Genomic DNA, 72089 nt, shown 5'->3' with positions numbered 1-72089 from the left:
CCTGTACTCTGTACGTGAATAGATAATATCCTGCCTCAATGAACCCTTCAGTCCAATCTCCTATACTCTGTATGTGAATAGATAATATCCTGCCTCAATGAACCCTTCAGTCCAATGTCCGACACTCTGTACGTGAATAGATAATATCCTGCCTCAATGAACCCTTCAGTCCAATCTCCTATACTCTGTACGTGAATAGATAATATCCTGCCTCAGTGAACCCTTCAGTCCAATCTCCGATACTCTGTACGTGAATAGATAATATCCTGCCTCAATGAACCCTTCAGTCCAATCTCCTATACTCTGTACGTGAATAGATAATATCCTGCCTCAATGAACCCTTCAGTCCAATCTCCTATACTCTGCAGGTGAATAGATAATATCCTGATTCAGTGAACCCTTCAGTCCAATCTCCTATACTCTGTACGTGAATAGATAATATCCTGCCTCAATGAACCCTTCAGTCCAATGTCCTATACTCTGTAGGTGAATAGATAATATCCTGCCTCAGTGAACCCTTCAGTCCAATCTCCGATCCTCTGTACGTGAATAGATAATATCCTGCCTCAATGAAGCCTTCAGTCCAATCTCCTATACTCTGTACGTGAATAGATAATATCCTGCCTCAATGAACCCTTCAGTCCAATCTCCGATACTCTGTATGTGAATAGATAATATCATGCCTCAGTGAACCCTTCAGTCCAATCTCCTATACTCTGCACGTGAATAGATAATATCCTGCCTCAATGAACCCTTCAGTCCAATGTCCTACACTCTGTAGGTGAATAGATAATATCCTGCTTCAGTGAACCCTTGAGTCCAATCTCCTATACTCTGTACGTGAATAGATAATATCCTGCCTCAATGAACCCTTCAGTCCAATGTCCTATACTCTGTAGGTGAATAGATAATATCCTGCCTCAATGAACCCTTCAGTCCAATCTCCTATACTCTGTAGGTGAATAGATAATATCCTGCCTCAGTGAACACTTCAGTCCAATCTCCTACACTCTGTACGTGAATAGATAATATCCTGCCTCAGTGAACCCTTCAGTCCAATCTCCTATACTCTGTACGTGAATAGATGATATCCTGCCTCAATGAACCCTTCAGTCCAATCTCCTATACTCTGTACGTGAATAGATAATATCCTGCTTCAGTGAACCCTTCAGTCCAATCTCCTGTACTCTGTACGTGAATAGATAATATCCTGCCTCAATGAACCCTTCAGTCCAATGTCCTATACGCTGCAGGTGAATAGATAATATCCTGCCTCAATGAACCCTTCAGTCCAATGTCCAAAACTCTGTATGTGAATAGATAATATCCTGCCTCAATGAACCCTTCAGTCCAATCTCCTATGCTCTGTAGGTGAATAGATAATATCCTGCCTCAGTGAACCCTTCAGTCCAATGTCCTACACTCTGTAGGTGAATAGATAATATCCTGCCTCAGTGAACCCTTCAGTCCAATCTCCTACACTCTGTACGTGAATAGATAATATCCTGCCTCAATGAACCCTTCAGTCCAATCTCCTATACTCCGTACGTGAATAGATAATATCCTGCCTCAATGAACCCTTCAGTCCAATCTCCTACACTCTGTAGGTGAATAGATAATATCCTGCCTCAATGAACCCTTCAGTCCAATGTCCTATACTCTGTACGTGAATAGATAATATCCTGCCTCAATGAACCCTTCAGTCCAATCTCCTATACTCTGTACGTGAATAGATAATATCCTGCCTCAATGAACCCTTCAGTCCAATGTCCTACACTCTGTAGGTGAATAGATAATATCCTGCTTCAGTGAACCCTTCAGTCCAATCTCCTGTACTCTGTACGTGAATAGATAATATCCTGCCTCAATGAACCCTTCAGTCCAATGTCCTATACTCTGTACATGAATAGATAATATCCTGCCTCAGTGAATCCTTCAGTCCAATCTCCTATACTCTGTAGGTGAATAGATAATATCCTGCCTCAATGAACCCTTCAGTCCAATCTCCTATACTCTCTACGTGAATAGATAATATCCTGCCTCAGTGAACCCTTCAGTCCAATGTCCTATACTCTGTACGTGAATAGATAATATCCTGCCTCAATGAACCCTTCAGTCCAATCTCCTACACTCTGTAGGTGAATAGATAATATCCTGCCTCAATGAACCCTTCAGTCCAATCTCCTATACTCTGCAGGTGAATAGATAATATCCTGCCTCAATGAACCCTTCAGTCCAATGTCCTATACTCTGTAGGTGAATAGATAATATCCTGCCTCAGTGAACCCTTCAGTCCAATCTCCTATACTCTGTACGTGAATAGATAATATCCTGCCTCAATGAACCCTTCAGTCCAATCTCCTATACTCTGTACGTGAATAGATAATATCCTGCCTCAATGAACCCTTCAGTCCAATGTCCTACACTCTGTACGTGAATAGATAATATCCTGCCTCAATGAACCCTTCAGTCCAATGTCCTATACTCTGTCGGTGAATAGATAATATCCTGCCTCAATGAACTCTTCAGTCCAATGTCCTATATTCTGTATGTGAATAGATACTATCCTGCCTCAATGAACCCTTCAGTCCAATCTCCGATACTCTGTACCTGAATAGATAATATCCTGCCTCAGTGAACCCTTCAGTCCAATCTCCTGTACTCTGTACGTGAATCGATAATATCCTGCCTCAATGAACCCTTCAGTCCAATGTCCTATACTCTGTAGGTGAATAGATAATATCCTGCCTCAGTGAACCCTTCAGTCCAATCTCCGATCCTCTGTACGTGAATAGATAATATCCTGCCTCAATGAAGCCTTCAGTCCAATCTCCTATACTCTGTACGTGAATAGATAATATCCTGCCTCAATGAACCCTTCAGTCCAATCTCCGATACTCTGTATGTGAATAGATAATATCATGCCTCAGTGAACCCTTCAGTCCAATCTCCTATACTCTGCACGTGAATAGATAATATCCTGCCTCAATGAACCCTTCAGTCCAATGTCCTACACTCTGTAGGTGAATAGATAATATCCTGCTTCAGTGAACCCTTGAGTCCAATCTCCTATACTCTGTACGTGAATAGATAATATCCTGCCTCAATGAACCCTTCAGTCCAATGTCCTATACTCTGTAGGTGAATAGATAATATCCTGCCTCAATGAACCCTTCAGTCCAATCTCCTATACTCTGTAGGTGAATAGATAATATCCTGCCTCAGTGAACACTTCAGTCCAATCTCCTACACTCTGTACGTGAATAGATAATATCCTGCCTCAATGAACTCTTCAGTCCAATGTCCTATATTCTGTATGTGAATAGATACTATCCTGCCTCAATGAACCCTTCAGTCCAATCTCCGATACTCTGTACCTGAATAGATAATATCCTGCCTCAGTGAACCCTTCAGTCCAATCTCCTGTACTCTGTACGTGAATCGATAATATCCTGCCTCAATGAACCCTTCAGTCCAATCTCCTATACTCTGTATGTGAATAGATAATATCCTGCCTCAATGAACCCTTCAGTCCAATGTCCTGCACTCTGTACGTGAATAGATAATATCCTGCCTCAATGAACCCTTCAGTCCAATTTCCTACACTCTGTACGTGAATAGATAATATCCTGCCTCAATGAACCCTTCAGTTCAATCTCCGATACTCTCTACGTGAATAGATAATATCCTGCCTCAGTGAACCCTTCAGTCCAATCTCCTATACTCTGTACGTGAATAGATAATATCCTGCCTCAATGAACCCTTCAGTCCAATGTCCTATACTCTGTAGGTGAATAGATAATATCCTGCCTCAGTGAACCCTTCAGTCCAATCTCCGATACTCTGTACGTGAATAGATAATATCCTGCCTCAATGAAGCCTTCAGTCCAATCTCCTATACTCTGTACGTGAATAGATAATATCCTGCCTCAATGAGCCCTTCAGTCCAATCTCCGATACTCTGTAGGTGAATAGATAATATCCTGCCTCAATGAACCCTTCAGTCCAATGTCCTATACTCTGTAGGTGAATAGATAATATCCTGCCTCAATGAACCCTTCAGTCCAATGTCCTATACTCTGTATGTGAATAGATAATATCCTGCCTCAGTGAACCCTTCAGTCCAATCTCCGATACTCTGGACGTGAAAAGATAATATCCTGCCTCAATGAACCCTTCAGTCCAATGTCCTACACTCTGTAGGTGAATAGATAATATCCTGCTTCAGTGAACCCTTCAGTCCAATCTCCTATACTCTGTACGTGAATAGATAATATCCTGCCTCAATGAACCCTTCAGTCCAATGTCCTATACTCTGTACGTGTATAGATAATATACTGCCTCAATGAACCCTTCAGTCCAATCTCCGATACTCTGTACGTGAATAGATAATATCCTGCCTCAAGGAACCCTTCAGTCCAATGTCCCACTCTCTGTACGTGAATAGATAATATCCTGCCTCAGTGAACCCTTCAGTCCAGTCTCCTATACACTGTAGGTGAATAGATAATATCCTGCCTCAGTGAACCCTTCAGTCCAATCTCCGAAACTCTGTAGGTGAATAGATAATATCCTGCCTCAGTGAACCCTTCAGTCCAATGTCCTATACTCTGTAGGTGAATAGATAATATCCTGCCTCAGTGAACCCTTCTGTCCAATGTCCTATACTCTGTACGTGAATAGATAATATCCTGCCTCAATGAACCCTTCAGTCCAATCTCCTATACTCTGTAGCTGAATAGATAATATCCTGCCTCATTGAATCTTTCAGTCCAATCTCCAAAACTCTGTAGGTGAATAGACAATATCCTGCCTCAGTGAACCCTTCAGTCCAATGTCCCATACTGTGTAGGTGAATAGATAATATCCTGCCTCAGTGAACCCTTCAGTCCAATGTCCTATACTCTGTACGTGAATAGATAATATCCTGCCTCAGTGAACCTTTCAGTCCAATCTCCTACACTCTGAAGGTGAATAGATAATATCCTGCCGCAGTGAACCCTTCAGTCCAATGTCCTACACTCTGTACGTGAATAGATAATATCCTGCCTCAATGAATCCTTCAGTCCAATCTCCGATACTCTGTCCGTGAATAGATAATATCCTGCCTCAATGAAGCCTTCAGTCCAATCTCCTATACTCTGTACGTGAATAGATAATATCCTGCCTCAATGAACCCTTCAGTCCAATCTCCTATACTCTGTACGTGAATAGATAATATCCTGCCACAATGAACCCTTCAGTCCAATCTCCTATACTCTGTATGTGAATAGATAATATCCTGCCTCAATGAACCCTTCAGTCCAATGTCCTACACTCTGTACGTGAATAGATAATATCCTGCCTCAATGAACCCTTCAGTCCAATGTCCTATACTCTGTCGGTGAATAGATAATATCCTGCCTCAATGAACCCTTCAGTCCAATGTCCTACACTCTGTAGGTGAATAGATAATATCCTGCTTCAGTGAACCCTTCAGTCCAATCTCCTATACTCTGTATGTGAATAGATAATATCCTGCCTCAATGAACCCTTCAGTCCAATGTCCTATACTCTGTACGTGAATAGATAATATACTGCCTCAATGAACCCTTCAGTCCAATCTCCGATACTCTGTATGTGAATCGATAATATCCTGCCTCAATGAACCCTTCAGTCCAATGTCCGACACTCTGTACGTGAATAGATAATATCCTGCCTCAATGAACCCTTCAGTCCAATCTCCTATACTCTGTACGTGAATAGATAATATCCTGCCTCAGTGAACCCTTCAGTCCAATCTCCTATACTCTGTACGTGAATAGATAATATCCTGCCTCAATGAACCCTTCAGTCCAATCTCCTATACTCTGTAGGTGAATAGATAATATCCTGCCTCAGTGAACCCTTCAGTCCAATCTCCTATACTCTGTACGTGAATAGATAATATCCTGCCTCAATGAACCCTTCAGTCCAATGTCCTATACTCTGTAGGTGAATAGATAATATCCTGCCTCAGTGAACCCTTCAGTCCAATCTCCGATACTCTGTACGTGAATAGATAATATCCTGCCTCAATGAAGCCTTCAGTCCAATCTCCTATACTCTGTACGTGAATAGATAATATCCTGCCTCAATGAACCCTTCAGTCCAATCTCTGATACTCTGGAGGTGAATAGATAATATCCTGCCTCAATGAACCCTTCAGTCCAATGTCCTATACTCTGTAGGTGAATAGATAATATCCTGCCTCAATGAACCCTTCAGTCCAATGTCCTATACTCTGTATGTGAATAGATAATATCCTGACTCAGTGAACCCTTCAGTCCAATCTCCTATACTCTGTACGTGAATAGATAATATCCTGCCTCAATGAACCCTTCAGTCCAATGTCCTACACTCTGTAGGTGAATAGATAATATCCTGCTTCAGTGAACCCTTGAGTCCAATCTCCTATACTCTGTACGTGAATAGATAATATCCTGCCTCAATGAACCCTTCAGTCCAATGTCCTATACTCTGTAGGTGAATAGATAATATCCTGCCTCAATGAACCCTTCAGTCCAATCTCCTATACTCTGTAGGTGAATAGATAATATCCTGCCTCAGTGAACACTTCAGTCCAATCTCCTACACTCTGTACGTGAATAGATAATATCCTGCCTCAGTGAACCCTTCAGTCCAATCTCCTATACTCTGTACGTGAATAGATGATATCCTGCCTCAATGAACCCTTCAGTCCAATCTCCTATACTCTGTACGTGAATAGATAATATCCTGCTTCAGTGAACCCTTCAGTCCAATCTCCTGTACTCTGTACGTGAATAGATAATATCCTGCCTCAATGAACCCTTCAGTCCAATGTCCTATACTCTGTATGTGAATAGATAATATCCTGCCTCAATGAACCCTTCAGTCCAATCTCCTATGCTCTGTAGGTGAATAGATAATATCCTGCCTCAGTGAACCCTTCAGTCCAATGTCCTACACTCTGTAGGTGAATAGATAATATCCTGCCTCAGTGAACCCTTCAGTCCAATCTCCTACACTCTGTACGTGAATAGATAATATCCTGCCTCAATGAACCCTTCAGTCCAATCTCCTATACTCCGTACGTGAATAGATAATATCCTGCCTCAATGAACCCTTCAGTCCAATGTCCTGTACTCTGTATGTGAATAGATGCTATCCTGCCTCAATGAACCCTTCAGTCCAATGTCCTATACTCTGTACCTGAATAGATAATATCCTGCCTCAGTGAACCCTTCAGTCCAATCTCCTGTACTCTGTACGTGAATAGATAATATCCTGCCTCAATGAACCCTTCAGTCCAATCTCCTATACTCTGTATGTGAATAGATAATATCCTGCCTCAGTGAATCTTTCAGTCCAATCTCCAAAACTCTGTAGGTGAATAGATAATATCCTGCCTCAGTGAACCCTTCAGTCCAATGTCCTATACTGTGTAGGTGAATAGATAATATCCTGCCTCAGTGAACCCTTCAGTCCAATGTCCTATACTCTGTACGTGAATAGATAATATCCTGCCTCAGTGAACCTTTCAGTCCAATCTCCTACACTCTGAAGGTGAATAGATAATATCCTGCCTCAGTGAACCCTTCAGTCCAATGTCCTACACTCTGTACGTGAATAGATAATATCCTGCCTCAATGAACCCTTCAGTCCAATCTCCGATACTCTGTCCGTGAATAGATAATATCCTGCCTCAATGAAGCCTTCAGTCCAATCTCCTATACTCTGTAGGTGAATAGATGATATCCTGCCTCCAATAACCCTTCAGTCCAATCTCCTATACTCTGTACGTGAATAGATAATATCCTGCCTCAATGAACCCTTCAGTCCAATCTCCTACGCTCTGTACGTGAATAGATAATATCCTGCCTCAATGAACCCTTCAGTCCAATGTCCTATACTCTGCAGGTGAATAGATAATATCCTGCCTCAATGAACCCTTCAGTCCAATCTCCCATACTCTGTAGGTGAATAGATAATATCCTGCCTCAATGAACCCTTCAGTCCAATGTCCTATACTCTGTAGGTGAATAGATAATATCCTGCCTCAATGAACCCTTCAGTCCAATGTCCCATACTCTGTAGGTGAATAGATAATATCCTGCCTCAATGAACCCTTCAGTCCAATCTCCTATACTCTGTTCGTGAATAGATAATATCCTGCCTCAATGAACCCTTCAGTCCAATCTCCTATACTCTGTATGTGAATAGATAATATCCTGCCTCAGTGAACCCTTCAGTCCAATGTCCTATACTGTGTAGGTGAATAGATAATATCCTGCCTCAGTGAACCCTTCAGTCCAATGTCCTATACTCTGTACGTGAATAGATAATATCCTGCCTCAGTGAACCTTTCAGTCCAATCTCCTACACTCTGAAGGTGAATAGATAATATCCTGCCTCAGTGAACCCTTCAGTCCAATGTCCTACACTCTGTACGTGAATAGATAATATCCTGCCTCAATGAACCCTTCAGTCCAATCTCCGATACTCTGTCCGTGAATAGATAATATCCTGCCTCAATGAAGCCTTCAGTCCAATCTCCTATACTCTGTACGTGAATAGATAATATCCTGCCTCAATGAACCCTTCAGTCCAATCTCCGATACTCTGTACGTGAATAGATAATATCCTGCCTCAATGAACCCTTCAGTCCAATGTCCTATACTCTGTATGTGAATAGATAATATCCTGCCTCAGTGAACCCTTCAGTACAATCTCCTATACTCTGTCCGTGAATAGATAATATCCTGCCTCAATGAATCCTTCAGTCCAATGTCCTACACTCTGTAGGTGAATAGATAATATCCTGTTTCAGTGAACCCTTCAGTCCAATCTCCTGTACTCTGTACATGAATAGATAATATCCTGCCTCAATGAACCCTTCAGTCCAATGTCCTATACTCTGTACGTGAATAGATAATATCCTGCCTCAGTGAACCCTTCAGTCCAATCTCCGACACTCTGTACGTGAATAGATAATATCCTGCCTCAGTGAACCCTTCAGTCCAATCTCCTATACTCTGTAGGTGAATAGATGATATCCTGCCTCCAATAACCCTTCAGTCCAATCTCCTATACTCTGTACGTGAATAGATAATATCCTGCCTCAATGAACCCTTCAGTCCAATCTCCTACACTCTGTACGTGAATAGATAATATCCTGCCTCAATGAACCCTTCAGTCCAATGTCCTATACTCTGTAGGTGAATAGATAATATCCTGCCTCAATGAACCCTTCAGTCCAATCTCCCATACTCTGTAGGTGAATAGATAATATCCTGCCTCAATGAACCCTTCAGTCCAATGTCCTATACTCTGTAGGTGAATAGATAATATCCTGCCTCAATGAACCCTTCAGTCCAATGTCCCATACTCTGTAGGTGAATAGATAATATCCTGCCTCAATGAACCCTTCAGTCCAATCTCCTATACTCTGTTCGTGAATAGATAATATCCTGCCTCAATGAACCCTTCAGTCCAATCTCCTATACTCTGTATGTGAATAGATAATATCCTGCCTCAATGAACCCTTCAGTCCAATGTCCTACACTCTGTACGTGAATAGATAATATCCTGCCTCAATGAACCCTTCAGTCCAATGTCCTATACTCTGTCGGTGAATAGATAATATCCTGCCTCAATGAACCCTTCAGTCCAATGTCCTATACTCTGTATGTGAATAGATGCTATCCTGCCTCAATGAACCCTTCAGTCCAATGTCCTATACTCTGTACCTGAATAGATAATATCCTGCCTCAGTGAACCCTTCAGTCCAATCTCCTGTACTCTGTACGTGAATAGATAATATCCTGCCTCAATGAACCCTTCAGTCCAATCTCCTATACTCTGTATGTGAATAGATAATATCCTGCCTCAATGAACCCTTCAGTCCAATGTCCTACACTCTGTACGTGAATAGATAATATCCTGCCTCAATGAACCCTTCAGTCCAATCTCCTATACTCTGTACGTGAATAGATAATATCCTGCCTCAGTGAACCCTTCAGTCCAATCTCCGATACTCTGTACGTGAATAGATAATATCCTGCCTCAATGAACCCTTCAGTCCAATCTCCTATACTCTGTACGTGAATAGATAATATCCTGCCTCAATGAACCCTTCAGTCCAATCTCCTATACTCTGTAGGTGAATAGATAATATCCTGCCTCAGTGAACCCTTCAGTCCAATCTCCTATACTCTGTACGTGAATAGATAATATCCTGCCTCAATGAACCCTTCAGTCCAATATCCTATACTCTGTAGGTGAATAGATAATATCCTGCCTCAGTGAACCCTTCAGTCCAATCTCCGATACTCTGTACGTGAATCGATAATATCCTGCCTCAATGAAGCCTTCAGTCCAATCTCCTATACTCTGTACGTGAATAGATAATATCCTGCCTCAATGAACCCTTCAGTCCAATGTCCTATACTCTGTCGGTGAATAGATAATATCCTGCCTCAATGAACCCTTCAGTCCAATGTCCTATACTCTGTATGTGAATAGATAATATCCTGCCTCAGTGAACCCTTCAGTCCAATCTCCTATACTCTGTAGCTGAATAGATAATATCCTGCCTCAATGAACCCTTCAGTCCAATGTCCTACACTCTGTAGGTGAATAGATAATATCCTGCTTCAGTGAACCCTTGAGTCCAATCTCCTATACTCTGTACGTGAATAGATAATATCCTGCCTCAATGAACCCTTCAGTCCAATGTCCTATACTCTGTAGGTGAATAGATAATATCCTGCCTCAATGAACCCTTCAGTCCAATCTCCTATACTCTGTAGGTGAATAGATAATATCCTGCCTCAGTGAACACTTCAGTCCAATCTCCTACACTCTGTACGTGAATAGATAATATCCTGCCTCAGTGAACCCTTCAGTCCAATCTCCTATACTCTGTACGTGAATAGATGATATCCTGCCTCAATGAACCCTTCAGTCCAATCTCCTATACTCTGTACGTGAATAGATAATATCCTGCTTCAGTGAACCCTTCAGTCCAATCTCCTGTACTCTGTACGTGAATAGATAATATCCTGCCTCAATGAACCCTTCAGTCCAATGTCCTATACTCTGTATGTGAATAGATAATATCCTGCCTCAATGAACCCTTCAGTCCAATCTCCTATGCTCTGTAGGTGAATAGATAATATCCTGCCTCAGTGAACCCTTCAGTCCAATGTCCTACACTCTGTAGGTGAATAGATAATATCCTGCCTCAGTGAACCCTTCAGTCCAATCTCCGATACTCTGTACGTGAATAGATAATATCCTGCCTCAATGAACCCTTCAGTCCAATCTCCTATACTCCGTACGTGAATAGATAATATCCTGCCTCAATGAACCCTTCAGTCCAATGTCCTATACTCTCTTTGTGAATAGATGCTATCCTGCCTCAATGAACCCTTCAGTCCAATGTCCTACACTCTGTACGTGAATAGATAATATCCTGCCTCAATGAACCCTTCAGTCCAATCTCCTATACTCTGTACGTGAATAGATAATATCCTGCCTCAGTGAACCCTTCAGTCCAATCTCCGATACTCTGTACGTGAATAGATAATATCCTGCCTCAATGAACCCTTCAGTCCAATCTCCTATACTCTGTACGTGAATAGATAATATCCTGCCTCAATGAACCCTTCAGTCCAATCTCCTATACTCTGTAGGTGAATAGATAATATCCTGCCTCAGTGAACCCTTCAGTCCAATCTCCTATACTCTGTACGTGAATAGATAATATCCTGCCTCAATGAACCCTTCAGTCCAATGTCCTATACTCTGCAGGTGAATAGATAATATCCTGCCTCAGTGAACCCTTCAGTCCAATCTCCGATACTCTGTACGTGAATAGATAATATCCTGCCTCAATGAAGCCTTCAGTCCAATCTCCTATACTCTGTACGTGAATAGATAATATCCTGCCTCAATGAACCCTTCAGTCCAATCTCCTATACTCTGTACGTGAATAGATAATATCCTGCCTCAATGAACCCTTCAGTCCAATGTCCTATACTCTGTAGGTGAATAGATAATATCCTGCCTCAATGAACCCTTCAGTCCAATGTCCTATACTCTGTATGTGAATAGATAATATCCTGCCTCAGTGAACCCTTCAGTCCAATCTCCTATACTCTGTACGTGAATAGATAATATCCTGCCTCAATGAACCCTTCAGTCCAATGTCCTACACTCTGTAGGTGAATAGATAATATCCTGCTTCAGTGAACCCTTGAGTCCAATCTCCTATACTCTGTACGTGAATAGATAATATCCTGCCTCAATGAACCCTTCAGTCCAATCTCCTATACTCTGTACGTGAATAGATAATATCCTGCTTCAGTGAACCCTTCAGTCCAATCTCCTGTACTCTGTACGTGAATAGATAATATCCTGCCTCAATGAACCCTTCAGTCCAATGTCCTATACTCTGTAGGTGAATAGATAATATCCTGCCTCAATGAACCCTTCAGTCCAATCTCCGATACTCCGTACGTGAATAGATAATATCCTGCCTCAATGAACCCTTCAGTCCAATCTCCTACACTCTGTAGGTGAATAGATAATATCCTGCCTCAATGAACCCTTCAGTCCAATGTCCTATACTCTGTACGTGAATAGATAATATCCTGCCTCAATGAACCCTTCAGTCCAATCTCCTATACTCTGTACGTGAATAGATAATATCCTGCCTCAATGAACCCTTCAGTCCAATGTCCTGCACTCTGTAGGTGAATAGATAATATCCTGCTTCAGTGAACCCTTCAGTCCAATCTCCTGTACTCTGTACGTGAATAGATAATATCCTGCCTCAATGAACCCTTCAGTCCAATGTCCTATACTCTGTACATGAATAGATAATATCCTGCCTCAGTGAACCCTTCAGTCCAATCTCCTATACTCTGTAGGTGAATAGATAATATCCTGCCTCAATGAACCCTTCAGTCCAATCTCCTATACTCTGTACGTGAATAGATAATATCCTGCCTCAGTGAACCCTTCAGTCCAATGTCCTATACTCTGTACGTGAATAGATAATATCCTGCCTCAATGAACCCTTCAGTCCAATCTCCTACACTCTGTAGGTGAATAGATAATATCCTGCCTCAATGAACCCTTTAGTCCAATGTCCTATACTCTGTAGGTGAATAGATAATATCCTGCCTCAGTGAACCCTTCAGTCCAATCTCCTATACTCTGTAGGTGAATAGATAATATCCTGCCTCAATGAACCCTTCAGTCCAATGTCCTATACTCTGTCGGTGAATAGATAATATCCTGCCTCAATGAACTCTTCAGTCCAATCACCTACACTCTGCAGGTGAATGGATAATATCCTGCCTCAATGAACCCTTCAGTCCAATGTCCTATACTCTGTAGGTGAATCGATAATATCCTGCCTCAATGAACCCTTCAGTCCAATCTCCTATACTCTGTAGGTGAATAGATAATATCCTGCCTCAATGAACCCTTCAGTCCAATGTCCTATACTCTGTAGTTGAATAGATAATATCCTGCCTCAGTGAACCCTTCAGTCCAATCTCCTATACTCTGTAGGTGAATAGATGATATCCTGCCTCAATGAACCCTTCAGTCCAATCTCCTGAACTCTGTATGTGAATAGATAATATCCTGCCTCAATGAACCCTTCAGTCCAATCTCCTATACTCTGTACGTGAATAGATAATATCCTGCCTCAATGAACCCTTCAGTCCAATGTTCTATACTCTGTAGGTGAATAGATAATATCCTGCCTCAGTGAACCCTTCAGTCCAATCTCCTATACTCTGTAGGTGAATAGATAATATCCTGCCTGAATGAACCCTTCAGTTGAATGTCCTATACTCTGTAGGTGAATAGATAATATCCTGCCTCAGTGAACCCTTCAGTCCAATCTCCTATACTCTGTAGGTGAATAGATAATATCCTGCCTCAATGAACCCTTCAGTCCAATCTCCTGTACTCTGTATGTGAATAGATAATATCCTGCCTCAATGAACCCTTCAGTCCAATCTCCTATACTCTGTACGTGAATAGATAATATCCTGCCTCAATGAATCCTTCAGTCCAATCTCCTATACTCGGTACGTGAATAGATAATATCCTGCCTCAATGAACCCTTCAGTCCGATGTCCTACACTCTGTACGTGAATAGATATTATCCTGCCTCAATGAACCCTTCAGTCCAATCTCCTATACTCTGTAGGTGAATAGATAATATCCTGCCTCAATGAACCCTTCAGTCCAATGTCCTATACTCTGTCTGTGAATAGATAATATCCTGCCTCAATGAACCCTTCAGTCCAATGTCCTGTACTCTGTACGTGAATAGATAATACCCTGCCTCAATGAACCCTTCAGTCCAATCTCCTATACTCTGTACGTGAATAGATAATATCCTGCCTCAGTGAACCCTTCAGTCCAATCTCCGATACTCTGTACGTGAATAGATAATATCCTGCCTCAGTGAACACTTCAGTCCAATCTCCTACACTCTGGACGTGAATAGATAATATCCTGCCTCAGTGAACCCTTCAGTCCGATGTCCTATACTCTGTATGTGAATAGATAATATCCTGCCTCAGTGAACCCTTCAGTCCAATCTCCTATACTCTGTACGTGAATAGATAATATCCTGCCTCAATGAACCCTTCAGTCCAATCTCCTATGCTCTGTAGGTGAATAGATAATATCCTGCCTCAGTGAACCCTTCAGTCCAATCTCCTACACTCTGTACGTGAATAGATAATATCCTGCCTCAGTGAACCCTTCAGTCCAATCTCCTACACTCTGTACGTGAATAGATAATATCCTGCCTCAATGAACCCTTCAGTCCAATCTCCTATACTCTGTACGTGAATAGATAATATCCTGCCTCAATGAACCCTTCAGTCCAATCTCCTACACTCTGTAGGTGAATAGATAATATCCTGCCTCAATGAACCCTTCAGTCCAATGTCCTACACTCTGTAGGTGAAAAGATAATATCCTGCTTCAGTGAACCCTTCAGTCCAATCTCCTGTACTCTGTACGTGAATAGATAATATCCTGCCTCAATGAACCCTTCAGTCCAATGTCCTATACTCTGTACATGAATAGATAATATCCTGCCTCAGTGAACCCTTCAGTCCAATCTCCTATACTCTGTAGGTGAATAGATAATATCCTGCCTCAATGAACCCTTCAGTCCAATGTCCTATACTCTGTACGTGAATAGATAATATCCTGCCTCAGTGAACCCTTCAGTCCAATCTCCTATACTCTGTAGGTGAATAGATAATATCCTGCCTCAGTGAACCCTTCAGTCCAATCTCCTACACTCTGTACGTGAATAGATAATATCCTGCCTCAATGAACCCTTCAGTCCAATCTCCTATACTCTGTCGGTGAATAGATAATATCCTGCCTCAGTGAACCCTTCAGTCCAATCTCCTATACTCTGTACGTGAATAGATAATATCCTGCCTCAGTGAACCCTTCAGTCCAATCTCCTACACTCTGTAGGTGAATAGATAATATCCTGCCTCAATGAACCCTTCAGTCCAATGTCCTACACTCTGTAGGTGAATAGATAATATCCTGCCTCAATGAACCCTTCAGTCCAATCTCCTATGCTCTGTCGGTGAATAGATAATATCCTGCCTCAATGAAATCTTCAGTCCAATATCCTACACTCTGTAGGTGAATAGATAATATCCTGCCTCAATGAACCCTTCAGTTCAATCTCCTATACTCTGTAGGTGAATAGATAATATCCTGCCTCAATGAACCCTTCAGTCCAATCTCCTATACTCTGTACGTGAATAGATAATATCCTGCCTCAATGAACCCTTCAGTCCAATGTCCTATGCTCTGTAGGTGAATAGATAATATCCTGCCTCAATGAACCCTTCAGTCCAATGTCCTATACTCTGTACGTGAATAGATAATATCCTGCCTCAATGAACCCTTCAGTCCAATGTCCTATACTCTGTCGGTGAATAGATAATATCCTGCCTCAATGAACCCTTCAGTCCAATGTCCTATACTCTGTATGTGAATAGATAATATCCTGCTTCAGTGAACCCTTCAGTCCAATCTCCTATACTCTGTACGTGAATAGATAATATCCTGCCTCAGTGAACCCTTCAGTCCAATGTCCTATACTCTGTACGTGAATAGATAATATCCTGCCTCAGTGAACCCTTCAGTCCAATCACCTACACTCTGTAGGTGAATAGATAATATCCTGCCTCAATGAACCCTTCAGTCCAATCTCCTATACTCTGTACGTGAATAGATAATATCCTGCTTCAGTGAACCCTTCAGTCCAATCTCCTGTACTCTGTACGTGAATAGATAATATCCTGCCTCAATGAACCCTTCAGTCCAATGTCCTATACTCTGTAGGTGAATAGATAATATCCTGCCTCAATGAACCCTTCAGTCCAATCTCCGATACTCCGTACGTGAATAGATAATATCCTGCCTCAATGAACCCTTCAGTCCAATCTCCTACACTCTGTAGGTGAATAGATAATATCCTGCCTCAATGAACCCTTCAGTCCAATGTCCTATACTCTGTACGTGAATAGATAATATCCTGCCTCAATGAACCCTTCAGTCCAATCTCCTATACTCTGTACGTGAATAGATAATATCCTGCCTCAATGAACCCTTCAGTCCAATGTCCTGCACTCTGTAGGTGAATAGATAATATCCTGCTTCAGTGAACCCTTCAGTCCAATCTCCTGTACTCTGTACGTGAATAGATAATATCCTGCCTCAATGAACCCTTCAGTCCAATGTCCTATACTCTGTACATGAATAGATAATATCCTGCCTCAGTGAACCCTTCAGTCCAATCTCCTATACTCTGTAGGTGAATAGATAATATCCTGCCTCAATGAACCCTTCAGTCCAATCTCCTATACTCTGTACGTGAATAGATAATATCCTGCCTCAGTGAACCCTTCAGTCCAATGTCCTATACTCTGTACGTGAATAGATAATATCCTGCCTCAATGAACCCTTCAGTCCAATCTCCTACACTCTGTAGGTGAATAGATAATATCCTGCCTCAATGAACCCTTTAGTCCAATGTCCTATACTCTGTAGGTGAATAGATAATATCCTGCCTCAGTGAACCCTTCAGTCCAATCTCCTATACTCTGTAGGTGAATAGATAATATCCTGCCTCAATGAACCCTTCAGTCCAATGTCCTATACTCTGTCGGTGAATAGATAATATCCTGCCTCAATGAACTCTTCAGTCCAATCACCTACACTCTGCAGGTGAATGGATAATATCCTGCCTCAATGAACCCTTCAGTCCAATGTCCTATACTCTGTAGGTGAATCGATAATATCCTGCCTCAATGAACCCTTCAGTCCAATCTCCTATACTCTGTAGGTGAATAGATAATATCCTGCCTCAATGAACCCTTCAGTCCAATGTCCTATACTCTGTAGTTGAATAGATAATATCCTGCCTCAGTGAACCCTTCAGTCCAATCTCCTATACTCTGTAGGTGAATAGATGATATCCTGCCTCAATGAACCCTTCAGTCCAATCTCCTGAACTCTGTATGTGAATAGATAATATCCTGCCTCAATGAACCCTTCAGTCCAATCTCCTATACTCTGTACGTGAATAGATAATATCCTGCCTCAATGAACCCTTCAGTCCAATGTTCTATACTCTGTAGGTGAATAGATAATATCCTGCCTCAGTGAACCCTTCAGTCCAATCTCCTATACTCTGTAGGTGAATAGATAATATCCTGCCTGAATGAACCCTTCAGTTGAATGTCCTATACTCTGTAGGTGAATAGATAATATCCTGCCTCAGTGAACCCTTCAGTCCAATCTCCTATACTCTGTAGGTGAATAGATAATATCCTGCCTCAATGAACCCTTCAGTCCAATCTCCTGTACTCTGTATGTGAATAGATAATATCCTGCCTCAATGAACCCTTCAGTCCAATCTCCTATACTCTGTACGTGAATAGATAATATCCTGCCTCAATGAATCCTTCAGTCCAATCTCCTATACTCGGTACGTGAATAGATAATATCCTGCCTCAATGAACCCTTCAGTCCGATGTCCTACACTCTGTACGTGAATAGATATTATCCTGCCTCAATGAACCCTTCAGTCCAATCTCCTATACTCTGTAGGTGAATAGATAATATCCTGCCTCAATGAACCCTTCAGTCCAATGTCCTATACTCTGTCTGTGAATAGATAATATCCTGCCTCAATGAACCCTTCAGTCCAATGTCCTGTACTCTGTACGTGAATAGATAATACCCTGCCTCAATGAACCCTTCAGTCCAATCTCCTATACTCTGTACGTGAATAGATAATATCCTGCCTCAGTGAACCCTTCAGTCCAATCTCCGATACTCTGTACGTGAATAGATAATATCCTGCCTCAGTGAACACTTCAGTCCAATCTCCTACACTCTGGACGTGAATAGATAATATCCTGCCTCAGTGAACCCTTCAGTCCGATGTCCTATACTCTGTATGTGAATAGATAATATCCTGCCTCAGTGAACCCTTCAGTCCAATCTCCTATACTCTGTACGTGAATAGATAATATCCTGCCTCAATGAACCCTTCAGTCCAATCTCCTATGCTCTGTAGGTGAATAGATAATATCCTGCCTCAGTGAACCCTTCAGTCCAATCTCCTACACTCTGTACGTGAATAGATAATATCCTGCCTCAGTGAACCCTTCAGTCCAATCTCCTACACTCTGTACGTGAATAGATAATATCCTGCCTCAATGAACCCTTCAGTCCAATCTCCTATACTCTGTACGTGAATAGATAATATCCTGCCTCAATGAACCCTTCAGTCCAATCTCCTACACTCTGTAGGTGAATAGATAATATCCTGCCTCAATGAACCCTTCAGTCCAATGTCCTACACTCTGTAGGTGAAAAGATAATATCCTGCTTCAGTGAACCCTTCAGTCCAATCTCCTGTACTCTGTACGTGAATAGATAATATCCTGCCTCAATGAACCCTTCAGTCCAATGTCCTATACTCTGTACATGAATAGATAATATCCTGCCTCAGTGAACCCTTCAGTCCAATCTCCTATACTCTGTAGGTGAATAGATAATATCCTGCCTCAATGAACCCTTCAGTCCAATGTCCTATACTCTGTACGTGAATAGATAATATCCTGCCTCAGTGAACCCTTCAGTCCAATCTCCTATACTCTGTAGGTGAATAGATAATATCCTGCCTCAGTGAACCCTTCAGTCCAATCTCCTACACTCTGTACGTGAATAGATAATATCCTGCCTCAATGAACCCTTCAGTCCAATCTCCTATACTCTGTCGGTGAATAGATAATATCCTGCCTCAGTGAACCCTTCAGTCCAATCTCCTATACTCTGTACGTGAATAGATAATATCCTGCCTCAGTGAACCCTTCAGTCCAATCTCCTACACTCTGTAGGTGAATAGATAATATCCTGCCTCAATGAACCCTTCAGTCCAATGTCCTACACTCTGTAGGTGAATAGATAATATCCTGCCTCAATGAACCCTTCAGTCCAATCTCCTATGCTCTGTCGGTGAATAGATAATATCCTGCCTCAATGAAATCTTCAGTCCAATATCCTACACTCTGTAGGTGAATAGATAATATCCTGCCTCAATGAACCCTTCAGTTCAATCTCCTATACTCTGTAGGTGAATAGATAATATCCTGCCTCAATGAACCCTTCAGTCCAATCTCCTATACTCTGTACGTGAATAGATAATATCCTGCCTCAATGAACCCTTCAGTCCAATGTCCTATGCTCTGTAGGTGAATAGATAATATCCTGCCTCAATGAACCCTTCAGTCCAATGTCCTATACTCTGTACGTGAATAGATAATATCCTGCCTCAATGAACCCTTCAGTCCAATGTCCTATACTCTGTCGGTGAATAGATAATATCCTGCCTCAATGAACCCTTCAGTCCAATGTCCTATACTCTGTATGTGAATAGATAATATCCTGCTTCAGTGAACCCTTCAGTCCAATCTCCTATACTCTGTACGTGAATAGATAATATCCTGCCTCAGTGAACCCTTCAGTCCAATGTCCTATACTCTGTACGTGAATAGATAATATCCTGCCTCAGTGAACCCTTCAGTCCAATCACCTACACTCTGTAGGTGAATAGATAATATCCTGCCTCAATGAACCCTTCAGTCCAATCTCCTTTACTCTGTACGTGAATAGATAATATCCTGCCTCAATGAACCCTTCAGTCCAATCTCCTATACTCTGTAGGTGAATAGATAATATCCTGCCTCAATGAACCCTTCAGTCCAATCTCCTGTACTCTGTACGTGAATAGATAATATCCTGCCTCAATGAACCCTTCAGTCCAATCTCCTATACTCTGTACGTGAATAGATAATATCCTGCCTCAATGAACCCTTCAGTCCAATCTCCTATACTCTGTACGTGAATAGATAATATGCTGCTGGGTGTTCTGCATGACCATACAATAACAATCCCTTGGTTTAAACAATTTCTCAGCTCAATCTCCAATAATCCGCAAACAAAATAGAAGATTTAATTTCACTTGAACACAAGGTAATTATGGATGAGAGAAGCCATTCGACCCGTGTTAGCTCGTCCATCCAGAAATACCCTACAGTGCCCCCTTTGCAATTACGAAGAGACAAAGCCAGATGGAAGCTAGATTGCACCCTGAATGGTTCGAAGATGTAGGGGGGGTGGGGCAGAGCGATGGAGACCTAGTCCAGCAATGGGATATTGCTGCATAAAAGGGCAATGACTGTGCTGGAGGGAGCAAGAAATCAGGAAGACAGTGAGGAGTTTAAGGTATTTGGCAAAAGAACCAGAAGGGAGATGAGAATTGTTTTTACACAGCGAGTCGTTACGATCTGGAATGTACTGCCTGAAAGGGTGGTGGAAACAGATTCAACAGTAACTTTCAAAAGGGAATTTGATCTGTACTTGAAAAGGAAAAATTTGCAAGGCTATGGGGAAAAAGCAGCGGAGTGGGACTAATTGGATAACTCTTTCAAAGAGCCGGCACAGGCACAATGAGCCGAATGGCCTCCTTCTGTGCTGTAAGATTCTATGACAGCCAGAACTAAGAAAAGCGCGGCAGACTTCAGGGACTCTGACCTCGATGTGCTCCTAATGAAGAGAAGGAGGGACAGGCTGTTTGGGGTTTAGGTCAGGAAATCTGCCAAGAATATAGTGCACACTTTTTGAAAAGTGGTGGCTGTCGCAGTGAATGCCACTGCCTTGACCTCCGGGGACTCCTTTGAAGTGCAGGACAAAGTTTAACAACTTTACCAGAGCAGCCAAGGAAAGCTGCCTGCTCCCCGTGTCACTTCCCTGTGGTCAATTTATATGTGCGGTACTCCTCTATTTATTGGCTGCATATGGTGACACCACTATTCCCGGCCAGATGGAGATGATTGGGAAATTCCCCCCTCAATCACTCTGCTGTAAAATAGACTCTGCTGAGTAAATAGGCTCTGTTTGCAGTAAAATAGATTCTGTTTGCCGAGTATATAGACTCTGCTGTAAAATAGACTTCACTGAGTAAATAGACTGTTTGCTGAGTAAATAGACTCTGTTTGCTGTAAAATAGACTCTGTTTGCTGAGTACATAGACTCTGCTGTAAAATAGGGCTCGATTTTCGGACATCCAAGACGGTGGGTTCGTGGCGGGGGGGGCTCCGAAAATCGGGGATTCCCGGGGCGGGGCGGGAGTCTGGCTCCAACCCGCCCACTTCTGGGTTCCCCGGTGATGCGCTTAGGTGTGCGCGCAGCCCCCGCATGCGGGACTCCCACCGGCAATTAAAGCCAGCGGGATCCCACTTAAATCAATTATTTACATAGTTCAGGTCGTTTGCAGACCTGAATGACCTGATATTTTAGGAGGGGTGGGATTTTCAACTCAACTGAAACTGTTTCCCGTACTGGGGGAAACACTCCCAGTTGAAATGGACGTGTTGCAGCCATCAGCCTGTGGCAGCTGCAAAGGTCCATTTGACAGGTGTGGGGGGGGGGGTGGAGACCCTCACTCATTGCAAGAGACCACTCTGTCACTTTGGTTAAAGTTTGGCCTCCACCACCCTCCTCCTCTCAATAAAATTCACCAACTTGCAACCTCAACCCCGGTGTGCAGACACATTTACCGACCTTGCGGACCCCCTCAAACGTACATCTTCCGGATGGGGGCCGCCATAGCTGCAGTCATGACCTCCTTGGAAGACGAACAGCATCACCAGCCTCGCCGGCCACGCCGTCCACCTCTGACACGTGGAGCTCCACAACACAATGCTGTGACACATTCACCTGCACAGCAGGAGGGAGGCCAACCGCAGAGAGAGTTGCGTCGCAGAAGGCACTACCCTCACCACAGGGTCTACAGACCGAGGCTCAGCTTCCTGGACCTCTCTGAGGAGCAGTGCATACAGAGGCTCAGAGTCACTCGACATGTAGTCGTGGACATCTCCAGCCTCCTTCATGCCGAGCTGCTCCCGGCTGGCCTGAGCACCATCTTCTTACCTGTCACTGTCAAAGTCACCACTGCCCTCAACAATCTCTCCTCCACATCCTTCCAGGATGCCACCGGGAACATCGCCGATGTCTCTAAGTCGTCTGCACAAAAGAGCCCTGTAAATACACCTACACCCACTCTGCAGTGACACAATGGGTGGCATCAGTTGTGGGCCGTCAGTGATCCTCAGGAAAGGGCATCATTGCACAAACCAGACAAGATTTGCAAAGACGTGGCAGTAGTGGTGACAATATAATATGTAATGTGAGTTGATCAGAAATTAAATATAAGTAAAAACCATGACAAACCCTCAAACACCCTTGTGCATCCCCTTCATGCTCACGACACGTTTGCCTTACGCTTCCTACTGCACATATGTGATGCATGTCCTGTGGCTGCAGCACAGGTAGTGGCAGGTTGGGTGAGACTGACCGTGAAAGAGATGCAAGGGAGGGTGAGTATGAGACAGAGCCATGAGATTGTATGAGGATTGGGTTGAGTGGGAGCGGCAGGATGAGTACTGGCGAGGTGAGTAAGTGCAGGTAAAATGAGGATGAGCTTTGAGTGGGTGTGAGGAGAGATGTGATAGAGTAGTGTTGGCAGTGCAGAAGGAGATGTGGGGTGGGGGCGGTGATGTGGCAGACGGAGTGTCGGGGAATGAGTAAGTGTACTCACTTCGGCTGACCTACTTAGGTCATTGAAGCGCCTCCTGCATTGTATGCAGGTGCACAATATGTTGGTGGTGCTGGTGACCTCCTCTGCCACCTCAAGCCAGGCCTCCGTGGTGGCAGAGGCAGGCCGCTTTCTCCCGTCCGCCGGGGAGAAGATCTCTGTCCTCCCCCTCCTCCTCACCCCATCCAATAAGAGCTGGAGTGAGGCATCATTAAACCTGGGAGCAGCCTTTCCCCTGGGCTGCTCCATGCTGTCATTTTGCCTATTTCTTGCAGCATCAGTCAGTGGAGGACTGCCCCTTTAAATAGAGCTCCTCCAGCTGACAGCCTATGATGCGGCTGCGCAGTCCACCCGCAGCGCAGCTTTCCAGCGCGAAACCCGGAAGCCAAAGTAAGTGCCTTCAATTAGGCTGCGATCGCGTGCGGAGCACCCCGAATTCACTGGGCGCGTTACCCACGCGCCCAGTCGACCCCCCGCTGCCAACCCGCCTCCCTCCTAAAATCGAGCCCATAGACTCTGCTGAGTAAATAGACTCTGTTTGCTGTAAAATAGACTCTGTTTGCTGTAAAATAGACTCTGCTGGCTGTAAAATAGACTCTGTTTGCTGAGTATACAGACTCTGTTGGCTGTAAAATAGACTCTGCTGAGTAAATAGACTCTGTTTGCTGTAAAGTAGACTGTTTGCTGAGTATATAGATTCTGCTATAAAATAGACCCTGTTTGCTGTAAAATAGACTCTGTTGTAAAATAGACTGCTGTAAAATCTGCTGTAAAATAGACCATGTTTGCTGTAAAATAGACTCTGCTGTAAGTCCGGCCCCACCCCCAACTCATTGACTGACACTGTGGTATAATACTCACTCCATTATTTATTACCCTCATGATGTTCTAGGACAGACTAAGAAATGCTGCTTCCATCACTATTTCACCTGCTACCTACAGATTTCCCATCCCATATGGAATGCCACGCGAGCTAGCCCCCGCTGTCTACAGTTATCCTTTGTTGTTATCAGCCCTTGATATAGTGTAACTTGTCAAACTGTTATTCCAAAATTTCCTTCAATCCTTCAATGCTATAATCATGTTGTCTTCTCTTCTCTTCTTCCTTACAGGAGAAGGTGGCCCATAATGCTCGCAAATCTAATCTCATAACCTGGTGACCACCCCCGCCTCCACATAAGGCATCTGACCCAGAGGATGAATCACTAGAGATTCTGGGGAGCTATGGGGCTGAACCTTTTAGGGCCAGTGTAGTAGATGGGCTGGTGGTAGCTGCAGGTTTGACAGGACTATCTGCAGCTTGCCTGTATGATGGTTTGGGAGCACAAACACACCTGCAAGCAACAGGCTCAGGCACCTGCAAAAGCCACAGAAGGAACTGTCACGCAGTAAAGAACATCTCTTCACTTTCTTTTCCTCTGGATGGAAGAGGAATAAAGAGACGAGCAGGTTTCCATCTCTGCCTGACCGACCACAGAATCTCTGGCAGGTCAGATTTTACACATCTGCATACATCCAGCACAGGCAAATCACCAACAACTACCAGTTGTGTTGTGTAGTATTTTGCTCATGTCGCTGCTCCCCCTCCGCCCAACACAATGGTTTCACCTTGTCATCCTGCATTATACATCCAAGACCGCTTGCATAAGTTCTAGTCCCGATGACAAAACAGATGGCCTCTGTACATTTGGCCTCAATATTAACCCCTCCCACACCCCCCAAGGATGGGTGGGAGCGGGTCGGGGGGGCGGTTAAAGACTTAAATATCGGGATGCGTCCCCGACACGCCATGCAAGCGCCTACTGCCTTTTTACGGCGGCGGATATCGTGGTGTCCGAGTGTATCGCTGTGGAGAGGTGGGAAACCTCATTAACATTTGAATCGAGCTCCCGCAATGCAATTGGGAGCCTGATTTAAAATTGACTGTTGCTGCACGGGTTTCCCAGGGATCGGGAAACCCGACAGTGAAAGGGAGGTGGGAGCTGCCGACTCCACAAAGTAAGTGCCTTTTACAGCACTCCTTGTGGGCCAGGTGGAGCAGGAGTGCTCCCTCCAGCCCCTCAGGAAGTCTTCAGCATCCCCCCTGACGATCATGGCCTCTCTCTCCCTCCAGCCCTGATGGTCTCTCTCTCTCCCCCCTGACGATCATGGCCTCTCTCTCCCTCCAGCCCTGATGGTCTCTCCCTCCCCCCTGCCCCCATTGGTGTCTCTCTCTCTCCCCCCTGCCCCCATGGTCTCTCTCTTCCTCCAGCCCTGATGGCCTCTCTCTCCCTCCAGCCCTGATGGTCTCTCCCTCCCCCCTGCCCCCATTGGTCTCTCTCTCTCCCCCCTGCCCCCATGGTCTCTTTCTCTCCCTCCAGCTCTGATGGTCTCTTTCTCTCCCTCCAGCCCTGATGGTCTCTCTCTCTCCCTCCAGCCCTGATGGTCTCTTTCTCTCCCTCCAGCCCTGATGGTCTCTTTCTCTCCCTCCAGCCCTGATGGTCTCTTTCTCTCCCTCCAGCCCCGATGGTCTCTCTCTCTCCCTCCAGCCCCCGATGGTCTCTCTCTCTCCCTCCAGCCCCCGATGGTCTCTCTCTCTCCCTCCAGCCCCCGATGGTCTCTCTCTCTCCCTCCAGCCCTGATGGTCTCTCTCTCCCTCCAGCCCTGATGGTCTCTCTCTCCCTCCAGCCCTGATGGTCTCTCTCTCCCTCCAGCCCCGATGGTCTCTCTCTCCCTCCAGCCCTGATGGTCTCTCTCTCCCTCCAGCCCTGATGGTCTCTCTCCCTCCAGCCCTGATGGTCTGTCTCTCTCCCTCCCTGCTGATTACGGTCTCTCTCTCTCTCCAGCCCCGATGGTCTCTCTTTCTCCCTCCAGCCCCGATTGTGTCTCTCTCCCTCCAGTTCCGATGGTCTCACTCTCTCTCCCTCCAGGCCCAATGGCCGATCTCCCCCCACCCCCCACCATCAAGCCCCGATGGCCGATGACCATCCCCGGGTCCTCAGCTGCGGACTCCTGCCACTGGTTTTCCCTCCCAGCCGCCGGCCAGGCTGTCCATTTGGCCAGCTGGCAGGCGGGAAACGGAACAAAAAATGATAATGAGGTCCTGTCGTTAAGTTCAGCAGCATTTCCGCGTCCCCAGCCTTGCCGTTTTACTCCTCCCCCGCATCCTCCTTGCCTCCCCGTAAATATTCAGGCCCTTGCGCCTGTAACAGTGTTGAGTAACTTCTATTTAAATTAACAAAAAACCCTGGTGCCGCATCTCATCTCAGCATAGTTAGTGCAAAATAAAAGTCTGGCACTTAATTTGAAGGATCTAGGTTTCTAACAGCATTAAGATAAAATCTAAATTCTGTATCCTGTGGCAGTAGTGAAAGAAGGAGCATTTGTTAAAGTGAGGACACAATAGAGGCAGTGACTGGGTTAATGAATGTGCTTGCCTATCTATGTTGGTGGCCCGTGTGGAAGAGAAATGGTTTTGTGTTTGTGACATGTGATCGAGACAGTGGTGACAGGGGATGATTGCAATTCCAATCATCCCCTGTGCCAGAATGGAACAACAGTCCAATAGAATGACTGTTTAGGAGAGAAAGAGACATATAAATGGTTCCCGCAGAGACTGACAGGCCTCATTACAAATTGGCAGTAACCCAGTTTCTTATTTCTTTCTTCTTTGCTATCACCAATTCTGCATTTTAAAATATTTTTCTCTATTTTTGCACGTTCATCCCCGGGACTGAATTATATCCATTTTTCTTCTTTTCCCTGTTCTAAATCCCAAGCCTAAATTAATTCAGATTTATTCCCTGAGCTTTTTAATTAAACAAGCGTAACTCCCTTCACTGCTGTTGCTACTGGCAATCCTGTTTGAGATATCTATAAGCAGCTCCTAAAAATGCAAAAATGCCATTTCCACGTACAATACACAGTTGAGGAATGTGCTTAATTTGTACATCTAGCTATAGCAGGAGTCGCTCACTAACAGCCCAGCATCACAAGACCTGTGGTTTGAGAAGAATCACTGAAATATATATGTAGCAGCACTCAAATGAAAAGCAAAAAATCAGATCTAGGCTTTCACAGGTAGCACGCTCCAGAAGAGGGCTGGGAATGGGGGTTCAGTTCCTCCTACACCTGTCTATACGTGTCAGGACTCACCGTGAATGTGATTGGTACATTAAGCAACAACCGGTGAAGTTGTGTCTGCAGATAGAAAGAAAAACTGTAAATCTGACAAAAAACAGAAAATGCTGGAAATGCACAATCAGTCGATCCGTAACTGAAAGAGAAAAGGTGGTTTCGGTTCGGGTGGGTTCTGATAAAGGCTTCCTCCCAACACTTTGCTCTTGAGTTTATGGTAACAAGGAGGAGCAATCGGAACGGCCGCCCGGTGTCGCCAGCCAGACTCCCGAACCACTTCAATGGTTGGGTCTCAATTCCCTCGAACCAGCAAGTTGCCCGCATGTTTCCAGTACTGATCTTGATTGCCACAACATTCTCCTCCAACACCTTTCCTCTGTCATCCTGCTCTTGCTTGGTGCCATTCCTGTCTGCCTGAATGCAGCCAGTGTATCTCCAGTAAGAGCTTCTCTTCTCTTTCCTGCATTGTCACCTCCAGGATCACCCAAGGATCTAACCTTAGCCCCCTCCTCTTCCTATTTAAATGCTGCCCCTTGGCAATCATCAGCAGACATGGGAGAGTGAGCTTTCACATGTACACTGATAACACTCAGCTCTACCTTTCCTCAACTGCCTTCATACGAACAAATTATTTGCCCAACATTGTCCTGGATGAGTCACAACTTCCTCTAGCTCAGCAAGAGCAAAGCCATCGCTTCTGGCTCCTGCCACAGTCTCCACTCTCTTGCCATTGATTTAATTTCCCTCCCTGGCTACTCTCAGGCTGAACTGTTCATAATCTTGACACCCTGTTCAACCCTGAGTTAACCTTTAAAGCTAACATGCTATCCTTCACCAAGACCACCTACTTTTACCTTCACATTTCCCTCCTTGGTTCCTCCGCCACTGAAAACCTAATATCTTCCTTTGTCACTCTTGCGCTTTCCTTGCCGGCCTCCCATCCTACACCCTCTATAAGCCCCAACTTGTCCAAAACTCTGCAACACATATTCTATCCTGCACTAAGTCCTACCCACCCTTCTCCCCATCCTCACTGATCATTGGAAATGTATTTATTTCAAAAGCCTTGTTGTCTCTATGAATTTCTCCATGGCCTCGCCCCATGCAATCTCACAGTCTCCTCCAACCCATATACTTTCTGAATGTTTTGTTCTTCTGAAACTGGCCTTCTGTGTGTCCCTCCTTTCTTCACCCCACCACTGATAGCAGAGTTTCCACCTCATAGAGTCATAGAGTCATAGAGTTATACAGCACGGATAGAGGCCCTTCGGCCCATCGTGTCCGCGCCGGCCATCTGTCAATTCTAATCCCATATTCCAGCATTTGGTCCGTAGCCTTGTATGCTATGGCATTTCAAGTGCTCATCCAAATGCTTCTTGAATGTTGTGAGGGTTCCTGTCTCCACAACCCTCTCAGGCAGTGAGTTCCAGACTCCAACCACCCTCTGGGTGAAAAAGTTCTTTCTCAAATCCCCTCTAAACCTCCCGCCTTTTACCTTGAATCTATGCCCCCTTGTTATAGAACCCTCAACGAAGGGAAAAAGCTCCTTAGTATCCATCCTATCTGTGCCCCTCATAATTTTGTACACCTCAATCATGTCCCCCCTCAGCCTCCTCTGCTCCAAGGAAAACAAACCCAATCTTCCCAGTCTCTCTTCATAGCTGAAGCGCTCCAGCCCTGGTAACATCCTGGTGAATCTCCTCTGCACCCTCTCCAAAGCGATCACATCCTTCCTGTAGTGTGGCGACCAGAACTGCACACAGTACTCCAGCTGTGGCCTAACCAGTGTTTTATACAGCTCCATCATAACCTCCTTGCTCTTATATTCTATGCCTCGGCTAATAAAGGCAAGTATCCCATATGCCTTCTTTACCACCTTATCTACCTGTTCCGCCGCCTTCAGGGATCTGTGAACTTGCACACCAAGATCCCTCTGACCCTCTGTCTTGCCTAGGGTCTTCCCATTCATTGTGTATTCCCTTGCCTTGTTAGTCCCTCCAAAGTGCATCACCTCGCACTTTTCCACGTTAAATTCCATTTGCCACTGTTCCGCCCATCTGACCAACCCATCTATATCGTCCTGCAGACTGAGGCTATCCTCCTCGCTATTTACCACCCTACCAATTTTTGTATCATCAGCGAACTTACTGATCATACCTTTTACATTCATATCCAAGTCGTTAATGTAGACCACAAACAGCAAGGGCCCCAGCACCAATCCCTGTGGTATCCCACTGGCCACAGGCTTCCAGTCACAAAAACAACCTTCGACCATCACCCTCTGCCTTCTGCCACTAAGCCAGTTTTGTATCCAAAGTGCCAAGGCACCCTGGATTCCATGGGCTCGTACCTTCTTGACCAGTCTCCTGTGGGGGACTTTATCGAAGGCCTTACTGAAATCCATGTATACCACATCCACTGCGTTACCCTCATCCACACGCCTAGTCACCCCCTCAAAAAATTCAATCAAATTAGTCAGACATGATCTTCCCTTGACAAAGCCATGTTGACTATCCCTGATTAATCCTTGCTTCTCCAAGTGGAGACTAATTTTGTCCTTCAGAATTTTTTCCAATAATTTTCCTACCACTGATGTTAGGCTCACTGGCCCGTAGTTCCCCGGTTTTTCCCTACTCCCCTTCTTGAATAATGGTATTACATTAGCGGTTCTCCAGTCCTCTGGCACATCCCCTGTGGCCAGAGAGGTTCTGAATATATGTGTTAGAGCCCCCGCAATCTCCTCCTTTGCCTCACACAGTAGCCTGGGATACATTTCGTCCGGGCCTGGGGATTTATCCATTTTTAGACCTGCTAAAACCGCCAATACCTCCTCCCGCTCGATGTTAATATGTTCGAGTATATCACAGTCCCCCTGCCGTATTTCTATGTCTACATCGTCCTTCTCCATAGTGAAAACAGATGCAAAAAATTCATTTAGAACCCCTCCTACATCTGCCGGCTCCACACACACATTGCCATTTTTGTCCCTAATGGGCCCTATTTTTTCCCTAGTCATCCTCTTACCCTTAATATACTTATAAAACATCTTAGGATTTTCCTTTATTTTGCTCGCCAGTGTTATTTCATGGCCCCTCCTTGATCTCCTAATTTCTTTTTTAAGTATCCCCCTGCACTTTTTGTACTCCTCTAGGGCTTCCTCCGTCTTTAGCCTTTTGTATCTGCCAAAAGCCCTCCTTTTTTTCCTAATCCATTCTCGTATATCCCCTGACATCCAAGGTTCCCTGGAGTTCTTGGAACCACCCTTGACCTTTACGGGAACATGTTGCCATTGTATGGTCTCAATCTCCCTTCTGAAAGACTCCCATTGCTCCGATGCGGATTTTCCTACAAGCAGCTGATCCCAGTCCATTTTGGCCAGATCCTGCCTTATCCTATTAAAATCGGCCTTCCCCCAATTTAGAACCTTTATATCCGGCCCCTCCCTGTCCTTTTCCATGACCACCTTAAATCTCACCGAATTATGGTCACTCTCACCAAAGTGCTCACCTACTAGCACTTCTTCCACTTGGCCGGCCACATTCCCTAGAATTAGGTCCAGTACCGCCCCCTCTCTTGTAGGACTTTCTACATGCTGGCTCAAAAAGCTCTCCTGGATGCACGTTAAGAATTTTGTACCCTCTAAGCCTTTTACACTCTGAGTATCCCAGTTAATATTGGGGAAGTTGAAATCCCCCACTATTATTACCCTATTATTTGCACAATTTTCTGAGATTTGCCTACATATCTGTTCCTCTATCTCCCCCTGACTGTTTGGGGGCCAAAAGTACACTCCCATCAAAGTGCTTGCCCCCTTTTTGTTTTTAAGCTCCACCCATATGGCCTCATTAGAGGAACCTGCTAATATATCATCCCTCCTTATGGCAGTAATTGATTCTTTAATTAATATTGCGACCCCCCTCCTCTTATACCTCCCCCTCTGTCTCGCCTGAAGATTCTGTACCCCGGAATATTGAGCTGCCAGTCTTGCCCCTCCCTCAACCATGTCTCTGTGACAGCAACGATATCATACTCCCATGTGTTTATCAACACCTTCAGTTCATCCACCTTATTCGCAAGACTCCTTGCATTAAAATAGATGCCATCCAGCCTTGCCCTTACATATTTGCCCTGTCTTCCAAGCTGACTTGTTTTTTTTCTCTATATTTGGCTGCACATCACCCCCTATTGTAGCTCCACTCTGTATCCCATCCCCCTGCCAAGTTAGTTTAAACCCCCCCCCCAACAGTGCTAGCAAACCTCCCCGCAAGGATATTTGTCCTCTTTGGAACATTCTTTCTAAACCTCTCTGCCTCTTTCTTCAACTTTAAAAAACTTTTCAAGGCTTATATCTTTGACCAATGTTAGTTAGCCTTGCTAATCTTTCCCTTCTTGGCTTGGCACCTATTTTCCTTATGCCTATTTATGAATTGCTTTAGGACACTTCTTTAAGGTCAGTTGGTAGCACTGTCACCACTGAGTTAGATGGTCATCGGTTCAAGCCCCACTCCACAGTCTTAAGCACATAATCAAGGCTAACACTTCTGTGCAGTACTGAGGGAGTGCTGCACTGTAGGAGGAGCAGTCCTTCAGATGAGACATTAAACCGAGGCCCTGTCTGCCCTCTCAGGTGGATGTGAAAGATCCTGTGGCACTATTTGAAGAAAACAAGTCGAGTTTCCCCAGTGTCCTAACAAACATTTATCCCTCAAACAACATCAATAAAACAGACCACCGGATCATTATCGCATTGCTGTTTGTGGGGCCTTGCAGTGTGCAAAATGTCTCACACCTTTTCTTACATTACAACAGTGACTACACTTCAAAAGTACTTCATTGGCTGTGATGCACTTTGCGAGGTCCTGAGCATGTGAAAGACACTATATAAATATAAATACCAGAAACTTAACTGGACCAGCCATATAAATATTGTGGCTACAAGAGCAGGTCAGAGGCTGGGTGTTCTGCGGCGAGGGACTCACCTCCTGACTCCCCAAAGCCTTTCCACCATCTACAAGGCACAAGTCAGGAGTGTGATGGAATGATGAGTGCAGCTCCAACAACACTCAAGAAACTCGACACCATCCAGGACAAAGCAACCCGCTTGATTGGCACCCCATCCACCACCCTAAACATTCACTCCCTTCACCACCGGCGCACTGTGGCTGTAGTGTGTACCATCCACAGGATGCACTGCAGCAACTCGCCAAGGCTTCTTCGACAGTACCTCCCAAACCCGCGACCTCTACCACCTAGAAGGACAAGAGCAGCAGGCACATGGGAACAACACCACCTGCACGTTCCCCTCCAAGTCACACACCATCCCGACTTGGAAATATATCGCCGTTCCTTCATCGTCGCTGGGTCAAAATCCTGGAACTCCCTTCCTAACAGCACTGTGGGAGAACCTTCACCACACGGACTGCAGCGGTTCAAGAAGGCGGCTCACCACCACCTTCTCAAGGGCAATTAGGGATGGGCAATAAATGCCGGCCTCGCCAGCGACGCCCACATCCCATGAACGAATAAAAAAAATGCATGTTCTTTGTTCCTTTAAAGGCACTATGCAAATGCAACTTGCTTTTCTTACCAGGAGTCTTAAGTTATGAGGAAAAGCTAGGAAAATCTTTTTCGAAGTGACCTTTAGGATTATAAAGAGAACTGACACAATTTTTTCCCCGCACATTGCTCATTGTGGTGAAGGGTTCAAATCCCATAGGTCAGGATGCAAGTTAACAATAAGGATGTTAAAATTGATGGATAGGATGTTGGCGTTAAAGGTCATCCCAGGGTTGAACAGAGTGTCAAGAAAAGAAATCAGGTGAAACTTTTTCATCCAAAGGGTAATCATGTTGTGGAATAAGTTACCAGGGAAGGCCATTGAAGCAGATTGTTTAAATGGGTTCACGAGACAATTCCCAAAAGAGAAGGAATTGAGTGATATGGTGAAAAAGTGGGCAGGTGGGGTTGATCAATCATAAAAGGGACAGGCTTATTGGACCAAATGGTATTTTCCCATCCTTAAACATGTTCTTAGCCATGTCAGCCTGAAAACAATTGGTCTCAGGAGAAGTGCTGTGAATTATTTCATACAACATGCATTTCTTGGAAATGATATAGACTGTCTCTATCTCCATTATAAAGAGAATGATTCCAGCTGGCCACTGCAATTGCAAAGTACACAAGGGATGGATAGGTAGTCCTTTGGGTTTTTACAAAGCATTCTGCTGCAGCGAAACAGATTCCCAAAGCTCTTTGAATGGATATTACACAGAACAAATACTCAAGGCAAAAATCATCCTGATTAGCTCCAACAAAGTGCCGTTTATCTGTAATGACATTCATATAACATCTTATTCGTACAGGGACATGGATCCTGTGGCAGTTTGATGGTCTTTATGCCTAAAAGGGCTAAAGCTGGTTAGAGTGAATCATAGAATCATGGAAAGTTATGGCACAGAAGGAGGCCATTCGGCCCATCGTTTCCGTGCCGGCCAAAAAAGAGCTATCTAGCTTAATCCCACTTTCCAGCACTTGGTCCGTAACCCTGTAGGTTACAGCACTTCAGGTGCACATCCAAGTACTTTTTAATGAGTTGAGGTTTTCTGCCTCTGCCACCCTTTCAGGCAGTGAGTTCCAGACCCCCACCACCCTCTGGGTGAAAAAATTTCTTCTCAGCTCCCCTCTAATTCTCTTGCCAATTACTTTAAATCTATGCCGCCAGGTCACTGACCCCTCTGCTAAGGGAAATAGGTCCTCCCTATCCACTCTATCTAGTCCTGTCATAATTTTATATAGGTCAATTAAATCTCCCCTCAGCTTCCTTTGTTCCAAACAAAACAACCCCAGCCCTATCCAATCTTTTCTCACAGCAAAGATTCTCCACTCCTGGCACATCCTCGTAAATCTCCTCTGTACCCTCTCTGGTACAATCACATCTTTCCTGTAATGTGGTGACCAGAACTGTACACAGTACTCCAGCTGTGGCCTAACCAATTGTTTTTTTTTATTCGTTCATGGGATGTGGGTGTTGCTGGCAAGGCCAGCATTTGTTGCCCATCCCGAATTGCCCTTGAGAAGGTGGTGGTGAGCCACCTTCTTGAACCGCTGCAGTCTGTGTGGTGAAGGTTCTCCCACAGTGCTGTTAGGGAGTTCCAGGATTTTGACCCACCGACGATGAAGGAGCAGCGATATATTTCCAATTCGGGATGGTGTGTGACTTGGAGGGGAATGCACAGGTGGTGATCTTGCCATGTGCCTGCTGCCCTTGTCCTTCTAGGTGGTAAAGGTCGCGGGTTTGGGAAGTGCTGTCGAAGAAGCCTTGGTGAGTTGCTGCGGTGCATCCTGTAGATGGTACACACTGCAGCCACAGTGCACCGGTGGTGAAGGGAGTGAATGTTTAGGGTGGTGGATGGGGTGCCAATCAAGTGGGCTGCTTTGTCCTGGATGGTGTCGAGCTTCTTGAGTGTTGTTGGAGCCGCACTCATCCAGGCAAGTGGAAAGTATTCCATCACACTCCTGACTGTGCCTTGTAGATGGTGAAAAGCCTTTGGGGAGTCAGGAGGTGAGTCACTCGCCGCAGAATACCCAGCCTCTGACCTGCTCTCGTAGCCACAGTATTTATGTGGCTGGTCCAGTTAAGTTTCTGGTCAATGGTGACCCCCAGGATGTTGATGGTGGGGGATTCCGTGATGGTAATGCCATTGAACGTCAAGGGGAGGTGGTTAGACTCTCTCTTGTTGGAGATGGTCATTGCCTGGCACTTGTCTGGCACGAATGTTACTTACCGCTTATCGACCCAAACCTGGATGGTGTCCAGGTCTTGCTGCATGTGGGCATGGACTGCATCATTGTCTGAGGGGTTGCAAATGGAACTGAACACTGTGCAATCATCAGCGAACATCCCCATTTCTGACCTTATGATGGAGGGAAGGTCATTGATGAAGCAGCTGAAGATGGTTGGGCCTAGGACACTGCCCTGAGGAACTCCTGCAAAGGGTTGTAGAAGTTTGGAACTCTCTTCCGCAAACGGCAATTGATACTAGCTCAATTGCTAAATTTAAATCTGAGATAGATAGCTTTTTGGCAACCAAAGGTATTAAGGGATATAGAGTTAGATCACAGATCAGCCATGATCTTATCAAATGGCGGAGCAGGCACGAGGGGCTGAATGGCCTACTCCTGTTCCTATGTTCCTATGTTGTTCCTATGTCCTGGGGCTGAGATGATTCACCTCCAACAACCATTACCACCTTCCTTTGTGCGAGGTATGACTCCAGCCACTGGAGAGTTTTCCCACTGATTCCGATTGACTTCAATTTTACTCGGGCTCCTTGGTGCAATTCCACAACCAACGGATCAGATCAAAGCTCTGCAGTCCTGCCACATCCAGTTGTGAATGGTGGTGGACAATGAAACAACGAACGGGAGGAGGAGGCTCTGCAAACATCCCCATCCTCAATGATGGCGGAGTCCAGCACGTGAAAGCAAAAGACAAGGCTGAAGCGTTTGCAACCATCTTCAGCCAGAAGTGCCGAGTGGATGATCCATCTCGGCCTCCTCCCGATATCCCCACCATCACAGAAGCCAGTCTTCAGCCAATTCGATTCACTCCACGTGATATCAAGAAATGGCTGAGTGCACTGGATACAGCAAAGGCTATGGGCCCCGACAACATCCCGGCTGTAGTGCTGAAGACTTGTGCTCCAGAACTAGCTGCACCTCTAGCCAAACTGTTCCAGTTCAGCTACAACACTGGCATCTACCTGACAATGTGGAAAATTGCCCAGGTATGTACTGGCCACAAATAAAAGCAGGACAAATCCAATCCGGCCAATTGCTGCCCCATCAGTCTACTCTCAATCATCAGCAAAGTGATGGAAGGTGTCGTCGACAGTGCTATCAAGCGGCACTTACTCACCAATAACCTGCTCACCGATGCTCAGTTTAGGTTCCGCCAGGACCACTCAGCTCCAGACCTCATTACAGCCTTGGTCCAAACATGGACAAAAGAGCTGAATTTCAGAGGTGAGGTGAGAGTGACTGCCCTTGACATCAAGGCAGCATTTGACCGAGTGTGGCACCAAGGAGCTCTAGTAAAATTGAAGTCAATGGGAATCAGGGGGAAAACTCTCCAGTGGCTGCAGTCATTGCCGAATCCCCCACCATCAACATCCTGGGGGTCACCATTGACCAGAGACTTAACTGGACCAGCCACATAAATACTGTGGCTACAAGAGCAGGTCAGAGGCTGGGTATTCTGCGGCGAGTGACTCTCCTCCTGACTCCCCAAAGCCTTTCTACCATCTACAAGGCACAAGTCAGGAGTGTGATGGAATACTCTCCACTTGCCTGGATGAGTGCAGCTCCAACAACACTCAAGAAGCTCGAAACCATCCAGGACAAAGCAGCCTGCTTGATCGGCACCCCATCCACCACCCTAAACATTCACTCCCTTCACCACCAGCGCACTGTGGCTGCAGTGTGTACCATCCACAGGATGCACTGCAGCAGCTCCCAAACCCACGGCCTCTACCTCCTGGAAGGACAAGGGCAGCAGGCACATAGGAACAACATCACCTGCACATTCCCCTCCAAGTCACACACCATCCTGACTTGGAAATATATCGCCGTTCCTTCATCGTCGCTGGAAATCCCTTCCTAACAGCACTGTGGGAGAACCTTCACCACACGGACTGCAGCGGTTCAACAAGGCGGCTCACCACCACCATCTCAAGGGCAATTAAGGATGGGCAATAAATGCTGGCCTCGCCAGCGACGCCCACATCCCATGAACGAATAAAAAAAAGCTCGGTCAATATCAAGGGCAGTCACTCTCACCTCACCTCTGGAATTCAGCTCTTTTGTTCATGTTTGGACCAAGGCTGTAATGCGGTCTGGAGCCGAGTGGTCCTGACGAAACCCAAACTGAGCATCAGTGAGAAGGTTATTGGTGAGTAAGTGCTGCTTGATAGCACTGTCGACGACACCTTCCATCACTTTGCCGACGATTGAGTTGACTGATGGGGCGGTAATTGGCCGGATTGGATTTGTTCTGCTTTTTGTGGCCAGGACACACCTGGGCAATTTTCCACATTGTCGGGTAGATGCCAGTGTTGTCGCTGTACTGGAACAGTTTGGCTAGACGCGCAGCTAGTTCTGGAGCTAACCTCCCTGCTCTTATATTCTATGCCTCAGCTAATAACGGAAAGTATCCCATATGCCTTTTTAACCACCTTATCTACCTGTCCTGCTGACTTCAAGGATCTGTGTACATGTTCTCCAAGGTTCCTTTGTTCCTCTACATCTCTCAGTATCCTCCCATTTATTGTGTACTCCCTGACCTGTTTGCCCTCCCCAAATGCATTACCTCACACTTTAGTGGACTATAATGAACCTATTCAATGGGCTCGATTTTCTCACCCCCGAGCGGGTGTATTCGTGGCGGGGGGCCTGCAAAAATCGGAGATTCCCGGGGCGAGTCCGGCGCCCGGCTCCAACCCACCCACTTCCGGGTTCCCCAGTGACGCACTGATATGCACGCGCAGCCCCCGCATGTCGGACACCCGTGGCAATTAAAGCCGGCAGGATGCCACTTGAAGTGCCACTACAAATACATAAAGATGCCACTACAAATACATAAAGGGCAAAAGAGTAACTAGGGAGAGAGTAGGGCCTCTTAAGGATCAACAAGGTCATCTATGTGCGGAACCACAAGAGATGGGTGAGATCCTGAATGAATATTTCACATCGGTATTTACGGTTGAGAAAGGCATGGATGTTAGGGAACTTGGGGAAATAAATAGTGATGTCTTGAGGAGTGTACATATTACAGAGAGGGAGGTGCTGGAAGTCTTAACGCGCATCAAGGTAGATAAATCTCCGGGACCTGATGAAATGTATCCCAGGACGTTATGGGAGGTTAGGGAGGAAATTGCGGGTCCCCTAGCAGAGATATTTGAATCATCGACAGCTACAGGTGAGGTGCCTGAAGATTGGAGGGTAGCAAATGTTGTGCCCTTGTTTAAGAAGGGCGGCAGGGAAAAGCCTGGGAACTACAGACCGGTGAGCCTGACATCTGTAGTGGGTAAGTTGTTAGAGGGTATTCTGAGAGACAGGATCGACAGGCATTTGGAGAGGCAGGGACTAATTAGGAACAGTCAGCATGGTTTTGTGAGAGGAAAATCATGTCTCACGAATTTGATTGAGTTTTTTGAAGGGGTAACCAAGAAGATAGATGAGGGCTGTGCAGTAGACGTGGTCTTCATGGACTTTAGCAAAGCCTTTGACAAGGTACCGCATGGTAGGTTGTTACATAAGGTTAGATCTCACGGGATCCAAGGTGAGGTAGCCAATTGGATACAATATTGGATTGACGACAGAAGACAGAGGGTGGTTGTAGAGGGTTGTTTTTCAAACTGGAGGCCTGTGACCAGCGGTGTGCCTCAGGGATCGGTGCTGGGTCCGCTGTTATTTGTTATTTATATTAATGATTTGGATGAGAATTTAGGAGGCATGGTTCGTAAGTTTGCAGATGACACCAAGATTGGTGGCATTGTGGACAGTGAAGAAGGTTATCTAGGATTGCAACGGGATCTTGATAAATTGGGCCAGTGGGCCGATGAATGGCAGATGGAGTTTAATTTAGATAAATGTGAGGTGATGCATTTTGGTAGATCGAATCGGGCCAGGACCTACTCCGTTAATGGAAGGGCGTTGGGGAGAGTTATAGAACAAAGAGATCTAGGAGTACAGGTTCATAGCTCCTTGAAAGTGGAGTCACAGGTGGATAGGGTGGTGAAGAAGGCATTCGGCATGCTTGGTTTCATTGGTCAGAACATTGAATACAGGAGTTGGGATGTCTTGTTGAAGTTGTACAAGACATTAGTAAGGCCACACTTGGAATACTGTGTACAGTTCTGGTCACCCTATTATAGAAAGGATATTATTAAACTAGAAAGAGTGCAGAAAAGATTTACTGGGATGCTACCGGGACTTGATGGTTTGACTTATAGGGAGAGGTTGGATAGACTGAGACTTTTTTCCCTGAAGAGTAGGAGGTTTAGGGGTGATCTTATAGAAGTCTATAAAATAATGAGGGGCATAGATAAGGTAGATAGTCAAAATCTTTTCCCAAAGGTACGGGAGTCTATAACGAGGGGGCATAGATTTAAGGTGAGAGGGGAGAGATACAAAAGGGTCCAGAGGGGCAATTTTTTCACTCAAAGGGTGGTGAGTGTCTGGAACGAGCTGCCAGAGGCAGTAGTAGAGGCGGGTAGAATTTTGTCTTTTAAAAAGCATTTGGACAATTACATGGGTAAGATGGGTATGGAGGGATATGGGCCAAGTGCAGGCAATTGGGACTAGCTTAGTGGTATAAACTGGGCGACATGGACATGTTGGGCCGAAGGGCCTGTTTCCATGTTGTAAACTTCTATGATTCTAAGTAATTAACCAGATACTTCAGGTCGTATACAGACCTGATTGACCTGATATTTTAGGAGGGGTGGGATTTTCAACTCAACTGGGACTGTTTCCCGTACTGGGGGAAACACTCCCAGTTGAAATGGACGTGTTGCAGCCACCAGCCTGTGGCAGCTGCAAAGGTTGGTGTGGGGGGGGGGACCCTCACTCATTGCAGGAGGCCACTCTGTCACTTTGGACAAAGTTTGGCCTCCACCACCCGCCTCCTAACAATAAAATTCACCAACTTGCACACTTACCCCGGTGTCCAGACAAATTTACCTACCTTGCAGACCCCCTCAAATGTACATCTTCCGGATGGGAGCCGCCAAAGCTGCAGTCATGACCTCCTCGGAGGACGAACAGCATCACCAGCCTCGCTGGCCACGCCGTCCACCTCTGACACGTGGAGCTCCACAACACAGTACTGTGACACATCCGCCTGCATAGCAGGAGGGAGGCCAACCGCAGACAGAGTTGTATCGCAGAAGGCACTACCCTCGCCACAGGGTCTACAGACCGAGGCTCAGCTTCCTGGACCTCTCTGAGCAGCAGTGCACATGGAGGCTCAGAGTCACTCGATATGTAGTCGTGGACATCTGCAGCCTCCTTCATGCCGAGCTGCTCCCAGCTGGCCCGAGCACCATCTTCTTACCTGTCGCTGTCAAAGTCACCACTGCCCTCAACAACTTCTCCTTCGCATCCTTCCAGGGTGCCACCAGGGACATCGCCGACGTCTCTAAGTCGTCTGCACAAAAGAGCCCTGCAAATACACCTACACCCACTCTGCAGTGACACAATGGGTGGCATCAGTTGTAGGTCTTCAGTGATCCTCAGGAAAGGGCATTATTGCACAAACCAGACAAGATTCACAAAGACGTGGCAGTAGTGGTGACAATGTAATATGTAATGTGAGTTGATCAGAAATTAAATATAAGTGAAAACCATGACAAACCCTCAAACACCCTTGTGCATCCCCTTCATGCTCACAACACGTTTGCCTTATGTTTCCTACTGCACATATGTGATGCATGTCCTGTGGCTGCAGCACAGGTAGTGGCAGGTTGGGTGAGGCTGACCGTGAAAGAGATGCATGAGAGGGTGAGTGTGAGATAGAGCCATGAGATTGTATGAGGATTGGGTTGAGTGGTAGTGGTGGGATGAGTACTGGCGAGGTGAGTAAGTGCAGGTAAGATGAGGATGAGCTTTGAGTGGGTGTGAGGAGAGATGTGATAGAGTAGTGTTGGCAGTGCAGAAGGAGATGTGGGGTGGGGGCGGTGATGTGGCAGACGGAGTGTAGGGGAATGAGTAAGTGTACTCACTTCGGCTGACCTACTTAGGTCATTGAAGCGCCTCTTGCATTGTATGCAGGTGCACGATATGTTGGTGGTGCTGGTGACCTCCTCTGCCACCTCGAGCCAGGCCTTCTTGGTGGCAGAGGCAGGCCACTTCCTCCCGTCCGCGGGGGGATGATCTCTGTCCTTCCCCCTCCTCCTCACCCCATCCAATAAGACCTGGAGTGAGGCATCATTAAACCTGGGAGCAGCCTTCCCCTGGGCTGCTCCATGCTGTAATTTTTCCTATTTTCTGTAGCATCAGTCAGTGGAGGACTGCCCCTTTAAATAGAGCTCCTCCAGCTGACAGCCTATGCTGCGCCTGCGCAGTCCGCCCGCTGCGCAGCTTTCCAGCGTGAAACCCGGAAGCAAAGGTAAGTGCCTTCAAACAAGCTGCAATCTCGTGCGGAGCACCCCGATTTCACTGGGCGCGTTACCCACGCGCCCAGTCGACCCCCCGCTGCCAACCCACCGCCCTCCTAATATTGGGCCCAATGCCTTTATTTATTAGGTTTTCATTGCGGTGAGTTCAAAATCTCAACTGCGCTGATTTAAGATGTGATGTGAGGGATAGGTATTCCCTTTTCATTTTCAGGGTGTGAGCGTCGCTGGCAAGACCTTTTCTCTTGTTAGTTTATATTTTAAAGAGCTTTGGGTCGTGAAAGGTGCCATATAAATGTAAGTCCTTTCCTTCATAAATTTTGTTGAACTTTGTACATTTTATATATTTTTAATTTTTATTTCTAACTATTTCACATTCTAAATTTGGTTCCCCAAGCTATTTCTCTGATCTTTGTGGCCTAGCAGGTTTGATATTGAGAGTTTTATTTAAATTTCTGTTCAAGTTTGGGCATTCTGTATAGCATTAATTTGTATTTAAACATATTTCTAAACATACATTCAACTTCCTGAGTCAGTCACAAGGATTAAATGCTGTTGTGCAGTTGTGGTTAATTTGAATAGTGCTCCAATTAACCTTATTTGCCTCTAAGATCCCATCTTGTTCACCTCCTTTCTAGATTGAGCACTTCCACATAATTCAGTCCTCTGACACCAGGAATCAGATGTTGGGGCCTCCTCTGCACCACTTCCAGTGCTTGTGTGCTTCCCCTTGTGCCTAGATAATGTGCTCAAGTTATGTGCTCATTTCTAGAAGGAAAAATTAGGAGAGGCAATATAAATTAAATAGTACAATTTTAAAGGGGGTGCATGAACAGAGAGACCCGGGGGTTCACGTACACAAATCTTTGAAGATGGCAGGACAAGTTGAGAAGGCTGTTAAAAAGCATATGGGATCCTGGACTTTATATTTCGAGGCATATAGTACAAAAGCACGGACGTTATCGTAAACATTTATAAAACACTGGTTAGGTCTCAGCTAGAGTATTGTGTCCAATTTTGGGCACCACACTTTAGGGTGGATATCAAGGCCTTGGAGAGGGTGCAGAGGAGATTTACTAAAATGATACCAGGGATGAGGGACTTCAACTATGTGGAGAGACTGGAGAAGCTGGGGTTGTTCTCCTTAAGCAGAGAAGGTTAAGGGGATATTTAATCGGGGTGTTCAAAATTCTGAGGGGATTTGATGGTCGAGAGGGAGAAATTGTTTCCACTGGCAGAAGGGTCGGTAACCAGAGGCCACAGATTTAGGATAATTGGCAAAAAATCCAGGGGGGAAACGAGGAGAATTTATTTTACACAGCGAGTTGTATCGATCTGAAATGTATTACCTGAAAGGGTGGTGGAAGCAGATTCAATAGTATCTTTCAAAAGGAAATTGGATAAATACTTGAAAAGGAGAAATTTGCAGGGCTCTCGGGAAAGAGCAGAGGAGTGACTCTTTCAAAGAGCCGGCACAGGCACGATGGGCCAAATGGCCTCCTTCTGTGCTGTATGTTTCTATGATACCCTCGGTGACCATAATTGAATGCAGTATTCAAAATGAACCCTGACCAGAGCACCATGTAGCTTGAACATGACATCCTCAGATTTATACTCCACTGATTTGGCAACATGGCTCAGCATTTGTTTTGTTGATTGCTGCTCTGTAATTACTGGTGTGTGTGTGTGTGTGTGTGTGTGCGTGCGTGCGTCTCGTACTCGAGGATCATGGTACCAACAATAAAGTTCATGGTAGATTGGAGGGTTGATGACTATACCGACTATTACGTGACAGAAATTGTCTCCCAGCAGCCTCACACAACTTTGTTCTTGGGAGGTTCTCCTGATGATCCTTCTGCTGTTGTCAATCCTTCCGTCTCTCACATCCTGTCTCCACACTGGCACAGCTTTGTAGCTCAAAGCCCTTCATTCCTTCTCTGACGTCAGCACACCATCACCATCTGTCAGTGTCTAGGGTTTCCCAAGAATCAGCGACTATGTTGCACTGCTTCAAGTGAATCTCCAGTGTGTCATTATAGTTCTCCACCCTGCTTTCTTCTGCCATCCACCAGTTCTCCATAACACACCTGCATTGACAACCCTACATTCTCCATCCTAACAATGTGTCCAGCTCAACAGAGCTGAGCAATGATTATCATAGCAATGCTGGTGTTGTCAGCGCGTTCCAGTATTCGTCATTAGTGATCTTGTCTTGCCACTTAATACACAGTGTCTTTAGTGAAACCATTCCAGCTGTTGGGTGTGCCTTCTATAGAGTATCTATGTTTCACATCCATATGGGAGATTGTTCAGTACAACTGCCTTATAAACCTTCAGTTTACAAGATAAGAAGAATGATTGAATATGGCAAGCCTACTATCAGATCTCTTTCTGCTCCCTGCTAGCTAACTCAACATCATTAATTATGTCTCCAATCTATCTTCCATTTATCTGTACTGAATTATGTCTGCCATATTTTCTTTAGGTCTTTCTGTCAGTCCGTGGCTGCCTATTGCACTCAACTATCCCCCTTACTTTAGTATCATCTGGCATTGCAATTCTGAATCCAGGTTGTTCCCTAAAGCTTTGGGGATCATCATAGCCTTACAGGTCAATGCCTCGGACTCCAGAGGCACAAAACATTATTTTTATTTTATTTCCTTGTCTCAGTGCTCTGCTTCCCACCTTACAGCTTTACCCAAGGCCCTGTGCTCCATTTTGCGGCCCCATGCTGTACAATCTACCTGGCTTCCCTGTGCTCCACTCTGCACCCCATGCTGTACAATCTACCTGGCTTCCCTGTGCTCCACTCTGCAGCCCTGTGCTGTACAATCTACCTGGCTTCCCTGTGCTTCACTCTGCAGCCCCGTGCTGTACAATCTATCTGGCTTCCCTGTGCTCCACTCTGCAGCCCCGTGCTGTACAATCTACCTGGCTTCCCTGTGCTCCACTCTGCAGCCCTGTGCTGTACAATCTACCTGGCTTCCCTGTGCTCCACTCTGCAGCCCCATGCTGTACAATCTACCTGGCTTCCCTGTGCTCCACTCTGCAGCCCCATGCTGTACAATCTACCTGGCTTCCCTGTGCTCCACTCTGCACCCCGTGCTGTACAATCTGCCTGGACTCCCTGTGCTCCACTCTGCAGCCCCATGCTGTACAATCTACCTGGCTTCCCTGTGCTCCACTCTGCAGCCTCATGCTGTACAATCTGCCTGGACTCCCTGTGCTCCACTCTGTAGCCCCATGCTGTGCAATCTGCCTGGACTCCCTGTGCTTCACTTCCTGACCCCTCACAAGAGAATAAATATTTCCAAATGAGGACGAGTTAAAAATAGTGGTAACTGCCTCTGCCTTGTACACAACTTCTGTAACCCACCAGGCTCTGGAGAATTGTTTCCCAGCAGTTTAAGAATTGTGAGTGTCATTTTCTATTTTTTTTAATTGGAAGTGTTGGTGAAAACCCAGTGACAATATGTATAGCAGAGGGATCTGATCAAGGCTGTTAAAAAAGCATACGTGATCCTTGGCTTTATAAAGACAGGCATAGAGTACAAAAGCAAGGAAGTTGTGCTAAATCTTTAGAAAACACTGGTTTTGCCTCAGCTGGAGTGTTGTGTTCAATTCTGGGCTCCACACTTTAGGAAGGACATCAAGGCCTTAGAGAGGGTGCAGAGATGATTTACTAGAATGATACCAGGGATGAGGGAGTTCAGTCAAAAGCAAAATACTGCGGATGCTGGAAATCTGAATTAAAAACAGAAAATGCAGGAAAAGCTCAGCAAGTCAGGCAGCATCTGTGGAGAAAGAAACAGAGTTAATGGGGCCGATTTTTGGATGGCGGAGCGGGTGCGTTGGCGGCGGGGTGGGGGGGCTCATAAAATGGCAGAATCCCGGAGCGGGTTCGGAGCCTGGCTCCAACCCGCTGACTTCCAGGTTCCCCAGTGACGGGTTCGGGTGCACGCGCAGCTCCCAAATGCAGGGCTCCCACTGGCAATTACATAGTTAGGTAGATAGTTGAGGTAGTTAACAGACCTCATTGAGTAGAGATTTTGGCAGGAGTGCAATTTTGAAGGATCCTCAGCATGTTTCCCGTGCTGTGGGAAACACTCCCTGTTGTAGCAGACGTGTTTCAGCCAGAAGCCAGTGGGAGATGCAAAGGATTATTTGACAGGTGGGGGGGAAAACATCATTTATTGCAGCAGGGCACTCTGTCACTTCAGACAAAGTTTTGGCTGCAAGACTTTTGTCTTTCCACTCAAAATTCTTACTTTACACCCAAAACTCTGCTATGCAAACACATTTACCTACTTTGCGAACCCCCTCAAACTCACACCGTCAGGATGGGGGGCGCCATAGCTGCATTCATCACTTCATCCAAGGATGAGCAACATCACCGGCCTCACCAGGCATGCCGTCCACCTCCGCCACGTGGAGCTCCACAACACAGTGCTGCGCCATAGGCATCTGCACAACAGCATGGAAGGCAACAACAGAGAGCGCGACGTCGCAGGAGGCACTACCCTCGCCACAGGGTCTACAGACCGAGGCTCAGCTTCCCTGCACCTCTCTGAGAAGCAGTGCATACGGAGGCTCAGAGTCAGTCGCCAGGTAGTCATGGACATCTGCAGCCTCCTTCATGCCGAGCTGCTCACGGCTGGCCCGAGCAGCATCCCCTTACCACTGTCAAAGTCACCACTGCCCTCAACTTCTTCGCCTCCAGATCGTTCCAGGTGCCATCGGGGACATCGCCGGGGTCTCTCAGTCGTCTGCACACAAGTGCATAAGGCAGGTCACCGACAGCTTGTTTCGCAGGACCTCGCACTACGTCAACTTCCCCATGGATGACCTCAGCCAGATGGAGAGGGCAGTGGGATTCCACGCTGTGGCTGGCTTCCCACGGGTGCAGGGCGTAATCGATTGCATCCATGTAGCAATACGAGCACCTCCACACGAGCCAGGGCTGTTCATCAACAGGAAGGGCTATCACTCCATCAACACTTAGCTCATTTGTGACCACAAGAGATTCCTTCACATGTGCGTCAGATATCCTGGCAGCTGCCACGATTCCTTCATCCTCCGGGAGTCCAACATCCTGCCCCTCTTCCACGTACCTAACAACCGTAAGGGCTGGCTCCTCGGTGCACACGTGGCACATGACACCTCTAAGGAACCCCACCACCGAGCAACAGCGTCGATATAACGACAGCCACATCGTCTCCAGGTCTACAATTGAGCATGCTATAGGGCTGCTCAAGATACGCTTCAGGTGCCTTAACCGTTCTGGGGGAGCGCTTCAATACACACCAGACAGAGTGGGATGCATTATAGTCGTGTGTTGCGCCTTGCACAACAGAGAGGGGTGCTGCTGGAGGAGGCCCCATCCACATCTGCCATCCACATTGAGGAGGAGGAGGAGGACGAGGACGAGGACGAGGACGAGGTGGCAGAGGAGGAGGAGCAACCCATGGGCAGAACAGTGGCTCACCTGGTTGTTCGTGAGGCCAGGGAGTCATTGATATGTGAACAGTGCTCCTAACATCAGACAGTATGAAGAGTCCAGTCCTCACCACCTGGATAGAGCAACGTGCATTCTGGGCTCTCTTATCCTATAAGGGGAGAAAGTAGAGAGCGTGAGTGAGGGATGGTGACGTGGCCAACCGATGAATGCATTGGTTTGGGTGAGGCTGACCGTGAAAGAGATGCATCAAAGTGTGAGTATGCGACATAGCCATGACATTGTATGAGGATTGGGGTGAGTGGTAATGGTGGGATGAGTACTGGGGAGGTGAGGAAATGGTGAGTAAGTGCAGGTAAGTTGAGGATGAGGTTTGAGTGGGTGTGAGCAATGATGTGATAGAGTAGTGTTGGCAGTGCAGAATGAGTTGGGGGGTGGGGGCGGTGATGTGGAAGACGGAGTGTAGGAGAATGAGTAAGTGTACTCACTTTGGCTGACCTAGTTAGGTCATTGAAGCGCTTCCTCCACTGTAACCATGTGTGGGAGATGTTGCTGCTGCTGGTGACCTCCTCTGCCACCTCGAGCCAGGCCTTCTTGGTGGCAGAGGCAGGCCACTTCCTCCCGTCCGCCAGGTAGAATATATCCCTCCCCCTCCTCGCCCCATCCAGTAGGACGTGGAGTGAGGCATCAGTAAATCTGGGAGCAGCCTTTCCCCTGGGCTGCTCCATTCTTTAATTTTGGGTGTTTGCTCCAGGAGCAGCTTTGGAGGACTGCCCCTTTAAATAGAGCTCCTCCAACTGACAGCCTGTGATGCGGGTGCGCAGTCCGCCCGCTGCGCAGGTTTCCGACGGGAAACCTGGAAGCCACATTAAGTGGCTCCAATTTACCCGTGATCGCGTGGGGAATAGATGGATTTTACTGGGCGGGTTACCTACGTGCCCAGTTGCCACACCCACTGCCATCCCGCCTCCCTGGTAATATCGGGGCCAATGTTTCAGGCTGAAGATCTTTCGTCAAAACTGGAAGATGTTAAAGAGTTAAAGTTTTTAAGCAAGTGCAGAGCCAGGGAAAGGGGCGGATGGAGAGGAGGGGAGGAAAGAACAAAAGGAAAGGTCTGCGATAGGGTAGAGGGCAAGAATGATTAATTAACAAAAGGGATGATGGGCAAGGTAAGATGTATGGTAATTGGACAAGTTAAGGGACAAAAGATCGGTCTAGATTAGCTGTAAATGGCAACAGCAGAACCATTACCAGCACTTGCTTTCCAAAAAAATGGAAGCAATGGTTATGATCTGAAGTTATTGAAATCAATGTTGAGTCTGGAAGGTTGTAAAGTGCCTAATCAAAAGATGAGGCGCTGTTCCTCAAGCTTACGTTGAGCTTCATTGGAACAGTGTAAGAGGCCGAAGACAGAGCGGTCAGAGTGGGAGCGGGACGGGGAATTAAAGTGGCAAACGACTGGCAGATCAGGGTCACGCTTGTGGATAGAGCGGAGGTGTTCAACAAAGACTTCAGTTACGTGGAGAGACTAGAGAAGCTGGGGTTGTTCTCCTTCAAGCAGAGAAGGTTAAGGGGAGATTTAATAGAGGTGCTCAAAATTATGAGGGGTTTTTGATAGAGTAGACAGAGAGAAACTGTTTCCACTGGAGGGTGGGTCGGTAACCAGAGAACACAGATTTAAGGTAATTGGCAAAAGAGCCAGAGGTGAAAGGAGGAGACATTTTTTTATGCAGCCAGTTGTTATGATCCGGAATGCACTGTCTGAAATGGTGGTGGAAGCAGATTCAATAATAACTTTCAAAAGGGAATTGGATAAATACTTGAAGGGGAAAAAGTTACAAGCTGTGGGGAAAGAGCAGGGTGTGGGACTAATTGGACAGTTCTTTCAAAGATGTCACAGGCACAATAGACCGAATGGTCTCCTTCTGTGCTGAGTCGTTCTATAATTCTCCCGAAGTAACATCGCCTGCCTCAGCTCATCTGCTGCTGAAACCGTCATCCGTGCCTTTGTTACCTCTTGACTATTCCAATACTCTCCTGGCCAACCTCCCATCTTCCACCCTCCATAAACTTGAGCTTATCCAAAACTCTGCTGCCTGTATCCTAACTCGCACCAAGTCCTGTTCACCCATCACCTACTAACCTACTTTGGCTCCCGGTCCGGGAACACTTTGATTTTAAAAATCTCATCCTTGTGTTCAAATCTCTCCATGGCCTCATCCCTCCCTATCTCTCTCTGTAACCTCCTCCAGCCCTACAATCCTCCGAGATCTCTGCGCTCCTCCAATTCTGGCTTCATGCGCATCCTTGATTTTAATCGCTCCACCACTAGCGGCTGTGCCTTCAGCTGCCTAGGCCCTAAGCTCTGGAATTCCCTCCCTAAAGCTCTCCACCTCTCTACCTCTTTCTTCTCCTTTAAGTCGCTCCTTAAAACCTACCTCTTCGGCCAAGCTTTTGGTCACCTATGCCCACATCTCCTTATGTGGCACGGTATCAAATTTTGTTTGATAACACCCCTGTGAAGCGCCTTGGGAAATTTTACTACATTAAAGGAGCTATATAAATGCAAGTTGTGTTGTTGTCATTCTAGGTAGTAACTTAATTAACTTGAGACTGATGCAGACTATGGGACTAACTATGCAGTTCCATTGCAATGGCAGCAAGATTATGGCACTTCATGCATATGCCACGCAAGTAATGTGGTGACCTGACCTTACATGACGTCAGTCCATTTAAATGATTTGAATAATTGCCTGATGTAGTTTGCTTGTATTTGTTGTTGGGAAGTGGATGATACTGCCAAGGCTGTATTTATTGTCCATCCCCGAGAAAGTGGCACTAGGTTACTTCAGGGGCATTAAGAATCATCCATCATGGACTAGAGTGTTTAGTTGTTATTCAAATTATAAATAGTCTATAAACTTCAGGAAGCATGTTAAGTTGAAAGAGGCAGGCACACACGAACACACACACACAAGGGTCCCGTTATTAGAATAGGGGCGGGATGGCAGCAGGGTGGGGGGGGGGTGATCAGGTTACCTACGCGCCAAACCAATAAAAAATGTCCATTTCCCACGCGATCGTGATTCAATTGGTGCCACTTAACGCGGTTTCCAGGTTTGCCATCCGAAAGCTGCGCAGCGGGCGGACTGCGCGCCCGCATCACAGGCTGTCAGCTGAGGTGCTCTATTTAAAGGGCCATTGCTCCAAAGGCTTTTGCTGGAGCAAACACCCACTGACCACAATGGAGCAGCACAGGGGCAAGGCTGCTCTGAGGTTTAACGATGCCTCACTCCAGGTGCAATTGGTTGGAATGAGGAGGAGGAGGGATGTGTCCTACTTTGAGGATGGGAGGAAGTGGCCTGCCTCTGCCACCAATGCCTGGCTCGAGATGGCAGAGGAGGTCACTAGCAGCAGCAACATCTCTCGCGCCCGGATCCAGTGCAGGAAGTGCTTTAATGACCTAACTAGGTCAGTCAAAGTGAGTAAACTTACTGATTCCCCGACATTTGTGTTGCACATCACCACCCCACCCCCCAACTCATTCTGCACTGCCAACACTACTCTATCACATCACTCCTCACACCCACTTAAGGCTCATCCTCAACTTACCTGCACTTCCTCAACTCCCCATTAGTCACCCCACCACTCACCCCAATCCTCATCCAATGTGATGATTCTGTCTCATACTCACCCTCTGAAGCATCTCTTTCATGGTCAGCCTCACCCGAAGCAATGCATTCATCGGTTGGCCACTTCACCGTTACTCACTCACACGTCTGTTCTTTGTCCCCTTCTAGAAGAGCGCGCTAAATGCACGCGAGAGGTCGAAGACTGGAGGGGGGTCTCCACAAACACTGGTCCTCACAGATGCAGAGCAGGAGGCGCTGGAGTTGAGCCGCACCCTTGAGTGCCTGTCTGTCCGGGACAGCAAGACTGGCACCCCACAAACGTCTGGTGACATAACTTTAACATTCATCACACACAATATGAATTGATGTTAACATGCCTTGCCATCTTCAGCACCTCAGTATGCTCATCGCAACATGACACATCTGTGATCATGCTTAATATTGCCTTCTGTTCTCTTACAGGGTCTTCAGCAACCGTAGTGACAGCAGACGGCGATTCCTCAGAGGACCTGCCAGTCTCTGAGGGTGCACCGTCACATCTTAGCAAGCCATCCACCAGCACAGATTCTCACATCTCGGTGGGTCCTAGTACTTAGTTAATTGGGTTGGCACCTGGTGAGTCACCACACACAAGTGAGCACGAGCAGACACTGGTGGCAGGGGCAGCTGTGGAGAGTCCGCGTCGGTGGGAGCACTCCCCTCCAGGCTCTGCTCAGCTGGACGCAGATGCTGAACTCTGGGAGCCATCCTTTAAAAGGAGAATGATCGAGGGACAGCAGCACATTTGCAAGGTACTGGAACAGGTGCCACACGTACTCTCCACAATAGTGCAGAGGATGGAAGAGTCCAACTCCTGCATGACTGGATTGGTGGCACAGGTACGGGAGGGAATCTCTGAGATGGTGTCAAAGGTAAGTGCGGGAATGTCTGCAATGGAGAGAAGGTTAGCTTCCATTGAGCTTCAAGCATGGCTCACAAATGAGTCCATTCAGGTCCTGACAACGGCCATTTGGACTCAGGGTGAACAACATTCTGCTGCCTTAAACAGGCATACAGAAACTTTACAATTGGGCTTCCAAGGCATCATACATGTCCTCCAAACTGTTCTCCAGCAGGGTGGTAGGAGTGATGTGGGCCTGGTCCAGGAGAGGGATGATGGCGAAAGGGGACATGGAAGTGGGGATGCCACTCAAAGCAATCCCACATCTCACCTGTTGCGCCCCCCTCTCTCAACCACTACCCGCAATGCTGCCTCTTCTTCAAGTGGCCAAGTCTGCCTGTGCACAGGTGCAGGTGGAGCAGTCTTTAGAGGGGCCGTCACGGGCTCCAAAACCCAGAGGGCGTAGGCCCAAAGCATCTAACCAGTCAGGGCATGAACATGAGCAACCTGCCACTACCTCTGCTGCAGCCACAGGGGATGTACCACGTAGAAGTAGTCGGAAGAGAGATGCAAAGGTTTTGTGAGCACGAAGGGTATTCACAAGGGTGAATGACAGACTGTCATGGTTTTCATTTATATTTGCTTTTTGTTAAAGTGATATTAAATATTATGATTGTCACCACTACTGCCACGAATTGCCCATTCTTGACTGGCTTTTGTGAAAGGGCCCTTTCATGAGGTTCATCATGAACTGTGACACTTGATGCCACCCAATGGGTCACTTTACACTGGGTGTATGTGTAGTTGCAGGACTGTTTTGTGAATGGAAGGGTGGGTGTCCTGGTGTGGGCGCTGCTCTTTCCAGGTGGTGTGAAGACAGGATTCTTCACACTTTCTGATGTCAGGAGAACCGTTCACATACCAGTGACTCCCTGGTCTCACGAGCAGCCAGGTGAGCTGCTGCTCTGTGCATTCGTTCCTCCTCCTCCTCCTCAATGTGGGTGGCAGATGTGGATGGGGCCTCCTCAGGTTGTGCCATGTTGTGCAGGGCACAACACGCAACTATGATGCGTCCCACTCTGTCTGGTGCCTATTGAATCGCTCCCCCAGAATGATCAAGGCATCTAAATCGCATCTTGAGCGGCCCTATAGCATGCTCAATTGTAGACCTGGTGCGATGAAGCTGTCATTGTATCGACGCTGTTGCTTGGTGATGGGTTTCCTCAGAGGTGTCATGAGCCACGTGTGCAGGGGGTATCCCTTGTCCCCGAGAAGCCAGCTCGGTTCGTGGAAGAGGGGCGGGATGTTGGATTCCGAGGATGAAGGAATCATGGCAGCTGCCAGGGAATCTGATGCACACGTGAAGGAATCTTTTGCAGTGGTCACAGACGAGCTGAGTGTTGATGGAGCGATACACCTTTCTGTTGGTGAACAGTCCTGGCTCGTGTAGAGGTGCTTGTATTGCTATATGGATGCAATCGATTACACCCTGTACCCCTGGGAAGCCAGCCACAGGGTGGAATCCCTCTCCATCTGACTGGGGTTGTCCATAGGGATGTTGACGTACTGTGAGGCTCTGCGAAACAAGCCGTCGGTGGCCTGCCTTATGCACTTGTGTGCAGACGACTGAGAAACTCCGGTGATGTCCCCGGTGGCACCCTGGAATGATCCAGAGGCGAAGAAGTTGAGGGCAGTGGTGACTTTGACAGCAACGGATAATGAGATGCCGCTCGGCCCAACTAGGAGCAGCTCGGCTTGAAGGAGGCTGCAGATGTCTGCGACTACCTGGCACCTCTGTATGTACTGCTCCTCAGAGAGGTCCAGGAAGCTGAGCCTCGGTCTGTAGACCCTGTGGCAAGGGTAGTGCCTCCTGTAACGTCTCACTCTCTGTTGTTGCCTTGTGCTCTTGTGAAGGTGCCTGTGGCGCAGCACCGTGTTGTGGAGCTGCAAGTGGTGGAAGTGCACGCCGAGCCTGGCGAGGCTGGTGATGTTGCTCGTCTTCGAATGTAGTGGTGAATCCACCCCCCCCACCCTATCTTGATGGTGTGAGTTTGAGGGGGTCTGAAAAGTTGTTACATATGTGTGAACAGAAGAATTGTGAGTGGAAAATAAGAATTTTCAGTGAAAACATAAAGATCTCGCAGCCAAAAGTTTGTGTGAAAGAACTGAGTGCCCTGCTGCAATAACTCACCTTTTCTCCACATCTGTCAAACAAGCATTTGAACGTGCAACTGGCTGAAACACATCTGGCAGAGCATGGAGTGTTTCCCACAGCACGGGAAACACACTGAGGATGTCATAGAGTCATAGAGTCATACAGCACGGATAGAGGCCCTTCGGCCCATCGTGTCCGCGCTGGCCATCAGCCCTGTCTACTCTAATCCCATATTCCAGCATTTGGTCCGTAGCCTTGTATGCTATGGCATTTCAAGTGCTCATCCAAATGCTTCTTGAATGTTGTGAGGGTTCCTGCCTCCACAACCCTTTCAGGCAGTGAGTTCCAGACTCCAACCACCCTCTGGGTGAAAAAGTTCTTTCTCAAATCCCCTCTAAACCTCCCGCCTTTTACCTTGAATCTATGTCCCCTTGTTATAGAACCCTCAACGAAGGGAAAAAGCTCCTTAGTATCCATCCTATCTGTGCCCCTCATAATTTTGTACACCTCAATCATGTCCCCCCTCAGCCTCCTCTGCTCCAAGGAAAACAAACCCAATCTTCCCAGTCTCTCATCATAGCTGAAGCGCTCCAGCCCTGGTAACATCCTGGTGAATCTCCTCTGCACCCTCTCCAAAGCGATCACATCCTTCCTGTAGTGTGGCGACCAGAACTGCACACAGTACTCCAGCTGTGGCCTAACCAGTGTTTTATACAGCTCCATCATAACCTCCTTGCTCTTATATTCTATGCCTCGGCTAATAAAGGCAAGTATCCCATATGCCTTCTTTACCACCTTATCTACCTGTTCCGCCGCCCTCAGGGATCTGTGAACTTGCACACCAAGATCCCTCTGACCCTCTGTCTTGCCTAGGGTCCTCCCATTCATTGTATCAAAATCGGACCCCTGCCTTAATGTGGACAAAATTAAGTACTTTAATTACTTTAAGTATCAAATAAGTCTCTTAACTATCATCCCATCGGCTTTAATTGCCAGTGGGACGTCCGCACTCGGGAGGCGCGCACGCACCCAGACACGTCAATTGGGAACCCAGAGGTCTGCGGGTTGGAGCTGGGTTCCGAACCCGCTCGGGATTTCCGCGATTTTCTGAACCCCCTCGCCCCCAACGTACCCGCTATTTCCTTCCAAAATCGACCCCAATGTCTTTCCTCTTCCCCATTTGAGTTTTTTTTAAAACAAATTTGTTGAATTTTGAAAGCAAACAGAAAGCCTCTAATAATCAGCTGTGTTTTGTTGGTAGTTAGAAAATGTGAGCATTCTCATTACTAACACTTGTGAGACACAGTTTTAGGTAGTATGTATATAGACCAATATTTTTTTTAAATGCTGTGATCCTAAACCTGTGTCTCCCCATTTTAGGCTTGTGTGTGCCACATCATAGAGTCATAGAGTTATACAGCACGGATAGAGGCCCTTCGGCCCATCGTGTCCGCGCCGGCCATCAGCCCTGTCTACTCTAATCCCATATTCCAGCATTTGGTCCGTAGCCTTGTATGCTATGGCAGTTCAAGTGCTCATCCAAATGCTTCTTGAATGTTGTGAGGGTTCCTGCCTCCACAACCCTTTCAGGCAGTGAGTTCCAGACTCCAACCACCCTCTGGGTGAAAAAGTTCTTTCTCAAATCCCCTCTAAACCTCCCGCCTTTTACCTTGAATCTATGTCCCCTTGTTATAGAACCCTCAACGAAGGGAAAAAGCTCCTTAGTATCCATCCTATCTGTGCCCCTCATAATTTTGTACACCTCAATCATGTCCCCCCTCAGCCTCCTCTGCTCCAAGGAAAACAAACCCAATCTTCCCAGTCTCTCTTCATAGCTGAAGCGCTCCAGCCCTGGTAACATCCTGGTGAATCTCCTCTGCACCCTCTCCAAAGCGATCACATCCTTCCTGTAGTGTGGCGACCAGAACTGCACACAGTACTCCAGCTGTGGCCTAACCAGTGTTTTATACAGCTCCATCATAACCTCCTTGCTCTTATATTCTATGCCTCGGCTAATAAAGGCAAGTATCCCATATGCCTTCTTTACCACCTTATCTACCTGTTCCGCCGCCCTCAGGGATCTGTGAACTTGCACACCAAGATCCCTCTGACCCTCTGTGTTGCCTAGGGTCCTCCCATTCATTGACTGAGAGGACGGGATCTTCCAGTCTCTTTAGTCAGCAGCTAGTTGTCTTGAGTGTGGCCTGAGGTGGCTCACCCTCCAATTTCTTTTCTTTTCCCTGAGGAAAGGTGCATGTCTCTGAAAAGCAAGGCTGAATCCACATCCTGCCACAAGAATGATACCAGAACTGAGAGGATATCCTTATCAGGAAAGGCTGAACAGGCTGAGGCTCTTTTCTTTAGAAAAGAGGAGACTGAGCGGTGACCTGATAGAGATCTTAAAGATAATGATAGGAATGGGCAATAAATGCCGGCCTCGCCAGCGACGCCCACATCCCATGAACGAATAAAAAAAAAGAAAATGTTTCCACTTGCGGAGGAGTCCAAAACTAGAGGTCATAAATATAAAACAGTCACTAATAAATCCAATAGGGAATTCAGGAGAAACTTCTTTACCCAAAGAGTGGTAAGAATGTGGGAATGCGCTACCACAAGGAGTGCTTGAGACAAATAGCGTAAATGCATTTAAGGGGAAGCTAGATAAGCATGAGGGAGAAAGGAATGGAAAGGTATGCTGATAGGGTGAGATGAAGTAGGGAAGGAGGAGGCTCAGGTGGAGCATAAACACCGGGATAGACCAGTTGAGCCGAATGGCCTGTTTCTATGCTGTAGTCTTGATGTAACACAGGAAGAAAGAGAGACAGACAGTTAGACAGGGACAGACAGATAGAGATGCAGACTTGCATTTCCAGAAACCAATCTTAAAATATCAAATTTAATGTTTGCAGAGACCTCTTAGACAGTTATAGACCAGTGTTATCAGACCTAGTATGCATCTCTCCCTCCCCTTCCCTTCACTGTTGATTAATGAGTCAAACCACAGATTCCACACCCTTCTGCCAGATCCCAGGCTCACCGTCCACAGTGATGCCAGATCCCAGGCTCACCGTCCACAGTGATGCCAGATCCCAGGCTCACCGTCCACAGTGATGCCAGATCCCAGGCTCACCGTCCACAGTGATGCCAGATCCCAGGCTCACCGTCCACAGTGATGCCCGATCCCAGGCTCACCGTCCACAGTGATGCCCGATCCCAGGCTCACCGTCCACAGTGATGCCGGATCCCAGGCTCACCGTCCACAGTGATGCCGGATCCCAGGCTCACCGTTCACAGTGATGCCACATCCCAGGCTCACCGTCCACAGTGATGCCACATCCCAGGCTCACCGTCCACAGTGATGCCACATCCCAGGCTCACCGTCCACAGTGATGCCAGATCCCAGGCTCACCGTCCACAGTGATGCCCGATCCCAGGCTCACCGTCCACAGTGATGCCCGATCCCAGGCTCACCGTCCACAGTGATGCCAGATCCCAGGCTCACCGTCCACAGTGATGCCAGATCCCAAGCTCACCGTCCACAGTGATGCCAGATCCCAGGCTCACCGTCCACAGTGATGCCAGATCCCAGGCTCACCGTCCACAGTGATGCCAGATCTCAGGCTCACCGTCCACAGTGATGCCAAACATAGAAACATAGAAAATAGGAGCAAGAGTAGGCCATTCAGCCCTTCGGGCCTGCTCCACCATTCAAAATGATCATGGCTGATCGTCTAACTCAGTACCCTGTTCCGCTTTTTCCCCATAATCCCTTGATCCCTTTAACATTAAGAAATATATCTATCTCCTTCTTGAATACATCTAATGACTTGGCCTCCATTGCCTTCTGTGGTAGAGAATTCCACAGGTTCACCACCCTGTGAGTGAAGAAATTTCTCATCTCGGTTCTAAATGGCATACCCTGTATCCTGAGACTGTGACCCCTGGTTCTGGACTCCCCAGCCATCGGGAACATCCTCCCTGCATCTAGTCTGTCTAGTCCTGTTAGAATTTTATATGTTTTGATGAGATCACCTCTCATTTTTCTAAACTCTAGTGAATATAGGCCTAGTTGACCCAATCTTTCCTCATACGTCAGTCCTGCCATCCCAGGAATCAGTCTGGTAAACCTTTGTTGCACTCCTTCCATGGCAAGGACATCCTTCCTCAGATAAGGAGACCAAATCTGCTCACAATACTCCAGATGTGGTCTGACCAAGGCCCTGTACAACTGCAGTAATACTTCCCTGTTCCTATACTCAAATCCTCTTGCAATGAACGCCAACATAAATGCTCACTTTCAGCGACTGGTGTACAAGGACACCCAGGTCTTGTTGCACCTCCCCTTTTCCCAATCTATCACCACTTAAATAATAATCTGCCTTTCTGTTTTTACAACCAAAGTGGATAACCTCACATTTATCCATGTTATACTGCATTTGTCATGTTCTTGCCCACTCACCCAACTTGTCTAAATCACATTGGAGCCTCTTTGCATCCTCCTCACAGCTCACATTACACCCCAGCTTTGTGTTGGCTGCAAACTTGGAAATGTTACATTCCGTTCCCTCATCCAAATCATTGATATGTATTGTGAATAGCTGCGGTACCCCACTAGTCACTGCCTGCCACCCGGAAAAAGACCTGTTTATTCCTACTCTCTGTTTCCTGTCTGTCAACCAATTCTCAATCCATGCCAGTATATTCCCCCCAATCCCATGTGCTTTAATTTTGCACACTAACCTCTTGTGTGTCACCTTATCAAAAGCCTTCTGAAAACCCAAATACACCACATCCACTGGTTCTCCCCTATCTATTCTACTAGTTACCTCCTCAAAAAACTCCAGTAGATTTGTTAAGCATGATTTCCCTTTCATAAACCCATGCTGACTTTGTCCAATCCCGTTAATGCCTTCCAAATGTTCTGTTATCACATCCTTTATAATAGACTCTAGCATTTTCCCCACTACTGATGTTAAGCTAACTGGTCTGTAATTCCCTGTTTTTTCTCTCCCTCCTTTTTTAAATAGTGGAGTTACATTTGCCATCCTCCAATCTGTAGGAACTGTTCCAGAGTCTATAGAATTTTGGAAGATGACCGCCAATGCATCCACTATTTCCAGGGCCACTTCCTTTAGTACTCTGGTTCACCGTCCACAGTGATGCTAAATCCCAGGAGCCCTCCCATGCTGCCAAACCTCCGCCACAAGAAAGCAATAGTTGCAAATTCTAGTTCTGCCAAAGTGCAGGACTATTCCTCAGTACTACAAAAGCACAAGATCATACTCATGGACTTCTTTGTCACTAAGATTGAGACCATCAGCTGCCTCTGCCATTTCCCTCCCTTCCCCTAGATCACCAAGCCAAATTTCCCCCAAGGATCTCCCCCCTGCCCTAGCCCTGAACTTGCATCTTTCTCTAGTTTCTCTCCTATCTCCCTTCATGCTCTCTCCGAGCTCATCTTGACCATGAGACCCACCTCCTGCTCCCTCGACCCTATTCGCACCAAACTGCTGACCATCCAACTTCCCTTTCTGGCCCCCATGTTAGCTGATATTGTTACCGGTTCCCTCTCCTCAGGTCATGTCGTCCTCCCCTTCAAATCTGCCGTCATCACCCCCCTCCTCAAAAAACCCACCCTTGACCCTCTGTCCTGGCAAACTACTGCCCCATCTCCAACCTCCCTTTCCTCTCCAAAGTCCAAGAACGTTTTGTCACCTCCCAATTCCGTGCTCATCTTTCCCACAACTCCATGTTCGAATCCCTCTAATAAAGTTTCCTCCTCTGCCACAGTACAGAAACAGCCATTATCAAAGTCACAAATGGCATTCAATGTGACTGTGACCATGGTAAACTATCCCTCCTCATCCTTCTCGATCTGTCTGCAGCCTATCATACGGTTGACCACACCATCCTCTCCAACGCCTATCCTCCGTCATCCGGCTGGGTGGGACTGCGCTCGTCTGGTTCCATTCTTATCTATCCAGTCGTAGTCAGAGAATCACCTGCAATGGCTTCTCTTTCCGCTCCCGCACCGTTAGCTCTGGAGTTCCCAAGGATCTATCCTTGGACCCCTCCTAATTCTCATCTACATGCTGCCCCTCGGCGACATCATCCGAAAACACATCAGGTTCCACATGTACGCTGACGACACCCAGCTCCACCTCACTACCACCTCCCTCGACCCCTCCACTTTCCCTGATTTATCACACCGCTTGTCCGACATCTAGTACTGGATGACCAATAATTTCCTCCAATCAAATATTTGGAAGACTGAAGCCATTGTCTTTGGTCCCGTCACAAACTCCGTTCCCTAGCCACCAACTCAATCCCTATCCATGGCCACTGTCTGAGGCTGAACCAGACCGTTCGTATCCTTGGCGTCCTATTTGACCTTGAGATGAGCTTCCGTCACATATGCGCTTCATCACCAAGACCGCCTACTTCCACCTCCGTAACATCGCCGTCTTCGTCCCTGCCTAGCTCATCTGCTGCTGAAACCCTCATCAATGCCTTTGTTACCTCCAAACTCGACTATTTCAATGTTCTTCTGGCCGGCCATTAACTTGAGCTCATCCAAAACTCTGCTGCCCATTTCCTAACTAGCACCAAGTCCAGTTCACCCATCACCCCGTGCTCGCTTATCTACTTTGGCTCCTGGTCCAGCAATGCCTCGATTTTAAAATTCTCATCCTTGTTTTCAAATCCCTCCATGGCTTCGCCCCTCCCTATCCCTGCAACCTCCTCCAGCCTTACAACTCTCTGAGATCGCTGCGCTCCTCCAATTGTGGCATCTTGCGCATCCCCGATTTTAATCGCTCCACTATTGGCGGCCGTGCCTGCAGCTGCCTAGGCCCTAAGCTCTGGAATTCCCTCCCTAAACCTCTCCGCCTCTCTCCCTCTCTCTCCTTCTTAAAGGCACTCCTTAAAACCTACCTCTTTGACCAAGCTTTTGATCACCTGTCCTAATATCACATAAAAACATAAGGACATAAGAAATAGGAACAGGAGTAGGCCATATGGCCCCTCGAGCCTGCTCCACCATTCAATAAGATCACGGTTGATCTTCTACTTCAACTCCACTTTCTCGCCCTATCCCCATATCCCTTGATTCTTTTATTGCCCAAAAATCTATTGATCTCAGTCTTGAATATACTCAGCAACTGAGCATCCATAGCACTCTGGGGTAGAGAATTCCAAAGATTCACAATCCTCTGAGTGAAGAAAATTTTCCTCATCTCAGTCCTAAGTGGCCGATCCCTTATCTCGAGACTGAGACCCCTAGTTCGAGACTCTCCAGCCAGGGGAAACAGCCTCTCAGCATCTACCCTGTCAAGACCTCTGCGAATCTTATACATTTAAATGAGATCACCTCTCATTCTTCTAAACTCCAGAGAGTATAGGCCCATTCTACTCAATTTCTCCTCATAGGACAACCCTCTTATCCCAGGAATCAATCTAGTGAACCTTCGCTGCACCCCCTCTAAGGCAAGTATATCCTTCCTTAGGTAAGGAGACCAAAACTGTACACAGTACTCCAGGTGTGGTTTCACCAGCAAGACCACCTTACTCTTATACTCCAACCTCCTTGCAATAAAGGCTGACATACCATTTGCCTTCCTAATTGCTTGCTGTACCTGCATGTTAACTTTCTGTGATTCATGTACAAGGGCACCCAAATCCCTCTGACTACCAACATTTCTTTAAAAATATTCTACTTTTCTATTCTTCCTACCAAAGTGAATAACCTCACATTCCCCCACATTATACTCCATCTGTGACCTTCTCGCCACTCACTTAATCTGTCTAACGACTTGGTGTCAAATTTTGTTTGTTAACACACCTGTGAAGCGCCTTGGGATGTTTTACTATGTTAAAGGCGCTAAATAAATGCAAGTTGTTGTTGTTGTTGTTGCTGCTGCTGCTGCTATCAAAGTCCAGGACTATTCCTCAGTACTACCAAAGATCATACCCAGTGCTACCAAAATACAGGATATTCCTCAGAATTACCAAAGCCCAAGGTCATACCCAGTGCTATCAAAGTGCAGGACTACTTCTAGTGCACTCCCCTCCCCAATTACCTTCCTCATCTGTAATTATCTTGTGAATTTGTGAAAATGGTATAGTTTTCATATGGTCTTAAGTAATTACGCACCACTTAATCAAATACTCAACAATGAGAAACATACAGATAAAACAATAACTCTTCTATACATAGTTACTAAAGTGATACAAAGCAATATTAAAATAAATTATTTTTGACAAAGTTTGTTTCCTTTGGGATAGAACATGGGAAATGGCTTTGTGGATGAAAATGCATAAACTTTATGCAAAATATCTCTCTAAAACATCCGCATGGAGACAAGGTTCAAATCCAGCCAGATTGACGGGACTAAAGTCTCCACTGTGTTCTCGGTGTAAGATTCCTACGTGAAATGAGTTTGGACAATCTCACTCCAGTTCCTGGTAGGCATGGTCACGGATTGGTACGATGGTGTAGTATTTATGGGACTGACTAGCAACACAGAAGTTGCCACAATGGCAACTTGTGAAATTGAATTCAGTAAATCTGGTAATGTGTGGCCTGGCACCAGAAATGACCAAGAAAGCTGCCGGATTGTTATAAAATCTCAACTGGTTCACTGATGTCTTTCAGGGAAAGGAACCTGCCAGTCCTGTCCAATGACTCTTGTCCACACTGGCCTACATATGATTCTAGTCCACTATTGGTGATTAACTCTTAATGCTCTCTGAGTGGCTTTGAGAGAAGAAAATCTGTCACCTTCTCAGGACAACTATGGACTGGCAATGCCAGCGCCATCTGCACCCCAAGGACTTGATGTTGATACTGGCGACCTATCTCTCCCCTCCAGTGGCACCAAATTCATTAAAAAAGTTACAAAGAAAAATTGGCCTCTTGAATATAGATATAACTGAATATTTATATCCCTTAACCTCTCCTGTGAAGCCCCCGGGACGTTTTACTACATTAAAGGCGCTATATAAATGGGATAGTTGTTGTTTTCTGAGGCTTCAACAACAACAAGAGATTTGTTTAAAATTCTAGTTATCATCTTGTAAGTGTTCCCTTCCCCACCACATCTTCTTCTGCAGTGCAGGCTGGATAAAAGATAACAGTACCAACACGTGGTAGCGTGTCACTGGACTTTAGTTATATGCCATACAGTGGCTATTCCATTCTCTGCAATTTCAGCTCGCACTGCCTATTACATCCACAGAAATATGGTAATAGGAATCAAATGAGCTCTTTGCCTGAGGAGTTGAAATAATATAGCACACTGGATCATTTATTAACAAGATAGACACTGTCCTTTTTTAAGTTTGGTCTCCATAGCATTGCTTTTTAAATAATTAAAAAGATATGTGCACAATGTTATGCCGATGCCATCGCAAAAATACCTCCTGTTGGGAATGTTCTTCAAATAACTCAAGAGTTAATATGTCACAGTGACTTTTTTTTGACGTGGTGAATAATATGAGGAAATGATCTGGGGAATATTAATGTAATTTATCTAAGTGTCACTGATGACATTCCCAGAGTCCATGATGTAATAAAATGTGTGCGGGCTCTCACTTTAATTGTCCGTGTCACACACAGCCTGCCTGCCAGTGGCAGAGCCGGTGAGGTCGGGGGGAGTCAAGGGGGATCATGACCTCCCCCGCTGCAATCATTTTGAGGTTGGCCAATGTTGCTTTGGAGAACCATCCCAGGAACCTCCTGTCATCCATATCTGACTTCCAGGTTCGGACTGCAAGGCCTTGATATTAACCCCTCCGCCCCACCACTGTGATGGGCAGGAGAGGGTCGGGGAGGAGGGCGGGCTAAAATTTTTAAAACGAGGAACACAACCCCAACCCGCTGCATACGCGCCTGTTGCCGTTTTCACGGTGGTGGGTTCGCTTGAGAGGCGGGGCACTTCATTAACATATTGAAATCAAGCTCCCGCAGTGCAATTGGTACCCTGATCCTAAAGTAACAGATGGCACGTGGGAAACCCAGCAGTGAAAGGGAGGTGGGCGCTGTCAGCACCCCTCAAGGAAGCCTTCGGCCTCCCCCTGCCGATCGCAGCCTCTCTCTCCGCCTGCCACGATGGCCTCTCTCCCCCCACCCCTCTGAAGCCCCAATCTCTCCCTCCCTCCCGTGATGACCTCTCTTTCCCCACCTCCCTCTCCAAGTCCCAATCTCTCCCTCCCTCCTTCCCGCAATGGCCTTTCTCACCCCCTCAAGCCCCGATCTCTCCCTCCCTCCTTCCCCTCACTCTCTTTCCCCACCCCCCCCCAGCAAGCTCCAATTTCTCACTCACTCCCCCCTCCCGATTGCCGGGGTCCTTTCCCCAAGGGTCCCGGATACAGTCACCTGCTACTGGATTTCCTGCCCAGCAGTCAGCCAGCCTGTCGATTTGGCCGGCTGGCGGGAGGGAAACAGAAGGAAATAATTAAAATGAGGTCCTGTTAAATTCGGCAGGGCCTCCACGTGTTTCCCCCATGCTCCCCCACACCCACCTCGTAAATATCAGGGCCCAGCTCTGCCTTTGGACTGGGTACATCAGCATTCCCCAATCCCCAGCTCGGTCTCTTTCCTGCCAAGTCAGCCAAATCTCAAGCTCGATTCCCCCGTTGGTCAAACCTTGCCCCATCACTGCCACCTGCCCCAATAATAATCTACACTTCATTAATACACGTACCACCGTAAACATTTAAACAGCACCACAGACAAGCAAGGAAATTCAAGACAAAGTACTTCCATGGCTAGTTAGAATATATAATGAATATATCAGGAAGGATATATTGGCCTTGGAGGGGGTGCAACACAGATTCACCAGAATGATACCGGGGCTAAAAGGGTTAAATTATGAGGACAGGTTGCATAGACTAGGCTTGTATTCCCTTGCGTATAGAGGATTAAGGGGTGATCTAATTGAGGCGTTTAAGATGGTTAAAGGATTTGATCGGGTAGGTAGAGAGAAACTATTTCCTCTGGCGGGGGAGCCCAGAACAAGGAGGCATAACCTTAAAATTAGAGCTCGGCCGTTCAGGGGTGATGTCAGGAAGCACTTCTTCACACAAAGGGGAGTGGGAATCTGGAACTCTCTCCCCCAAAAAGTTGTTGAGGCTGGGGGGTCAATTGAAACTTTCAAAACTGAGACGGATGGATTTTTGTTAACGTTTCAGGTGGAAGGTCTTCGACCTGAAACAGTAACTCTGTTTCTTTCTCTACAGATGCTGCCTGGCTTGCTGAGCTTTTCCAGCATTTTCTGTTTTTATTTCAGATTTCCAGCACCTGCAGTATCTTGCTTTGGATAGACTTTTGTTAGGCAAGGGTATTAAGAATCAAGGAATCAAGGTGGGTAGATGGAGTTCAGGTACAGATTGGTCATGATCTCACTGAATGGCAGAACAGGCTCTAGGGGCTGAATGGCCTCCTCCTGTTCTTATGGTCCTACGTTAGTTTCAGAATCTGAACCACCCTCTTGCTGTAGTACCGACCTGTTAATCCCAAACAATATTCACCAGGCCATCTTCTCCACGACAGTACATCGCAGACTTTCTTTTAGCATCAGCAGCTTTGAGTTAATGGCCTTCACGGAGTTGTGTTGGTTCACAACTCACAGGGCTCAAACGTCAAATGCTTTCTCAAGGTCAAAGTATAAAGAATATCACTCAATAGTTCTATTACACCCTGAAACCTAACAGGCACACTGGCCTTTTGTACATCCACAGCAGTCATACTTCTTTATTTTTAACTGGTGAACTAAGATGAAAGACAAAGACCCATAGTGCAGGTCACCACCAAGGTTGAAACTGATGATGATTTAAATCAGGAAGCAGTGATTTAAAAGCTTGAAGATTTTAGGAAGAAAGATAGACTGTGGGTGGAAAGAATCAGTTAGATTAGGAGACAATGTGATCAGTCTTTATTTCAACACAGGAGGAGGAGCAGCATGTAAAAGAAAGAATGATGTGGAGATGCCGGTGATGGACTGGGGTTGACAAATGTAAACAATTTTACAACACCAAGTTATAGTCCAGCAATTTTATTTTAAATTCACAAGCTTTCGGAGGCTACCTCCTTCCTCCTTCCAAATCGTTCACCTGAGGAAGGAGGTAGCCTCCGAAAGCTTGTGAATTTAAAATAAAATTGCTGGACTATAACTTGGTGATGTAAAATTGTTTACATAAAAGAAAGAAAGACTTGCATTTCTATAGCACCTTTCATGGCCTCAGGACATCGTAAAGCACTTTACAGCCAATGAAGTACTTTTGAAGTGTAGTCACTGTTGTAATGTAGGGAACGCAGCGGCCAATTCGCACACAGGAAGGTCCCACAGACAACAATGTGATAATGACCAGATAATCTACATTAGTGATGTTGGTTGAGGGCTCAATATCAGCCAGGACAGGAGGAGGACCTCCCTGCTCTTCTTCGATAGTGTCATGGGTGAAGGTGCACGTGGCAAACTAGAGTAAAAAAAAACGTACCTTTTCCAATGCAATCGCAATGTAATTGATGGTGATTAAAGTTGTTTCTGGGTTTCGCGCCCGGTAGCCAGCCTGATTGATAGGCTGGCTGCCGACAGGAGCTGCAATGCCGAGGCGGGGGAGGGGAGGGAAAGAGAAAGAGCGAGACATCATCCGGTGCTGGAACAGAGCGTGGAGGGCGCTGAAGATTGGTGGTGGGGGGGGGGGAAAGAGTAGAAGACTGGGGGGGGGGGGGGGAGGGGAGAGGGGGAGATCGGAGAGGGACATCGGGGGGGGGGGAAAGGAGGACATCAGAGAGGGAGACATGGGGGGGGAGAGGGGGACACTGGAGAGGGAGACATGGGGGGAAGAGGGGGACACTGGAGAGGGAGACATCGGAGCAGGGTGGAAAGGTAGGTTTATTTTGTTTTTTAATTTTGTGCAATGGTTTTTTATTTAATTTATTTTGTTTATTTTTGCCTGATCCAGCCCTTCACGCCTGGTTTCACTGTTCACCACACGGACTACAGCGGTTCAAGAAGGCGGCTCACCACCACCTTCTCAAGGGCAATTAGGGATGGGCAATAAATGCTGGCCTCGCCAGCGACGCCCACATCCCATGAACGAATAAATAAAGATAGATTTCTAGACACAAAAGGCATCAAGGGGTATGGGGAGAGAGCGGGAATATTGAGGTAGAGGATCAGCCATGATCATATTGAATGGCGGAGCAGGCTCGAAGGGCCGAATGGCCTACTCCTGCACCTATTTTCTATGTTTCAATGTGAGGCGCATGCGCACACAGACACGTCAGCGGGGAACCCGGAAGTCAACGGGTTGGAGCCGGCTTCCTCACCAGCTCGGGATTTCCCCGATTTTTTCAGCCCCCCCCCAACGCACCCGCAATTTCCTTTGAAAATCAGGGCCCATTTGTCAGTGCTTGCTGACAAAAATCAGCATAGACTATGCCCCTCGACTTCCAACATTGCTCCTATGATAGTCCTGCTGCTCTCAACGGTGATTCCGACCACTGCAAACTGTAAGCAGGAATTGTCACCTCTAACATGTCATTTGAAAGATGGTTCCTTTGAGAATGTGGCACTCCTTCAGTGCTACACTGAAGTGTCAGCCTAGACTACGTGCAGTGGGGCCAGAACCCACAACCTTCTGACCCAGAGGCGAGAATGCTGCCACTGAATCAAGTTGGCACATTGAGCCAAGCTGTCACATTTTTAGTTTAAATGGCCAGTTTCCCTCGTGCAATCAATCTCAGAATAATTGTCTGCATTAGGGAAAGTGCCAAATTTCAACTCGAGCTACTTAATTTTTTTTATAAATGCTGTGGGCCGACCTACAATGGTTCAAGGTGCCACAGTGATTTCCTTTCCCCCTTCCATCTGAAGTGGGTGAATTGGCAATATTGTAAATGGTCCCTCTAAATATTTAAGTACACCTGACCCAGGGAAATGGGTTGATGTCAGGACGTGAACAAGGAGTGGGAAAGAACCTTGCCCTCACAAAGATCCAGCGCCTTTGTGGCATACAGGAAATCTGGCCTCAGGGTGTCAAAGTGCAAAAAAAGTATATCCAGTAAATGTTCAGATGACTTTGTTTCTCTCTCCGTAGATGCTGCCTAACCTGCTGAGTGTTTTCCAGCATTTTCTCTTTTTATTTCAAATGTTCCACCCCGATATCTTTTGCATGATTTGTAAATATGGTATATCTGTAAAAACTGGTGTACAATAGCAGAAATTCATTAATGTCCCAGTTATTTTCACGATATCAACAGGTTCCCAATTGTATTCTTTCAGCGGTGTTTAAATGGTTGCCAACTGTGCATTAAACATTCAGACATATGCTTAGTTCTAACATGGATAACAAGCAGGCTGCTAGGTTTAACCTACTTATCCAAACATCTATGCAACGAATGCTTACCACAGCAGTGAGCCACACTATATGATAATTCTCAAAGCACAGTTTCTAGCAGACAAATATGTACACATAAGATTTTGACCCAAGGACCCAGGCTCCCAGCCTGAGGGTTTTGTTATGTTTAAAGTAAGGGGAGATTTGCCAATGTAACACAGAGAGATAATAACTACAGTTCTGAAATCACCAACGTATGAAAGCCTACGCACCTGCCAAGATGATAAATATGCCCTCACTTTGTTGCTTTATGTGGCCTGCTGTATTTTGCAAGTCCCACCTCTAGGACTTGTCCTACTCAGCTGTTCTATCTTAACATTACAATTTATACATTTATCATCCCCGGTGATTTTTTAAAAATTAAAGCTTTAAATAACAGGCAGATCTTTTGTATTTAATTTCTCTCTTAAATGTAATATCTCCTGTAGAATCTGCAGCATATCTTACATCGACACGCAGGTCTTATTCTAACCTGATATTACAACGTAACCACCTGGTGTAAACGTTGAGGGTGAAAGTCTCACATCGTTGCAACCAATTGCTTTATTTTTCCACTTTTTTTTTGTTATGAAAGGCACCATTTTATTTGTTCTGGTGCACCCTGACCCCAGCTTATCCTACCTGTCTGGAGATCAGGGTGTGAAATAGGGTCAGCCTGCAGTTGGACAAGAACACAGAGTTACAGCTTTTTCAGCCTTCCCAAACTGCAACATGCCAATCATGCAAGCACAGCGGGAGTGCCACTCTGCTGTACTTTCTCTTAAATTATTAGTTGATTTTCTGTAGCATTGCTCATTGAAGTTTTTTTTAAACGAATGCAAAACTTTTATTCAAATCTTGGAATATTATGTTTTGCCTTTTTCAGTTTTAAATTTTAACATTTTCATTTTTCAGATTATTTTGATTTATGATTTTTGTTCACAGTAGCAGATCGCCTCATTGCTCACAGTGTTTATAGGGACAGTGTGTTACTCTGCTGCTACAGTGGAGCTATGTCTCCTTAAAGCTACAAAATATAATTGTCATTAAATGTACACAGATGAGGTCAATCAATCAGAGTTCAGTTGCAGACTTGAGCATACTCGTTAATTTTAGGCTCTGGGTTAATTACTTTTTAAAAGATTTTTGTATCTGTTATAAAGTGCAATGTTTGGTGTCTGATTTTAATGAATGTGTGTCAGATGCGAGAATTTTATATACATATGTATATATATATATATATATATGTAACTTGGATTTTAGAAACAGCAGGTCTCCCACGGCATTGCTGATAGAAAGCCCAAACGATATACTGTTTTATGATGACAGCAACATCTTACCAATGGAATACACAAAAGTATTATTTGCCGTGTCCGTTTAAGATCGTAAAGTCAAACGGCTGTTAAGTAAACACTGGGTGAATTCAGAGTTTAATTGTAGTAGTTTTTGATTAGGTATTTTTTAATCAATGGGATATCTGAGCTAATCCAGATTCTTTTGACCTAAAGATATTTTCCCATGCTCTATGGACTAGATAGATAAAGACAGACAAAGAGACAGACAGACAATAAATTGGGCTTGTATTCCATTGAGTTTAGAAGGTTGAGGGGTTATCTAATCGAGGTATTTAAAATGATACGGGGAGTTGATAGGATAGATACAGAGAAAGTATTTCTTCCAGTGGGGGAATCCAGAACAAGAGAGCATCATAAAATTAGAGCTAGGTCATTTAGGCGTGAAATCAGGAAGCACTTTTTCACACAATGTAAACTAGAGGGCACAACTCTAAAAGGGGTACAGGAACTGAGAGATCTGGGGGTATATGTGCACAAATCATTGAAGGTAGCAGGGCAGGTTGAGAAAGTGGTTAAAAAAGCATACGGGATCCTGGGCTCTATAAATAGAGGTACAGAGTACAAAAGTGTGGAAGTTTATGAAACGCTGGTTTGGCCACAACTGGAATATTGTGTCCAGTTCTGGGCACCACACTTCAGGAAAGATGTGAAGGCCTTAGAAAGGGTGCAGAAGAGATTTCCTGGAATGATTCCAGTGATGAGGGACTTTAGTTACGTGGATAGACTGGAAAAGCTGGGGTTGTTCTCCTTGGAACAGAGATGGTTACGAGAAGATTTGATAGTGGTATTCAAAATCATGAAGGGTCTAGACAAAATAGATAGAGAGAAACTGTTCCCATTGGTGGAACGGTCAAGGACCTGAACACATAGATTTAAGGTGATTGGCAAAAGAACCAAAGGTGACATTAGGAAAAACTTTTTTACACAGCGAGTGATTAAGATCTGGAATGCACTGCCCGAGGGGGGTAGTGGAGGCAGATTCAATCATGGCCTTCAAAAGGGAACTGGATAAGTACTTGAAAGGAAAACATTTGCAGGGCTTCGGGGAAAGGGCGGGGGAGTGGGACTAGCCGGATTGCTCTTGCATCGAGCCGGCGCAGACTCGCTGGGCTGAATGGCCTCCTTCCGTACTGTAACCTTTCTATGATTCTACAAAGGGTGGTGGAAATCTGACACTCTTCCCTTCCCCCCCCCCCCCCCCCCCGCAAAAAGCTGTGGATGCTCGGGGTCAATTGGAGCTTTCAAGACTGAGATACATAGATTTTTGAAAATGGTGGGTAAATGGAGCTAAGGTACATAGAATTACGTAGAATTTACAGCAAAGAAACAGGCCGTTCGGCCCAACTGGTCCATGCCGGTGTTTATGCTCCATACAAGCCTCCTCCCTCCCTACTTCATCCAACCCTATCAGCATATCCTTCTATTCCTTTCTCCCTCATGTACTGAGCTATCTTCTCCTAAATGCATTTATGCTAATCGCCTCAACAACTCCTTGTAGTAGCAAGTTCCACATTCTCACCACTGTCTGGGTAAAGAGGTTTCTCCTGAATTCCTTATTAGATTTATTAGTGACTATCTTATATTTATGGCCCCTAGTATGGACTCCCCCACAAGTGGAAGCATCTTCTCTACGTCTACCCTATCAAATTCCTTTGTAATTTTAAAGACCTCTATCAGTTCACCCCTCAGCCTTCTCTTTTCTAGAGTAAAGAGCCCCAGCCTGTTCAATCTTTCCAGATAGTTGTAACCTCTCAGTTCTGGTATCAGTTGTATAAATCTTTTTTGCACCTTCTCCAGTGCCTCTATGTCCTTTTTGTAATATGGAGACCAGAACTATGCACAGAACCCTAAGTGTGGTCCTTCCAAAGTTCTATACAAGTTTAACGTAACTTCTCTGCTTTTCAATTCTATCCCTCTAGAAATGAATCCCAGTGCTTTGTTTGCATTTTTATAGCCTTATTAACCTGCATCGCTACTTTTAATGATTTGTGTATCTGTACCCCCAGATCTCCTTGCTCCTCTACCCCATTTGGATGCTTATTTTCCAAGGAGTATGTGACCTCATTATTCCTCCTTTCAAAATACACTACCATTCAATACAGAAAAGCCATGAGCTAACTGAATGGCGGAACAGGCTTGAGGGGCTGAGTGACCTCCTCCTGTTCCTATGTGATTGGCAGCAACAAAGAGAAGGTTCTGCAATCAGATTGCAAGATTTAAACTCCAATGCAGGATCTGAACTGTCATGAGATTGAATTATATTCAATGCACAGGAATAACAGACTATATTAAGAAGAACGTAGCTGATATCACCAATAAGGTTGTTAAGGAGTATTGCTCCTTTAAACAGCTAACCTCTCACAAAATAGTATTGTGTATCTAATTGACAGGTTGCCACTGGGCAAAAAAATATATTGTTGTCACAAACTGACATATTTGGACTAAAGCAGCAAGGGCAACAAACCAGCCGGAAAAAACAATGTAGAACAAGGACTGACTGAAAGAAAATGTAATGTATTTAGGTCATCACCTTCATATATGGTGTCACTCTTAATTCTGTATTTTGAAACTTAAGAGTATTGGGATGGTCTGGGCTGGAACTCCCAAACATTTAAAAAGTAATCAACACTGAACATCACAACAGGAAGAAACTATCATTAAAGGGCACTGTTCTCACACAAAAGTCTTTCGCAAACAT

This window comes from Heptranchias perlo, chromosome 5, assembly GCF_035084215.1.
Source record: "Heptranchias perlo isolate sHepPer1 chromosome 5, sHepPer1.hap1, whole genome shotgun sequence".
Lineage (NCBI taxonomy): Eukaryota > Metazoa > Chordata > Chondrichthyes > Hexanchiformes > Hexanchidae > Heptranchias > Heptranchias perlo.
This window is presented reverse-complemented; position numbering follows the sequence as displayed.